Below are 69,871 nucleotides of genomic sequence, written 5' to 3'. Positions count from 1 at the left end.
TTAGGGACAGAGTTCCAGGATTGTTATTGGACGTCAGTAGGTCTGTGTGGTGTAGGTACACCCGCAGTGCTGTTAGGGACAGAGTTCCAGGATTGTTATTGGACATCAGTCAGTCCGTGTGGTGTAGGTACACCCACAGTGCTGTTAGGGAGGGAGTTCCAGGATTGTTATTGAACATTAGTCAGTCCGTGTGGTGTAGGTACACCCACAGTGCTGTTAGGGACAGAGTTCCAGGATTGTTATTGGACATCAGTCAGACCATGTGGTGTAGGTACACCCACAGTGCTGTTAGGGAGGGAGTTCCAGGATTGTTATTGGACATCAGTCAGTCTGTGTGGTGTAGGTACACCCACAGTGCTGTTAGGGACAGAGTTCCAGGATTGTTATTGGACATCAGTCAGTCTGTGTGGCGTAGGTACACCCACAGTGCTGTTAGGGAGGAAGTTCCAGGATTGTTATTGGACATCAGTCAGTCTGTGTGGTGTAGGTACACCCACAGTGCTGTTAGGGAGGGAGTTCCAGGATTTTGACCCAGTGACAGTGAAGGAACAGCCGATATATTTCCAAGTCAGGATGGTGTGTGTGGGGCTCGGAGGGGGAGCTTGCAGGTGGTGGTGTTCCCCATGTGCCTGCTGCCCCTGTCCTTCTAGGTGGTAGGTTTGGAAGGTGCTGTTGAAGGAGCCTTGGTAGTCACTGTAGTGCATCTTGTAGATGGTACACATGGCTGCCTCTGTGTGTCGGTGGTGGAAGGAGTGAATGTTGAAGGTGGGGGTTAGCGTGCCGATCGAGTGGGGGTTGGGTTGGGTTGCGCAGGGTTGGGTTTGGCTGGGTTGGGTTGCGCAGTGTTGGGTTCGGCTGGGTTGGGTTGCATTGCGTAGAGTTGGACTGGGTTGAGTTGAATTGCGTAGGGTTGGACTGGGTTGAGTTGAATTGCGTAGGGTTGGACTGGGTTGGGTTGCGTTGGGCTGGGTTGTGTTGTGTTGGGGTTGGATTTTGGTTGGGTTGGGTTATTGGGCCTCGGAGCTCCCAGTTGCTGATCGCTTTTTCCCACTCTTCCCATCTCTCCCTCAGGTCCGGGAACTGGAATTGGAGCTCGAGGACGAGAGGAAACAACGCTCCAATGCTGTGGGCTCCCGGAAAAAGCTGGAGATGGAACTGAAGGACTTGGAGGCCCAGGTCGATGGCTCCAACAAGGGCAGGGATGAAGCCCTCAAGCAACTGCGCCGTCTGCAGGTCAGCACTGGAGTGGGGAACTGTGGATCGGAATGGGGAGAGGGAGGTGCCAGGGCTAGACCAACTCACGGAGGGTCAACAAGATGGAATCCAGGCACCGTGTGACATGGTCTGATCAGATAACCAGCCCCACCAGTTGAAGACGTATGGGAGCAGCAAAAGTCCCTTCATCCCCTAATGGGTCTGCTCCCTCACCCCCTCACTCCCAATTGACACGATCATGGCCTGGATTTGTCTTCAGTGCTCACACTCCCACCCATCCCTCAGCAATCTCCTCACGAAAACCCCTTGATCTCCGATAAACTCGATCCCTGAGCCTCCACAGCCTTTCCAGGGAGTGCAGGAGGTGGGGAGGGGAGATCCTCCTGCCCTCCAAGTGAAGACATCTTCCGTTATCTCAGTCCAAAATGGCCATCCCCTGATCCTGAGGTTGTATCACCCTCACCCATTCCCCCAGTCTGAGACTATGTGGCGGGAGGGGCAGGTGATGGGTGAGGTGGGGGAAGAGGAGAGGGCAGCAGCCTCTCAGCATTGGCACCTGACAGGCCCCTCTCCCAGAACTAGATCCGTTGCGATGAAATCTCCTTTCGTCCTCCTAAACTCCAGAGATTATTGAACCGTTCAGCTCAATCACTCATTGGACAGTCCCTCTAGCTCCAGGGGGGGCCCCCTTCCAAACCACCCCCTATCAGAAAACTTCCAACCAAAAGAGCTTTTTGGCCAAAGCACACTCCCTGTCAGATACGTTACGGCTATTTTGTGAACAGTACGTTTCCACAGTCAGCAATGAGACAATGACCCAAATAGTTTCTTTTAACTTCTTAACTTTTTAACTTTTAATGATGGTTGGAGGATAAAGATTGGGTCCAATGAAGGAGAGAAACAGGCTCAACCCATCTGAGTCCTCCATGACTCCTCCTCATAATTCTGAGGCAGATTCATATTGGACTCGAGTCCTTAACTCTACTTCTCTCCCTTCGGTTTAAAGCCCCAACCTCAGTACTGGCACCGGTGGGGGCAGGGAGTGTCGGCCTGGATTATGGAGCTCAAATCCTAGAGTATATACATCTACCCCCGACAGTGCAGCACTCCCTCAGTACTGGCACCGGGGGGAGTGTCGGTCTGGATTATGGAGCTCAAATCCTAGAGTATATACATCTACCCCCGACAGTGCAGCACTCCCTCAGTACTGGCACCAGGGGGAGTGTCAGCCTAGATTATGGAGCTCAAATCCTAGAGTATATACATCTACCCCCGACAGTGCAGCACTCCCTCAGTACTGGCACCGGGGGGAGTGTCGGCCTGGATTATGGAGCTCAAATCCTAGAGTATATACATCTACCCCCGACAGTGCAGCACTCCCTCAGTACTGGCACCGGGGGGAGTGTCAGCTTGGATTGTGGAGATGTTCTGCAGCTTCACTAGCATGTGACTATATATGTCTATCTCTGTCTCGTGCTGTCTATCTCCTGTGCTCTCTTTGCGTCACTCCCACATTCTGTGTAGCCCTCTGAGCCTCTCTCTTTTCCCCTCCCCCAATCCTCTCAGGCCTTGCTTCCCCTCCCTTTGCTTTGCGGGTGTCACCCTGCCTGCCTTTCACTCACCCTCTCATTCTCTCCTCCCTGCCTCAGAGTCAGATGAAGGACCTGCTCCGGGAGCTGGATGAAGCTCGCTCTTCCCGGGAGGAGATCTTCTTCCAGTCCAAGGAGACCGAAAAGAAACTGAAGAGTCTTGAGGCCGAGCTCCTGCAGACACAGGAGGTATGGATTCCCCACTCCCTCCCCGAATAACTGTCAGGCAGCGAGGAGTGAGCAAGGGCCTAGTAATAAATCAGCGAGAGACTGTGATGCATCGCAAGGCACTGGACACAGGATTACCAAAACATACCGCTATGTGAATCAGACAGTAGGGATAGATTGAGAGGGCAATAAGGAAACTCCCTGAATGCATGCATGGCTCCCACTTAACATGGTGTGTCAAAGCCCAGCAAGGGGGTGGTGTTAATAAATATGAGGTTATCCACTTCAATAGCAATAATAGGAAGACATTATTATTGGAATGATTGTGTATTGAGAGAAGTAGATACTCAACGAGACCTTGATGACCTTGTGTACCAGTCACTGAAAGTAAGCATGCAGGTACAACAGGCAGTAAAGAAGGCAAATGATATGTAGGCCTTCATAGCAAGAGGATTTGAGTATAGGGATAGGGATGTTTTGCTGCAATTGTACAGGGCGTTGGTGGGGCCACACCTGGAGTATTGTGTGTAGTTTTGGTGTTTTTAACTGAGAAAGGATGTCCTTGTGATAGACAGCACAGCAAAGTTTTACCAGACTGATTGCTGGTAAAGTCAGTTCAGATTGTAGTTGTTGGAGTTTAGAAGAGTATGAGAGAATCACAGAAACTTTCAAAATGCTAACAGGATTAGAGAGGGTAGATTTAGCACTCCCTCAGTACTGGCACCGGGAGGGGGATATGTCACCCAATGGTGGAGGGGTCATAGTTTGAGGATATGGGCTAAACCTTTTAGAACTGAGGTGAATTTACTCAGGTGAATTCTATGGAATTCACTCCCACAGAATGTAGTTGAGGCCAAAGCATTGTGTGATTTCAAGAAGAAATTAGATGTAGCTCTTAGGGATAAAGGGATCAAAGGATATGGGACGAAGGGGGGATCAGGATTTTGAATTTAATGATCAGCCATGATCAAAATGAATGGCAGAGCAGGTTTGAAGGGCTGAATGGCCTTATCCTGCTTCTAGTTTCTATGTTTCGCTTTTGGACCTAGTAATACGTTTGAACTGAACTGGATCAGAGAATTAGGAGAGCATCCTAACTGTAGTGATCACAATATAATTCATTGTTAAGATGTGGAAAGGACACAAGCACAATGAATGTAGACCGAGGAACAGCTGATTTTTAAGGGACGGATAGTAGAACTTGACAGCAAAAAGGGTAAAGGCAAAAGTGCTGGTGAGAAAGCTATGTCCGCAGGCAGACAACAGAAGAGAAGGGTGTCTGGGGGAAATTATAGTGTCGTTATAAAATAGCGTTAAACTTATTTTATATGCTAACAATATTAAATATATTAACTTGAGATGAGTTACTGTTAAGGAAGACTTGCTGTTATGAGATGAGATATTTTTTAAAATGTATTGCATAAACTAAACAAACTCAAAGTAAAAATAGGGGAGCAACTAAGAACGGTGATCATAATGGAATACCTGGTCCCAGTGAATTGTACCCACATTTCGAGGGAAGGGGTAGCAGATACGTTACTATTCATGTTTAATAGCTGCTCAAGGGTAGCTAACATAATTCCTGTATTTAAGCAGTGGGTAGAATGTTTCCAGGGGATACCAGAGTCTCAACTTAAACATCTGTGATAGGAATAATAACAGGGTCCCAAAGAGACCAGAAGGACATCGGGAAATGTGTAGTCAGCATGGATTTTAAGAGGAGTAAACTTTGTTTGACCTAACCCTCACTGATTTTTGAAGAGGTGACTGAGAGAGTCGATAATGGAAAGCAAGTAGATGTAATTTATTGAGTACAGTATGAACATGTGGACAGAGCTGATAGGAAGAATGGCATCTCTCTATCATATATTCAATGTAATAAATGGGGAGGATGGCACAATGAGTGGGGAATGATATCTGCTTTATTGATAACTATGGAGGGCGTGTAAGAGATTTTAGTGTTTTATGGTTAGGAGATTAAAGTTTGCGACTTTAAGGTTAGGTGGGCAGGATGAGGAGATTAAGGTTACGAGGTTAGGGTTAATGTTACAGTTAAGCGGTTAGACAGTTAGGGGATTAGAGTTTAGTGGCTAGGATTATGCATTTAGGGGATTAGGGTTAGGTGATTAAGATTAATGTTGCAGTGAGGGGCTACAGTTTGTGGTTAGAAGATTAAGGCTGGTGAGTTTAGGGTTTTGGGGTTTAGGATTCAGAGTTTAGGATTCAATTAGTGAGTTGGGGTTCAGTTTAATGTTAGACTCAGATTGTTTTATTATTGTCACCTGTATTAACATACAGTGAAAAGTATTGTTTCTTGCACACTATACAGACAAAGCATACTATTCATAGAGAAGGAAGGGAGAGAGTATAGAATGTAGTGTTACAGTCATTGCTAGGCTGTAAAGGAAGATCAGCTTAATGCGAGGTAGGTCCATTCAAAAGTCTGATGGCAGCAGGGAAGAAGCTGTTCTTGAGTTGGTCTTTGCCTCTTCCTGCTCCCCCCGACCCAGACAAATGTTTCTGCTGTTTTAATGACCGGTCTTTCCTCTCTTTTCCCCACCTCCAGGATCTCGCTGCCTCAGAACGTGCCCGTCGACAGGCTGTGCAGGATCGGGATGACATGGCTGACGAGATGGGCAACAGTACGTCTGGGAAGTGAGTGCAACCCCTCCGAGATTGTCGATTCCCCAAGCCGCCAACTCCTCACAGAGACTCCCCCAGAGCCTCCCCCAACACTTCCCCCAACACCTCCAGAGCCCCCCAACTTCTCCCCCAAAGCATCCCAACACTTCGAGTGTTGTTGGGAGCTGCACTCATCCAGGCAAGTGGAGAGTATTCCATCACACTCCTGACTTGTGTCCTTGTAGATGTGGACAGGCTTTAAGGGGCAGTCAAGAGGTGAGTTACTCTCTGCAGGATTCCCAACCTCTGACCTGCTCTGGGAGCCACATTATTTATACGGCTGGGTCCGGTTTAGTTTCTGGTCAATGGTAACCCCCAGGATGTTGATAGTGGGGGATTCAGCGCTGGTAATACCATTGAATGTCAAGGGGGCGGGTGGTTAGATCCTCTCCTGTTGGAGATGGGCGTTGCCTGGCACGTGTGTGGTGCAAATGTTACTCGCCACCTGATTCAATAAAGCTGGAGTCAAAAATCAGTCCTGAGTAATGAGGACATCACAAATTGTCATAAAAACCTTTTGGGAAGGAAATCTGCCGTCCTCACCCATTTTGATTCCAGCCCCTCATTGGCACAGGTCAGCAGTTATGCAGTGCCAGAAGTTGAATGAGCGGCGGTCATCCCGAGGGTCAGCGTCCTGGGGAATTGATTTTTCTTTTGGCCGTTGCTGTTTCTGACAGGTCTGTGCTGTTTGAGGAGAAGAGGCGACTGGAGGCCAGGATTGGGCAGCTGGAGGAGGAGCTGGAAGAGGAACAGAGCAACATGGAGCTGCTGAATGATCGCTACCACAAGGTCACCATGCAGGTGAGGCTGGACGGAGCGGTGGGTGGTGTGGAGCATGTCTGCGGAGATGGGGGAAAACATCTGGGCAGGGCAGAGTGGTGGAGAGTGACTGCACGGGGCAGGGGGGAGTTCTGCGGGGGTGGGGGAGAACATCTGGGCAGGGCAGAGTGGTGGAGAACGTCTGCGTGGGTCAGGGGGCTGGAGAACGTCTGGGGGGGGGGGGAACATCTGCAGGGGTGGGGGAGAACATCTGGGCAGGGCAGGATTGGGGAGAATGTCTGGCCAGGATGGGGTGGTGAAGAAGACTGCGCGGGGCGGGGGGGTGGAGAACGTCTGTCGGGGGGGTAGGGGGGTCAATTTGAGAAAGCTTCAGTATTTTGTGAGGATCGGGATGGGTGGGGTGATGGGCAGGCAAGTGGCCAACACAGTTTAACACAGAGAGATGTCCCATGTTATAGTTTGGTAGGCAGCACAAATCTACAAGATTGGGCAGGCACAGAGTGCTAGGGTGGTGCAAACACACACACTCAGACCTTTAAAACAGTAGCTTAACTAGCTGAGAGAGCTGCAAAGACCCTCACCTTCATAATATTGAGCATAATCAGGGCATTACTGGCCAAATCCTAGAATCAAACACTGCTTCGACTGGGGTAATAAGTCCCGTTATATCGCCCACACGGAAGGATTGTCGAAGCCTTGTGGAGGGAGCTACAGAGTAGGTTTGCTGGCAGGGTAGGTGAGGTCATGCTCATTCAACGTTTATAGAGAGATGGAGAGGAATGGGAGCGGGGAGAGAGATTTGAGTGGATCATTCCTTCATTGGGCTAGTACAAAAATGAGGGGCTGAATGGCCTCTTTGCATAGCCTCAATGATGGACGATGGGGAATAACGCGCATTGAATCACCCCCCATGTCTTGTGATGGGTTTCAAAATGCATGTTAATCTTTCTCGTGCTCTCTCCCTCTCTTCCACCCTGTGTCTCTCTCTCTTTCTTTATCTTTCTCTCTCCCTCCCTCCCTCTCTTTCTCTCCCCCGTCTCTCTCTCTCTCTCTCCCTCTCTCTCTCTCTCACTCTCTGTCTATCTCTCTGTCTCGCCTTGTCTCTCTCTCTTGATTTCCCTCTCTCTGTCTCCCCTCCCTCTCTGAGGCACACCCCCCTCTCTCTGTCTCTCCCCCCCTCTCTCTCTGTCTCTCCCCTCTCTCTCTGTCTCTCCCCTCTCTCTCTGTCTCTCCCCCCTCTCTCTGTCTCTCCCCCCTCTCTCTGTCTCTCCCCCTCTCTCTGTCTCTCCCCCCTCTCTCTGTCTCTCCCCCCTCTCTCTGTCTCTCCCCCCTCTCTCTGTCTCTCCCCCCTCTCTCTGTCTCTCCCCCTCTCTCTGTCTCTCCCCCTCTCTCTGTCTCTCCCCCCTCTCTCTGTCTCTCCCCCCTCTCTCTGTCTCTCCCCCCTCTCTCTGTCTCTCCCCCCTCTCTCTGTCTCTCCCCTCTCTCTCTGTCTCTCCCCTCTCTCTCTGTCTCCTCCCCTCTCTCTCTGTTTCTCCCCTCCCTCTCTCTCTGTTTCTCCCCTCTCTCTCTCTGTTTCTCCCCTCTCTCTCTGTCTCTCCCCTCTCTCTCTCTCTCTGTCTCTCCCCCCCTCTCTCTCTGTCTTTCCCCCCTCTCTCTCTCTCTGTCTCTCCCCCCTCTCTCTCTGTCTCTCCCCTCTCTGTCTCTCCCCTCTCTCTCTCTCTCTCTCTGTGTCTCTCCCCTCTCTCTCTCTCTCTGTGTCTCTCCCCTCTCTGTCTCTCCCCTCTCTCTCTCTCTCTCTCTCTGTCTCTCCCCTCTCTCTCTTTCTGTCTCCCCCTCCCTTGCCTTATTTCTGTCCCTCCTCTTCCTCTCTGCCCAGGTGGAGACAGTGACGACAGAGCTGTCAGCTGAGCGCAGCCTGACCCAGAGGTTGGAGAACATGCGCCAGCAACTGGAACGGCAGAACAAGGAGCTGCGGAACAAGCTACAGGAGCTGGAGGGGGTAGTGCGCTCCAAATATAAACCAGTGTCACCACACGGAAGTCAAAATCTCCCAACTGGAGGAGCAGCTGGAGCAGGAGTCCAAGTGAGTAGAGCCTGCCCAACCCACTCAACTGGATATATAAACTCTGAATAGATCCGAGCTCCATAATCCAGGCTGACGCTCCCCCCGGTGCCAGTACTGAGGGAGTGCTGCACTGTCGGGGGTAGATGTATATACTCTAGGATTTGACCTCCATAATCCAGGCTGACGCTCCCCCCGGTGCCAGTACTGAGGGAGTGTGCTGCACTGTCAGGGGTAGATTTGAGCTCCATAATCCAGGCCAACACTCCCCCTGGTGCCAGTACTGAGGGAGCGCTGCACTGTCAGAGGTAGAAGTAGCGGAGACTGAGTAACCGTGTCTCTGTCTCTCTAGGGAGCGCTCGCTGGCGAACAAGCTGCTACGACGGACGGAAAAGAAAATGAAAGAGCTGATACTTCAAATCGAGGATGAGCGTCGGCATGCCGACCAGTTCAAGGAGCAGGTGGGGGTGGGATTGATTTGGCTGGGTTTGGGGGGCGGGGGGGAAGGAGGGTGGTGATTGGGAAATATGGGTGGGAAGGCTGGAGAGGGCGGGACAACAGGCTCCGGCAGGCACAGGGATCCGGATTGCAAAGTCTGCTGCTGATACTAAGTCCGCTGGAATGTAAGCTGCGGGGAGAGCACAAAGGCTCAGCCAAGGGATATGAAGAATGTGACCTTGCCCACTTTGGCAGGAAGGATAGAAAATAAGATTGTTATTTAAAGAGAGAGAGATTGCAGAGCTCTGTGATCCAGAGGGATCTGGGCATCCCAGTACATCAGTCAGGTATGCAGATGCAGCAAGTGATCAGGAAGGCGAATGGAATCTTCTTGGTTATCACGAGTGGAATGGGTTTGCCACGGGTATACAGGGCCTGGCTGAGGATGTCTCTGGGGCAGAATATTTGGTTGGGTGCTGAGAGGATTGAGAACGAGGGTGCTGCGGTTTCGGAATAAGGGGTCTGCCAGTGTCACCCACTCCGTGAAGCTCCCCCCGCCACCGCCACTCCATCTCAGGATTTCAATAAGATCCCCTCTCATTCTAAACTCCCAATGGGTTCCAGGCCCCAATCTGCTCAAACCTTTCCCCATTAGACAAATCCCCTTTACCCCAGGAATCGGGCCAGTGATCCTTCTCTGAGCTGCCTCCAGTGTGAGTCTATCCCTTCCTCAGTAAGGGACCAAAACTCTGCACAGTACTCCAGCTGCGGAAACGCCAATGCCCCGAACAGTTGGAGCGAGACTTTGCGACTTTTATATTCCAGCCCCCTTTGCAATAAAATTGTGTTTCTAATCAGGGCATTGGTGGTAAGACCACATAAAAAACATAAGAACTATGAGCAGGAGTGGGCCATCTGGCCCCTCGAGCCTGCTCCACCATTCAGTAAGATCATGGCTGATCTTTTCGTGGACTCAGCTCCACTTACCCACCCACTCACCAAAACCCTTAATTCCTTTACTGTTCAAAAATTTATCTATCCTTGCCTTAAAAACATTCAATGAGGGACCCTCAACTGCTTCACTGGGCAGGGAATTCCACAGATTCACAACCCTTTGTGTGAAGAAGTTCCTCCTCAACTCAGTCCTAAATCTGCTCCCCCTTATTTTGAGGCCATGCCCCTAGTTCTAGTTTCACCCGCCAGTGGAAGCAACTTCCCTGCTTCTATCTTATCTATTCCCTTCATAATCTTATATGTTTTTATAAGATCTCCCCTCATTCTTCTAAATTCCAATGAGTATAGCCCCAGTCTACTCAGTCTCTCTTTATCAGCCAACCCTCTCAACTCCGGAATCAACCTAGTGAATCTCCTCTGCACCCCCTCCAGTGCACCCACCCCCTATCATTTCTCAAGTAAGGAGACCAAAACTGTAGACAGTACTCCAGGTGTGGCCTCACCAGCACCTTATACAGCTGCAACATATCTCACTGGATTTAAACTCCATTCTTCTGGCAATGAAGGACCAAAATTCCATTTGCCTTCTTAATTCCCTGCTGCACCTGCAAACCAACTCCTTGAGATTCTTGCACAAGGACCACCCCAGGTCCCTCTGCACAGCAGCATGCTGCAATTTTTTATCATTTAAATAATAGTCCATTTTGCTGTTATTCCTATCAAAATGAATGATCTCACATTTACCAACATTGTACTCCATCTGCCAGACCCTCATCCACTCACTTAGACTATCTACATCCCTTTGCAGACTTTCAGCTTCTTCTGCACACTTTGTTCTGTCACTCATCTTTGTGTCATCTGTGAATTTGGACACACTTCACTTGGTCCCCAACTCCAAATCATCTGTATAAATTGTAAACAATTGTGGTGCAAACACTGAGGCACACCACTAGTCACTGATCGCCACCAGAAAAACACCCATTTACCCCCATTCTCTGCTTTCTGTTCATTAACCAATCCTCTATCCATGCTAATACATGACCTGTAACACATGCACCTTTATCTTATGCAGCAGCCTTTGATAAAGGGGGGGCGGTTTAGAACGGAGTTGAGGAGGAACTTCTTCACTCAAAGGGTGGTGAATCTCTGGAATTCTCTGCCCGGTTGAAGTGGTGGAGGCTGCCTCGCTAAATATTTTTAAGACGCGGGTTGATGGTTTTTGATAAGAGAGGGGATTAAGGGTTATGGGGAGAGGGCGGGAAAGTGGAACTGAGCCACGACAGATCAGCCATGATCTTATTGAATGGCGGGGCAGGCTCGAAGGGCTAAATGGCCTACTCCTGCTCCTATTTCTTATGTTCTTATGTTATGTTCTTATGGTGCAGCACCTTGTCAAATGCCTTGGGGAAATCCAGCTACACCACATCCACAGGTTCCCCATTGTCCACTGTGCATGTAATGTTCTCAAAGGATTTCAGTAAATTAGTTAAACATGCTGCATCTTACCAGTGGGACAATTTATATCCAGAAGGCTCGCTATTTTTTCCTTGATGATAGATTAAAGCATTTTCCCTACTACAGAAGTTAAGCTAACCAGCCTATTATCAGACTAATCCAGGAATGGATGGGTTGTCTGATGAGGAAAGTTGAAGGGGCTGGGCTTGTATCTGCTGGAGTTTAGAAGAGGAAGAGGCGTTTCGATCCAAACCTTTCACATCCTGAGGGGGTCTCGACAAGGTGGGTGTGGAGAGGATGTTTCCGCTTGTGGGAGAATCTTTGGGGGGGGGGGGGGGGGGGGTGGTGAGTCTCTGGAACTCTGTCCCTCAGAAGGTGGTGGGAGCAGAGTCTGAATGTTTCTAAGCAGAGTGGGATTAGATTCCCGATTAACGAGGGGGTGAAAGGTTATCGGGGGTCGAGGTTACAGTCAGATCAGCTGTGATTGTATTGAGTGGGGGAGCTGGGCTCGAGGGGCCGAGTGGCCTATTCCTGCTCTGTATTTGTACGTTTGTGCATCTTGATGGTAATTTGTCATTGATGGGCATTGTTAAGCTGAATGTCTTGGCTTTGCACTTCAGGCGGAGAAGGCGTCCCTGCGCGTGAGGCAGCTGAAAAGGCAGCTGGAGGAGGCCGAGGAGGACTCGTCGAGGGCGCACACCTCCCGCCGCAAGCTGCAACGCGAGCTGGAGGACGTGACAGAGACGGCGGAAGCCATGAACCGAGAAGTCAGCACACTGAAGAGCAAGCTGAGGTAAGGAGGAACTCTACCTGGTTGAGGGGTATCAGCAGCTGGAGTGGTAGGGGTCTGGACAATGAGTCGGGGGGGGAGGGGTGCACAGCACGGAGTCGCATCCTTCTCTGCCTTCACCAAACCTCAATCCATGGAGACGGACCTGGTGAGGGACCTCCACAGGGATGGTTGTGCCCTCTCCATCTCTCCCCCCTCCTCCTCGGACAGAGGACAGGGCTTGTACCTACTGGGAGCTGTATACTGTGTTCCACATTGCCCGCCCGCCCCCCCTGTCCCACACAATTGTTCACAATTAAAAAATAAAACTTCCAAATTACAACCCATGGCCTCCACCTCCTAAAAGGACAAACAGGGGTTACCATTGACCAGAAACTGAACCAGACCCAGCCATATAAATATTGTGGCTACCAGAGTAGGTCAGAAGACTGGGAATCCTGCGGAGAGTAACTCACCTCCTGACTCCCCCCAAAGCCTGTCCACCATCTACAAGGACACAAGTCAGGAGTGTGATGGAATACTCTCCACTTGCCTGGATGAGTGCGGCTCCCAACAACACTCAAGAAGCTCGACACCATCCAGGACAAAGCAGCCCCACTCGATCGACACACTAACCCCCACCTTCAACATTCACTCCCTCCACCACCGACACACAGAGGCAGCCGTGTGTACCATCTACAAGATGCACTGCAGCGACTCACCAAGGCTCCTTCCACAGCACCTTCCAAACCCGCCACCTCTACCACCTAGAAGGACAAGGGCAGCAGACACATGGGGAACACCACCACCTGCAAGTTCCCCCTCCGAGCCCCACACACACCATCCTGACTTGGAAATATATCGGCCGTTCCTTCACTGTCACTGGGTCAAAATCCTGGAATTCCCTCCCTAACAGCACTGTGGGTGTACCTACACCACATGGGATTGACTGATGTCCAATAACAATCCTGGAACTCCCTCTCTAACAGCACTGTGGGTGTACCTACACCACATGGGACCGCAGCGAGTTCTAGATGTCAGCTCGCCCACCACCTTCTCAAGGGGCAGTGAGAGATGGGTAATAAACACTGGGCCTGACCAGCGACACCCACCTCCCTAGGAATGAGTAACAAAGTAGAAACCATGCACCAATTGGGACAAGCGGATTAGAGGGTTAAACATGGGATTGAAAGGTGGTGTGGGTAAAAGGGATGTCGAGTCAGGGGGCTCTGGCATCAGCTCTTGGGGAAGTCAGATCTGTGTAGGGTAATACATCACAGGGAGTTAAAAGGAAGTGTATCTGTATGAATCATTAGCAGTAAGACCTTTGACAAGGTACCTCACAAGAGGTTATTGCAGAAGGTCAGGGGACATGGAGTTGGGGGTAGGGTGTTAGCGTGGATAGAGGATTGGTTGTCAAATAGGAGGCAGAGAGTTGGTATCAATGGGTGCTATTCGGAGTTGGCGGTTGGTGACTAGTGGAGTGCCCCAGGGGTCGGTGCTGGGGCCTCAGCTATTTACCATTTATATAGATGATCTGGAGGAGGGGAACCGAATGTATGGTGTCGAAATTTGCTGATGACACCAAGATTGGTGGAACGGCAAATTGTGCAGAGGGTGTGGAGAGTCTACAGAAGGATCTAGATAGGCTGGGCGAATGGGCCAGGAACTGGCAAATGGAATTTAATGTTGGCAAGTGCGAGGTGGTCCACTTTGGTAGGAATAATGGTAGAAAGGATTATTACTTACATGGAGAAAAACTGCAGCAGGCGACGGTGCAGGAGGGACCTCGGGGTCCTTGTGCATGAGTCGCAAAAACCCAGCCTGCAGGTGCAGCAGGTGGTCAGGAAGGCAAATGGGATGCTGGCCTTCATAGCGAGGGGGATTGAATATAAAAGTAGGGAGGTCTTGCTGCGGCTGTATAGGGCATTGGTGAGACCGCAGCTGGAGTACTGTGTGCAGTTTTGGGCGCCGTACTTACGCAAGGATATTTTGGCCTTGGAGGGAGTGCAGAGGAGGTTTACTAGGCTGATGCTGGAGTTGAGGGGGTTGAGCTATGAGGAGAGGCTGAATAAACTGGGCTTGTACTCGTTAGAGTTTAGAAGAATGAGGGGAGATCTCATTGAGACGTATAAGATGATGAATGGGATGGATAGGATAGAGGTGGAGAGAGTCTTCCCGCTCAGAAAGGACAGTAGAACTAGGGGGCACAGCCTCAAGATAAAGGGGGGCGGTTTAGAACGGAGTTGAGGAAGAACTTCTTCACTCAAAGAGTGGTGAATCTCTGGAATTCTCTGCCCGTTAAAGTGGTGGAGGCTGCCTCGCTAAATATTTTTAAGATGCGGGTTGATGGGTTTTTTGATAAGAGAGGGGATTAAGGGTTATGGGGAGAGGGCGGGAATGTGGAACTGAGCCACGACAGATCAGCCATGATCTTATTGAATGGCGGGGCAGGCTCGAAGGGCTAGATGGCCTACTCCTGCTCCTATTTCTTATGTTCTTAAGACACATTAACCTGCACCAAAACAAGTGATAAGCAACAACTATTGGAGTCCCACAGTGCTTGGGCCCCAGCTATTCACAATATGCTGAGGAAACTAGAGTAATGTTTCCAGTGCCGATAATATGGAACTTGGTGGGAAAGTGAGGGTGTTAGAAGGCTTCAAGGTGATTTAGACAAGTTGAATGAGTGGCCAAATACAGTATAACGTGAGCGTGAATAGGTGTAAAGTTATTCACTCAGGACGAGGAAACAAAATGGTGGATATTAGTTAAACGGTGGATATTAGTTAAACGGTGATAGATTGGGAAATGTTGATGTATACAGGGACCTGGTGTTCTTGTACACCAGTCACTGACAACAAGCAGTTAAGTAAATGGTATATTGGCCTTCATTGCAAGTGGACTTGAGTACAGAAATAAGGATGTCTTACTGCAGCTGTACAGGGCCTTGGTGAGACCACACCTGGAGTATTGTGCACAGTTTCTGTCTCTTTAACTGAGGAAGGATATACTTGCTGCAGAGGGAGCACAGCAAATGTTTACCAGACTGATTCCTGGGACAGCAGGATTGTCGTATGATGAGAGATTGGCCGGACTGGGTTTGTATTCACTGGAATTTAGAAGAATGAGAGGGTGATCTGACAGGGCTGGACAGACTGGATACAGGGGTGTTGCTTCCTCTGGCTGGAAGGCCAAGAACAAGGGATCACAGTCTCAAAATATGGGGGTAGACCATTTAGGACTGAGATGAGAAGAATTTTCTTCACTCCAGAGGGTAGTGAACCTGTGGAATTCTCCACCACAGAAAGCTGTGGAGACTAAGCTATTGAATATATTGAAGATAGAAATGGATAGATTCCTAGTCTCTAAAGGCATCAGGGGTGTGGGGAGAATGTGAGAGTATTGTGTTGAGATAGAGGATCAGCCATAATGAAATTAAATGTCGGAGTAGGCTTGAAGGGCTGAACAGCCTACTCTTCCTGTTTTCTGTAGAGGTAAATTATTTATGTCTAATCGCCAACATGGTTGCAAGGTGACCAAGGGTGAGAAATAAGTTGTCCAGGGTCCGGTGATCATTGAATTCCATATAAAGTCTGAAAGTGATGTTCTCTAATCACAGGTTTGGAGACAGACACAGAGGGACAGGAAAAAGTAGGAGGGGTAGCTCTGAGAGTACAGAATAACAAGGATAATAGTGAGAAATGATCTCAGCTCACGATGTAGAATTGTTGTGAGAGGAAATCAGGAGGTATATGAGTCAGAAAACACTGCTGGGCCTGGTTTACAGGGCCCCTAACAGTAGGTATACTGGTGGACAAAGGAGGAATGCCTGTAACAGAGGCAATGTAAATAATTATGGAAGACTTTAATCTCCATATATTTTGCAGAAATCAAATTAGTCCAGAAGATGAATTTGTAGAATGTCTTTGTGACAGTTTCTTGGAACAATCCAGTGTGGAACCAATTAGAGATAAAGCTACCTGGAATCATAGAATCCCTACAGTGTAGAAGGAGGCCACTCAGCCCATCGGGTCTGCTGCACAATGTAGTATTGTGTTGTGAAGCAAGGTTAATCAGTTAATTCATAGTAAAAGATGCATTGGGAAATAGTGATCATAACACCATTGAATTCTGTGTTAAGTTTGAAAATCACATTCTCCAATCGCAGACTAGAACCGTAAATTCAAGCAAAACCAGTTAGAAAGGTATGTGGGGTAAAAAGATTAAGAAAACTTGGGTAAGAAGAGTAAAACAGTATGGGGTAAACAGGCAGTGGGAAACTTTTAAAGAAACCATTCAGAATGCTCAACAAAATAAATTCCACTGAAGGACAAAAATTTAGCAGGGAGGGCTCACTGCTCAAGAAGTTAGGGATAATAAAATAAGAATATTGCCAAAAACAGTTGCATGTTTGGGGATTAGAAACCAGCAGAGGACCATCACAAAGCTGATGAGAAGGGGAGAAAATAGAATATGAGAGTGAAAGTAGCTAGAAGTATTTTTTAAAAATGATAAGAGCTAACAAAGTATATAAAAAAGGAGAGTAGATAAAGTCAATGCTGATCCTTTAGAAGCAGAGACAGGTGAAATTAGCATGGGGAAAGAGGAAATGGCAGAGGCATTGAACAAAATATCTTGTGTTCCCCTTCACAGTAGAAGACAGGTTTCACACCAAATATACCAAACTAAGGAGAAACTGAAGGGGCTAAAATCTGACAAACCTGATGACACCATAGGGTTCTGAAAGAGATAGGTGCAAAGTTAGTAGATGTGCAGACTGACTTTCCATAATTCCTTAGACTCAGGAAAGGTCCCATTAGATTAATCTAACGTCCATTGTTGGTGAAATGTTGGACTCTATTAATAAGGAAGTCTTGTACAATTAGAATAAGTGTTAAGCAAAGGAAATATTGCTTGACAAAGTCTTTTGAGGATGTAACTGGTCGGGTAGATAAAGGGAAACCGATCGATATGGTGTACCTGGATTTCCGGAAGGCATTCAGTAAGATGCCACACAAAAGAAAATGGGCAAAATAAGGGCTCGTGGAGTTGGGGAGACAATATCTTCACATGGACAGAGGATTGGGTGATGGACAGGAAGCAGAGAGTGGGCATAAACAGGGCATTTTTGAGTTGGTAGCTGTGACAAATGGAGGGTCATGGGGATCGATGCTGGGGCCTCATCTCTTTACAGTCGATAATCAGGACTCCGATGGGGGTGAGAGAGTGAAGTATCTAAGTTTGGTGACGATACTGAGCTAGCTGAGAAGGTGAAACCTGTGTCTTCTACTGTGAAGGGGAACACAAGATATTTCGTTCAATGCCTCTGCCATTTCCTCTTGCCCCATGCTAATTTCACCTGTCTCTGCTTCTAAAGGATCAGCATTGACTTTATTTACTCTCCTTTTTTATATACTTTGTTAGCTCTTATCATTTTTTTTTAATATTTCTAGCTACTTTCACTCTTTATGGAGGACACAAAGAGATAGGGACAGGTTAAGTGCCAGGCTAACAAGGCGCAGAGTAGTGAGGCGGAAGTGTGAGGTAATTCACTTTGGATCACAAGGAATAGAAAGGCAGGATATTTGTTCAAAGATGTGGAACCTGTGAGTGATGAAGTTCGGGGAGGCTTGAGCATGAGGTTATGAGGAATGCTGAGAGTTTGTGGGTACAGCCAGTGGTCAGTAAGGCGAATGGTTCATTGGCCTTTATTACAAAGAGGATTGGATGGCAGGGGTAGAGGAATCTGGCTACGCTTCTCCAGGGTGTTCCTGTCTGGAAGACTGGACCCAGTTTTGGTCTCTACATTTCACAAAGGATAGACTGACATTGGAGCCTCAGAGCGAAGGGACACTCAATTGGGCTCCTGCTGCTTCTATGTGTGGTGATGGTGGTGGTCTGGGGCTTCTACACTGACCATTCTTCCTACAGCAGGTGATTCCATCTCTCTCTCTTTCTCTTTCTATTCCCCCCTCCACCTCCCCATTCCCACCTGACTTGACCTGGTTCCAATCCTGCAGCAGACTGGAGCGACTCCAAGCCAAGTAGGTATCAGCAGCCGTGTCCTGTTCTGTCCTGTCTGCTCTGGCTGCGCAACTGCATGAGGCTTCATTTTGTCCCCACCAACTGGTTCAAGTTCACTCCACCCACCCACCACCTCGCTCTCTCGTTCTCTCTCCCTCCCACTCTGTGCCTCACGCCCCGCCTCCCCTCACGCCCCGCCTCCCCTCACGCCCCGCCTCCCCTCACGCCCCCCCCCCCCCAACCAGCTTCACCGCCTTCCACCCCCCCCCCCCCCGCCTCGGCCGCCCCCCCCCCCTCGCTCTCTCCCCCTCCCTCCCTCGCTCTCCCTCCCTCGCTCTCCCCCCCTCGCTCTCCCCCCCCTCGCTCTCCCCCACTCGCTCTCCCCTCTCTCACTCTCCCCTCTCTCGCTCTCCCCTCTCTCGCTCTCCCCCTCCCTCTCTCGCTCTCCCCCTCCCTCTCTCGCTCTCCCCCTCCCTCTCTCGCTCTCCCCCCTCCCTCCCTCGCTCTCCCCCTCCCTCTCTCGCTCTCCCCCCTCCCTCCCTCGCTCTCCCCCCTCCCTCCCTCGCTCTCCCCCTCCCTCCTTCGCTCTCCCTCCTTCGCTCTCCCTCCTCCCTCTCCCCCCTCCCTCTCCCCATCCCTCCCTCGCTCTCCCCCTCCCTCCCTCGCTCTCCCCCCTCCCTCTCCCCCCTCCCTCTCCCCCCCTCGCTCTCCCCCATCCCTCCCTCGGTCTCCCCCCTCCCTCTCCCTCGCTCTCCCCCTCCCTCCCTCGCTCTCCCCCCTCCCTCGCTCTCCCCCTCCCTCCCTCCCTCGCTCTCCCCCCTCCCTCGCTCTCCCCCCTCCCTCCCTCCCTCGCTCTCCCCCCTCCCTCCCTCCCTCGCTCTCCCCCCTCCCTCCCTCCCTCGCTCTCCCCCCTCCCTCCCTCCCTCGCTCTCCCCCCTCCCTCCCTCCCTCGCTCTCCCCCTCCCTCCCTCCCTCGCTCTCCCCCCTCCCCCCCTCCCTCGCTCTCCCCCTCCCTCCCTCGCTCTCCCCCTCCCTCCCTCCCTCGCTCTCCCCCTCCCTCCCTCCCTCGCTCTCCCCCTCCCTCCCTCGCTCTCCCCCCTCCCTCCCTCCCTCTCCCCCCTCCCTCCCTCCCTCCCTCCCTCGCTCTCCCCCCTCCCTCCCTCCCTCGCTCTCCCCCTCCCTCCCTCCCTCGCTCTCCCCCCTCCCTCCCTCCCTCGCTCTCCCCCCTCCCTCCCTCCCTCGCTCTCCCCCCTCCCTCCCTCCCTCGCTCTCCCCCCTCCCTCCCTCCCTCGCTCTCCCCCCTCCCTCCCTCCCTCGCGCTCCCCCCTCCCTCCCTCCCTCGCGCTCCCCCCCCCCCCCCCCGCTCCCCTGTTCTGTTGTTTGCCCAGCTCTGCATGAAGCATTTTTGTGTATGTGGGGTTAGTCCCTTCACCGTGTTTTGGTGTGAGGGAGTGTGTGTGTGTGGTGAGGTCTCACTCTTTGCACTGCTCACTTTCCCCTACTCTCTCTCTGCCCCTCTCCCATCTGTGCCTTTCCCTTCCCCAACTCCTGTTGCTCCCTCGCCCACACTTTCTCCCCCTCCCTGTGCCTCGCCCCCCACCCCCTCCCCTGCCTCGCCCCCCACCCCCTCCCCTGCCTCGCCCCCCACCCCCTCCCCTGCCTCGCCCCCCACCCCCTCCCCTGCCTCGCCCCCACCCCCTCCCCTGCCTCGCCCCCCCACCCCCTCCCCTGCCTCGCCCCCCCACCCCCTCCCCTGCCTCGCCCCCCACCCCCTCCCCTGCCTCGCCCCCCACCCCCTCCCCTGCCTCGCCCCCCCACCCCCTCCCCTGCCTCGCCCCCCCACCCCCTCCCCTGCCTCGCCCCCCCACCCCCTCCCCTGCCTCGCCCCCCCCGCCTTGCCCCCCCACCCCCTCCCCTGCCTCCCCCCCACCCCCTCCCCTGCCTCGCCCCCCTCCCCTGCCTCGCCCCCCCCACCTCTCCCCTGCCTCGCCTCGCCCCCCTCACCTCTCCCCTGCCTCGCCTCGCCCCCCCTCACCTCTCCCCTGCCTCGCCTCGCCCCCCTCACCTCTCCCCTGCCTCGCCCCCCCCCCCCCCCCCCCCCAACCCCTTTTCCTTCCTTGCTCTCGGGTCAGACACTGGGTATGTGTTTTGTGTGTTGTAGAATTTGTTGCATTGACATCCCACCTCTTTGTCCCTCTCTCACATTCCCTCTTTCTCTCTCTGTGCAGGCGTGGGGGACACCTCTCGTTCAGCACCAGGATTACTCGCCGTGTCTTGCAGGTGGAGGGCTCTCTGGAGAATTCTGATGAGGAGACGGACGGCCGAGACGGAGAGAGCAGCGGGAGCCAGCATACGGTGGGGAGCGAGCAGACTGCAAGTGGCCAGGAGCAGGAGCCACCAGCGGCTCTGGGGGAATGAGGGGGAGAATGAGGGCCCCTCACCCACCTGCCCTCCCCCTCCATACAGGATCAACACACTCAGTAACCAGTCCCGGGGCCCTAGCACTCAGTGGCTGTCTGCATGTGTGAAGCACCTCACAGTCGAACAGTCAAGAGAGAGCAACTTGAACTGAGAATTGATTCAGCAATAGGATCTTCTGACTCTCTCTCTCCCCCTCCACCTGCCTCTCTCCCCCCGACATACTCTCCACCTCTCACTCCCTCTCTCTCTTGCTCGCGCTCCCTGACTCAGTTTTCCTCCCTCTGATCTCTCTCCCCTCCACCTCTCTTTCCCCGACTCACTCTCCCTCCAACTCACTCTCCCTCAATCATGGAGTCTGATTGGAATTTAGCACCATAGAGAGAGAGAGAGACTGCTTTGTTCTTGATGAGGGGGTATGGGCTGAGGGGATAGAGTTTCTCTTGCATCCAGGGACTTCGGAACTGTCTGCCCAACTGTTACGTAGGGATCCCGGCCCCTGTGTGCACAGCAAGCTCCCATAAACGACTGTGTGATGATGAGTGTGATCAGCCACTTTGTTTCTCTCTCTGTGCTAAAGGAGATACTGGGGGAGGCCCAGGGCCTTGGTCACTGTGTGAGTGACCGTGCCATTCTCTCTCTCTGCTGCTTTCCCCAGATCCGGGGGCAGGGTGGGGGGGGAACGCTGGCTTTCGGTGTCCCACTACCACTGAGTCAGATGCATGCGCGTTTGTAGAAATTGTTCCCGAGGGGGAGAGAGAGCTGTACGTCCCTCCCCACTTCTGCCTATCTTCACCACATCACATTTCTCATCCATGGCCTTTGATTCCCTGATTTTTAAACTGTAATTAAAGGAATACTCTGTAAGCAAAAGCTGCATTTCTTTTTGGAAAAGACAATAAAATGATCGACTGAACCACGGGGTCCCTCTGCAACCCCCTCCCTTGTCTCCTGTCTTGTGTCTTGTTTCTGGTTTTTCACAAAGTCCCATCTGCCTAATGCGAAAGCGCCTACTTCTGACAGTGCAGCACTCCCTCAGTACTGGCACCGGGGGGAGTGTCAGCCTGGATTACGGAGCTCAAATCCTAGAGTATATACATCTACCCCCGACAGTGCAGCGCTCCCTCAGTACTGGCACCGGGGGGAGTGTCAGCCTGGATTATGGAGCTCAAATCCTAGAGTATATACATCTACCCCCGACAGTGCAGCGCTCCCTCAGTACTGGCACCGGGGGGAGTGTCAGCCTGGATTATGGAGCTCAAATCCTAGAGTATATACATCTACCCCCGACAGTGCAGCGCTCCCTCAGTACTGGAGGTAGGATGATAACATAAAAGGAGACCATTCAATATGCATGGATTCTTGAGCATCTTAACCCAAGCTATCCCTGTAACCCCATGTATTTACATAGTCAGTACACGTAACCCCCAACTCTTTGGATAGTGGGAGGAAACCCATGCAGACAAGAGAACACAGACAGTAACCCAAGCCGGGAATTGAACTCGGGTCCCTCGTGCTATGAGGAAGCAGTGCTCACCACTGTATCACCTGTCAGCCTGGATTTTGGAGGGGGGTTTAGTGTAGAGAATTAGTGTGGGTGTCTGACATCACTATTCAAACAGGGACCTGGAGGAGGAGCTAGACACCACACACAAAGATCATTTATACAGAGTATTTTTTATTCATTGCCATCTCCTTCTGTGTCTCTGACACACAATCAAACAGTCAGGCAGAAAGCGTGTCTCTAGTCTCTTAAAGAACTGCAGTTCTGGCTTTTAACCAACCCTCAGCGTCAGATGTACCTCTCCCCCACTCCCCCCCCCCCCCCCCCCCTCTTGATCTGATCATGGGGATGGTACTGTTTTTCCTGCATGTGAGTTTAGCTCAGAGAGCACCCAGCAGAGAGGACATTGCCTCTGTGTTCCTTCCTGCCTACCCTGTACTGGAGTGCATGCATCGTCCAACCCTCCAGGCTGTCAGTGTCCAGAACAAAGGTACAGGATCATTCTGATAAACAAAAACAGTTGATGGAAATTGGCTGCTCCAAGTGTTGGCAAAGCCAATTAATGAGGCATTGCTGCGATGAGAAGTCACCAAGTCACACCTTGTGTTACTGAATCACTCCCGGCACAGTACATCACTCCCGGTGTTATCAAATCACTCCAGCCAACACACCACGCCTGGTGTTACCAAATCACTCCTGGCATCACTGTGATACTCTCGGTGTTACCAAATCACTTCAATCATGATCACAACACTCCCAGTGTTACTGAATTAGTCTGGATTTCACTGAGTTACTCCTGGTGTTACCACATCTGTCCAGCAGTCAGCGAGACTCCTGACACTACAAAATCACTCCAGCTGTCTCTGAGATACTCCTGGTGTTACCAAATTGCTCCAGGCATCACTGAGTCACTCCTGTCATTACCGAGTCACTCCAGATGTCACTGCTGGAGGTCTGGGATTGCCTGCTGCCATCAGCGAGCTCTGCAGGAGGGGGAGGAGAGCATGCCAGAGTGGAGGGGTGCTCGCCAGGGAGTACTGCACCGTGCCGGGAGCGCTGGTGGGCCAACAGGTTGTAGGAGCGATTGAAGCGACGGGGACAAAGGGAGCAAGGGAAGGGCCGCTCACCAGTGTGCGTGCGCTGGTGCTGCACCAGGTTGCAGGAGCGGGCAAATGCCCGACCACAGATACTGCAGGCGTAGGGCCGACAGCCAGAATGTGAGGATGCGGCGTGCCGGCGCAGGTGGGCAGCGCGAGTGAACGCTCGCCCACAGGTCCCACAGGGATAGGGCCTCTCACCGGCATGCGAGAGGCAATGGGCTGCCAAATTGGAGGACTGCCCAAAGGATTTTCCGCAAGTCCCACATGGGTAGGAGGGTCGTTCATCCCCGTGGCAACGCCCGTGCCGGGCCAGGTTGGAGGCACTCTTGAGGTGGCAGCCACAAACAGCACAGGCATAGGCCCGATCCTCGCTGTGGGTGGCACTGTGCGATGTCAACTGCGAGGGGCGGACGAAGGATTTACCATGGAGGTCACAGGGAAAGGTGCGGCGCTCACTGGCACACCCAGGACAGGCTGGACCTGCCCCAGTGAATGAACGGCCGCAGAACGAGCAGATGAAGGGTGTACCCTCGTCCCCGGGCCCCTGGCAACGCTGCCCATGAGCCCTCAGGTCTGAGGGCTGCACAAAGCCCCTGCCACAACCGGCACACTGGTACGGCTTCACGGCCGAGTGGCTGTGGCGGTGCCGCAGGAGGCTGGAGGAGGTCCGGAACGCCCGCGGGCACTCGCTGCACCGGAAAGGACGGCAGCCTTCCCCTCCCCCCAACGTGGGATCCTCCTCTGCCCCGTCTCCAACAGGGGTCCTGGCGGGGCAGGGGCATGCCATAAGGGAGGGGAGGGGAGGAGTGGAGAGATGGCAGCAGAAAGCGAGGACCCCTACAAAACAAAGAAAAAAAAGTTAGATTCAAGCTGGAGGCAATTTGACCAGGGAGGGGGTAGAGTGGGCATGAAGGCACCACCATCTACCTACCACCCCCCCCCCCCAGTCACTCATCCAACCCTCAGTGAGAACACCTCCTCTCCATCCCCAGTTGAACATCTGCTGAAAACCTGTGATGCCTTCCCAAGTCAACTATAGAATCATAGAAACTTTCAGTGCAGAAAGAGGCCCTTCGGCCCATCGAGTCTGCACTGAACACAATCCCACCCAGGCCCTAGCCCCATATCCCTATATATTATACTCACTAATCCCTCTAACCTCTGCATCCCTGGACACTAAGAGGCAATTTCTTAGTACGGCCAATCAACCTAACCTGCACATCTTTGGACTATGGGAGAAAATCAGAGCACCTGGAGGAAACCCACACAGACACGAGGAGAATGTGCAAACTCCACGCAGACAGTGACCCAAGCCAGGAATCGAACCCGAGTCCCTGGCGCTGTGAGGCAGCAGTGCTAACCACTGTGCTACCATGCTGCCCCAACTCGTCTCCCTCTCTCTCTCAAAAACATGTGATGCCTCCCCATGTTGAATATCTCACCGTGCAGAAAGCCGGTGATGCCACCCCCAGTCAAATATCCCACCTTGTTTAAAAAAAACCTATGATGCCTCCCCTTGTTGAATATCTCATCCTGCTGAAGCCCCGCCCACTGAAATGTTGGAGGGAATGAGCAAACAACTACTGGGGGCTAAGATAATCCAACAACAACAACAAAAAAGCCAACAACAACCGCAGGCGAACACGATGTTGGAGCAACAACTGTAGCCGGTTTTTTTCCTATCGGCGAACAGTAAAAAATCAAAGCTGGTGTTAAAGGGACACGGGACATGCCCAATGAACCAGGCGGCCCTGGCGCAGAGGGACGACCCTCCCCTTTAAGGAAGGGCAGTTGCCCGGATGTGGGCTCGGCCGCAAGCCTGACTGCGAGTTGAGCATCGCATCGCCTAGAAAACAATCTGCCCTCCCGCAACAGAAACCCGCCTATCCGGCCAGGCGGGAGCCCAGCGCGATTCCCCCGCCTCACAGAGTAGACTCACCGGGGGTTTACTGGGTGTTTTTATTTGGTATTTTTGAACGCCCGTTCCAGGTGTCCGCCGCCGCCATCTCTTGCCCCATTCCAAGGCGCAGACGTGGGTGCCGGCTGTTCCCCCCCACTGCCGGTCATCACGCATGCGCCGCCACCGAGGCACATCCAAACGAAACGTGTGCAGGTGCCGCCCGCCGCCTGGGTTGAGCCAATCCGCCTGCGCGATCCCCGTCGTTGGCATGCCCGATGGCAGACCGCAAGCGCAATGGACACTCAGCCAAGGGAAACGGAGCCTATGCTGGCAGCCGCAGCGCAACCTGGGTAAGGGCGGCCGCCATTGCAATACAACAACAACAGGAACTCCATCACAAAGGGCTGCACAGTGCTTAGCACCATGGAACCGGGTTCAGTTCCCGGTTTGGGTCATTGTCTGTGTGGAGTTTGCACGTTCTCTCCGTGTCTATGTAGGTTTCCTCCGGGTGCACCAGTTTTCTCCCACAGTCTGAAAGACATGCTGGTCAGGTTACAAAATTGACCCTTGGTGTCAGGGAGACGAAGAAGGGATTCAAGAATAAGGCATTGCTGGAATCGTTGTTGGTGCAGACTTGATGGACCAAATGGCCTCCTTCTGAACTGTAGGGATTGGAACAAGGGGATGAGAATTGTAGGGGCTGGAGGAGGTTACAGAGATAGGGAGGGAGGGAGAGGGACAAATTTGAACAGGAGAATGAGAATTGTAGAAGCTGGAGGAGGTTACAGAGATAGGGAGGGAAAGAGGGAGGGATTTGAAGAGGTGAATGACTATGTTTGAGAGAATTCACACATGACCACATTGTAGACCCTTGGAGCTGTCCTGAAGTGGAACACATGCATCGCAGGTTGTCCTAGGTGCCAGGTAATAATTTCCTCTTGGGCAACACACCCAGGGTGTCCCAAGCATCGAGTTCATGCAATCTGCCAAATGGTGTGCAACTTTCCATCTGTAAACACAGCACTCTCTCTGCTCCTTACTGTGCAGCTACGAATCAGCCACTGCCCCAGCCAGGATATCCACAAACCATCTCATACACAGCCCACAAAGCACTCGTTACAATAATCTGTTCCAGTTTCAGAAATCCAGCACCCAATTTGCACACAGCAAGATCCAACAATAACAAGATGGCAATGAGCCAGAGCACATAGCTTTTAATTAGTTGGCAAACATTGGGTTCCTCAGCACTGGCACCGGGGAGGTGGGGTGGGGGGTGAGTGTCGTCAGCCTGGATTATGGAGCTCAAATCCTAGAGTATATACATCTACAGTGCAGCACTCCCTCAATACTGGCACCGGGGGGGAGTGTCAGCCTGGATTATGGAGCTTGAATCCTAGAGTATATACGTCTACCCACTGACAGTGCAGCACTCCCTCAGTACTGACACTGGGGATTGTGTTGGCCTGGATTATGGAACTTGAATCCTAGAGTATATACATCTACCCCCGACAGGTTTTACAGGTTTTAAGTCGGCCCGCCTTGTTGTCCAATGAGGGGCATACACACGATGGGTCGTACTTGGGCTGCTCTTGAATGTTTGAGATTGGCCTAGTGCTTCATGTCGTTAGTGTGTGCTTAAACTGGACCAGATGCTGGGCAACACGACAGCTCAGTGACTATCACTGTTTGCTGTGCAGACACATGGATTTGGGCCAGTGTCTGTGGGAGTTTGTGCATTCTCCCCGCGCTTGCGTGGGTTTTCTCCGGGTGCTCCGGTTTCCTCCCACACCCCAAAGATGTGCTATTAGGCTGACTGGAAGTAATAAATTGTCCCTAAATTAGTTTCCCTCGATGTGGATGGCCATAAAACAATAGATAAGGGTCATGGGTGGAGGGGGGACTGGTAGTGTTAAAATGGCGGTGCGGGCTCGTTGGGCCAAAGGGCCTGTTTCCCGGGCTGTTTTCGTTCTTTGACAGTGCAGCACTCCCTCAGTACTGACACTGGGGGTTGTGTCGGCCTGGACTATGGCGCTCAAGTCCTGTGTGGGACTCGTTGCCACGGGGAGTGGGGATAATGTGAGACACACTCCCATAGGGTGTGCAGAAAATGTGGGACTCACTCCCATGAGGAGTGGGGAGAATATTGGACTCAGTCCCACGGGGAGGAGATCGAGGGAAAATAGTAGAGATTTTTGGAAAGGAGCAAGTGATCTATATAAACACAGGAGGGAGAAAGGAATTGGAGAAAATGGGTTTGAGGGGAGAGATGAAGAGAGGGAGTAGGAGGAACAGCAATACTAGCACAGACCAGATGGGCTGAATGGCCAGCCTGTACATTTCCAAGTTCACTGTCAGTTGAAGAACAAAACCCTCCCAAGGGTTACTGTCTAAACTGACAGGTTTTATTTACAATTTTGGAAAGGAATGTGAGCAGGTTTTTAGAAAGGTACTATGTACAGGTTAATCCAGCGTGCATTAACAGTTCTGCTTGAGTCTGTGACAGTGCTTAATCTGCCCTAATCCTGCTTTCTCCACTGCTGACCTTGGAGACTGGGATCAGGAATCTCTGGCCCTGCACTACAGCCGCTGTGGTTGGTGCAACTGGAGAGGCCACAACTACTTCAAGTCACAGGGTAGTAAACTCCCCACTCCCCCGGCAGAGAGTCCCATTCAAAATCCGCTCCAGCCGCAACTGAGTCACGCAATAAACAGACACGCTCCAAACGCATGTCCTTCTTCAGGAAACGGAAAGGGGTTCTCCCTCACTATTGAAGCTTTGTCCAGAAGCGTGATGGACCCAGAGGAATGCCCCCTGCCCCCGCACCCGACCCTCACACACACACACAGATCCAGGGCGATCAGGAAAAGAACTGGGGGTTGGGTTGGGGGGAGACAAGGGAATGTTTATTGTGAACGCAGTGAGCTGTTGTGATCCAGGAGGCACTGCCTGAAAGGACGGTGGAAGCAGATTCAACAGGAACTTTCCAAAGGGGCAACTGGAGAAATATTCAATGGGGGATCAGTGCTGGGTCCATTGTTGTTTATCATCTATATCAAAGATCTGGATGATAATGTGGTAAATTGGATCAGCAAATTTGTTGATGATACAAAGATTGTAGGTGTAGTGGACAGTGAGAAAGATTTTCAAAGCTTTCAGAGGGATTTGGCCCAGCTTGAAAAATGACAGATGGAATTTAATGCAGACAAGTGTGAGGTATTGCACTTTGGAAGGACAAACCAAGGTGGAACATACATGGTAAATGGTAGGACACTGAGGAGTGCAGTAGAACAGAGGGATCTGGGAATACAGATACATAATTCCCGAAAAGTGGGGTCACAGGTAGATAGGGTTGTAAAGAGTGCTTTTGGAACATTGGCCTTTATAAATTGGAGTATCGAGTATAAGAGTTGGAATGTTATGGTGAGGTTGTATAAGACATTGGTGAGGTTGAACTTAGGTATTGTGTACAGTTTTGGTCACCTAATTACAGGAAGGAACAGGAGGAGGCCATTCAGCCTCCTCAGGGGAGATTAAAATCAGAGGACATGGGTTAAGGGCGAAGGGGGAAAAGTTTAAAGGGAATATTAGGGGGAGCTTCTTCACACAGAGAGTGGTGGGAGTGTGGAATGAGCTGCCAGATGAAGTGGTAAATGCGGGCTCACTTTGAACATTTAAGAAAGACTTGGACAGGTACATGGATGAGAGGGGTGTGGAGGGATATGGTCCAGGTGCAGGTCAGTGGGACTAGGCAGAAAAATGGTTTGGCACAGCCAAGAAGGGCCAAAAGGCCTGTTTCTGAGCTGTAATGTTCTATGGGAAAGATTTATAGAGAGATGGAGAGGGGGGGGGGGGGCGGATTAATCAGAGCGAAGAGGGGACAATAGGAGGGATATCACAGAGCTAGCACTGGGCCAAGAGGTCTGCACCCTTTATCAGTCTACAAGGAGGGTGCTAGGCTGGGGCCTCACCCAAGGGTGGGTGGTCGCCCTATTTCAGGGTCTTAGGAAATAGGGTTGAGACAGGAAGAATACTGGGTCTGTTTGTTAGAAGACTGCTGACCTTTGATCTGTCTCCCCTGGATTCCCATTTGGTTTAAAACATGAAACTTTTTTGAAATGTCAGCTGGATAGAGTTTGTTTGCTCGCTTTGCACAGACAGATCCCTCAGCACAGGGAGCTGGTGAGCTTGTGTGTCTGACACATTGCTCAGGTTTCTTCTCTGCTGCTGCCTGGGAGTGAATGGACCCAGTATTCTTCCTGTCTCAACCCTATTTCCTAAGACCCTGAAATAGGGCGACCACCCACCCTTGGGTGAGGCCCCAGCCTAGCACCCTCCTTGTAGACTGATAAAGGGTGCAGACCTCTTGGCCCAGTGCTAGCTCTGTGATATCCCTCCTATTGTCCCCTCTTCGCTCTGATTAATCCGCCCCCCCCCTCTCCATCTCTCTATAAATCTTTCCCATAGAACATTACAGCTCAGAAACAGGCCTTTTGGCCCTTCTTGGCTGTGCCAAACCATTTTTCTGCCTAGTCCCACTGACCTGCACCTGGACCATATCCCTCCACACCCCTCTCATCCATGTACCTGTCCAAGTCTTTCTTAAATGTTCAAAGTGAGCCCGCATTTACCACTTCATCTGGCAGCTCATTCCACACTCCCACCACTCTCTGTGTGAAGAAGCTCCCCCTAATATTCCCTTTAAACTTTTCCCCCTTCGCCCTTAACCCATGTCCTCTGATTTTAATCTCCCCTGAGGAGGCTGAATGGCCTCCTCCTGTTCCTGTGTAACAGGTTCGAGGGGCTGAATGGCCTCCTCCTGTTCCTGTGTAACGGGCTCGAGGGGCAGAATGGCCTCCTCCAGTTCCTGTGTAACAGGCTCGAGGGGTTGAATGGCCTCCTCCTGTTCCTGTGTAACAGGCTCAAGGGGCTGAATGGCCTCCTCCTGTTCCTGTAAATTAAATGGAGAGTGTGTCAATATTAAACAAATCGGTCACTGGCACCAGTTTCCAAATTGATGCACAGAAAATGATTATTCAGTACCACTGACTCAGCGCTGCATGGCGATGTATCAGCGAGAGGTGACCATAAACAAAGAGGAAGGATTCCAGGAGCATCTTAGAGGGGGAGAAGGATTGGGGGGAACAGAGAGAGAGGGAGAGAGCGGGGGCGGGGAGGGGGAGGGAGAGAGCGGGGAGGGGGAGGGAGAGAGCGGGGAGGGGGAGGGAGAGAGCGGGGGCGGGGAGAGAGAGAGAGCGGGGGCGGGGAGAGAGAGAGCGGGGGCGGGGAGGGGGAGGGAGAGAGCGGGGAGGGGGAGGGAGAGAGCGGGGAGGGAGAGGGAGAGAGCGGGGAGGGAGAGGGAGAGAGCGGGGAGGGAGAGGGAGAGAGCAGGGACGGGGAGGGGGAGGGAGAGAGCGGGGGCGGGGAGGGAGAGAGCGGGGAGGGAGAGGGAGAGAGCGGGGACGGGGAGGGGGAGGGAGAGAGCGGGGGCGGGGAGGGGGAGGGAGAGAGCGGGGAGGGGGAGGGAGAGAGCGGGGAGGGGGAGGGAGAGAGCGGGGGCGGGGAGAGAGAGAGAGCGGGGGCGGGGAGAGAGAGAGCGGGGGCGGGGAGGGGGAGAGCGGGGAGGGGGAGGGAGAGAGCGGGGAGGGGGAGGGAGAGAGCGGGGAGGGGGAGGGAGAGAGCGGGGAGGGGGAGGGAGAGAGCGGGGAGGGGGAGGGAGAGAGCGGGGAGGGGGAGGGAGAGAGCGGGGAGGGGGAGGGAGAGAGCGGGGAGGGGGAGGGAGAGAGCGGGGAGGGGGAGGGAGAGAGCGGGGAGGGGGAGGGGGAGAGCGGGGAGGGAGAGAGCGGGGGCGGGGAGGGGGAGGGAGAGAGCGGGGGCGGGGAGGGGGAGGGAGAGAGCGGGGGTGGGGAGGGAGAGAACAGGGAGGGGGAGGGAGAGAGCGGGGATGGGGAGGGGGAGAGAGAGAGCGGGGGCGGGGAGGGGGAGAGAGAGAGCGGGGGCGGGGATGGGGAGGGAGAGAGCGGGGATGGGGAGGGAGAGAGCGGGGAGGGGGAGGGAGAGAGCGGGGAGGGGGAGGGAGAGAGCGGGGAGGGGGAGGGAGAGAGCGGGGAGGGGGAGGGAGAGAGCGGGGAGGGGGAGGGAGAGAGCGGGGAGGGGGAGGGAGAGAGCGGGGACAGGGAGGGCGGGAACAGAGAGGAAGGGTTTCGAGCTGCAGGCACACCTAGATTGTACAAAGTCTAATACACCAACACAAATTTGAATAAATTGAGAACTACATTTGTAACAAGCACAGAAATAGGTCAGTGAATCAGGAGCGCACACCATGATCACCGCTCTCTTCAGTGGAAGATCAGAGTTCAGCGATTGACTGATCGCAATCCCACAGTGAGACAGACAAGAGGACACAGACCAGGCGCTGCATCAATCGGCAAACTTCATGGGGAGGAGTCCAAGGGGTGAGAGTTCCACACACAGGGCCGAGGGCGGCATCTCTGCCCGGGTGCCAACCTGAAAGCCATCCCTCAGTGTGAGGAGGGACAGCATGCGCAGGGACGGGCTGGAGGGGCAATTCTAATCCACCTTGGCATTTTCTGCCTCACTTCTCCTCCAGTCTGGGACAAAAGCAAAATATTAAAAACAATATCCCACCCATGGAATTCATAGCGGGGAAGAGTAGGATCATGAGTGAGACAAGTCGGTGTGGTGGGAGGGGAGAGAGAGAGTCAGAGAGAGAACGACAGAGACAGAGAGAGAGACAGCGCGACACAGGGAGAGAGACAGCGCGACACAGGGAGAGAGACAGCGCGACACAGGGAGAGAGACAGCGCAACACAGGGAGAGAGACAGCGCGACACAGGGAGAGAGACAGCGCGACACAGGGAGAGAGACAGCGCGACACAGGGAGAGAGACAGCGCGACACAGGGAGAGAGACAGCGCGACACAGGGAGAGAGACAGCGCGACACAGGGAGAGAGACAGCGCGACACAGGGAGAGAGACAGCGCGACACAGGGAGAGAGACAGCGCGACACAGGGAGAGAGACAGCGCGACACAGGGAGAGAGACAGCGCGACACAGGGAGAGAGACAGCGCGACACAGGGAGAGAGACAGCGCGACACAGGGAGAGAGACAGCGCGACACAGGGAGAGAGACAGCGCGACACAGGGAGAGAGACAGCGCGACACAGGGAGAGAGACAGCGCGACACAGGGAGAGAGACAGCGCGACACAGGGAGAGAGACAGCGCGACACAGGGAGAGAGACAGCGCGACACAGGGAGAGAGACAGCGCGACACAGGGAGAGAGACAGCGCGACACAGGGAGAGAGACAGCGCGACACAGAGAGAGAGACAGCGCGACACAGAGAGAGAGACAGCGCGACACAGAGAGAGAGACAGCGCGACACAGAGAGAGAGACAGCGCGACACAGAGAGAGAGACAGCGCGACACAGAGAGAGAGACAGCGCGACACAGAGAGAGACAGCGCGACAGAGAAAGAGAGGCAGAGAGAGACAGAGAAAGAGAGACAGAGAGAGTTATAGAGAGAGATGGAGAGAGAGAGAGAAAAAGAAACTGGACGCAAGAGAGAGAGAGAGAATGAGGAAGTTGGAACCTTGTTTGTGATTGTGTGTGTGTCTGTGTGCGTGTATGTGTCTGTGTGTGTGCGTGTGTCTGTGTGTGTGGGGGTGCAGTTAATGGCCACCCCCCCCCAACTCGCTCTCCCCCTCCCCGTGGGCGGCTCAGGCCTGGTGTAGTCGTGCATGGAGCCGGAGGCCATTGACCCTGGCGAAGTTCTTGCCACAGTGGATACAGGAGTAGGGTTTCTGCCCAGTGTGACCTCTCTCGTGGTGAAGGAGTTCAGCCATGCCCAGGAAGCCCCGGCGACAGACACTGCAGCGGTAAGGTCGCTCCCCAGCGTGTGCCCGGCGGTGTGCTGCCAGTCTGGTGGCGTCGGTGAAGTCCTTCTGGCAGAGGGGGCAGCGGTGAGGCTTGGGGCTAACTGCCCCCCCTCCTTCTCCTCCTCCCCCTGTGGCTCCATTCGCTGGGGAGCAGTGTGAACCCCGGTGAGCAGCCAAGCCAGCCGCAGCACCAAAGCTCTTGCCGCATTCGGCACAGGTCAGCGTCTCGGCAGCAGGGTGGGTGCGCCGGTGTGCGGCCAGGGCGCCCGGCCGCAGGAAACTCTTGCCGCAGTCGGCACAGGACAGCAGGGCCCGCTGGGGGCTGGGTTCCTCCAGCGCCGGTGGCTCAGAGTCTCCCTCGGTGGCGGCCCCCTCCTCTTCCTCCTGGCAGCTCCTTCTGCAGTCGGCGCAGGGGCGTCGTCTGCTGCCGGCAGGGCCGAATGTCCTCCGCCGCTGGCGCCCCTTGGCACCGCTCGATTCCGGGTGTGCCGCAGCCGCAATGTCGACTGGCTCCTCCATCTTCACCGGGGACTACACTGGTCTCGATCAGAGCCAACCTGAAACCAGCAGAGACAGACGGTCAGATCACAGGAGTCTGGGTCAATGCACTACCCTTGTCTGCAAACCTCGACACCTCCTCAAACAATTCAATCACGTTTGTTAAGTGTGACCTCCCTCTGATGAACCCATGCTGACTATGTTTGCTGGAGCAGACGAGGAAGGAGCATCAGAGAGAAAGCTAAGACTTTACCTGTTAAAAACCTGTTTAAAATAAGTTTAAAGCACTTTGTTCTTTGTAGAACTGTTTAAAGCATTTACTTATTGTATTTACTGCTTTAAGAATTGTGAGGGAGTGATTATCAGGCAGTTGTGGCCCATCAGCTTTAAATCAGCGCCAAGTTTAAAAGGAGGCCTGGTGTAGATAGCGGGCAGCGTCGGAGCGGGCAGCGGAGTGAGAGGGAAGCAGAGTGAGCTATTAGGGCTTAATATCAAAAAGGGCTTGAAGGTAAAAAGGCCAGGTTGAAAGAACAAGGAAAAAAAAATTTTTTTTTCAAAACTACTACAGCAAGAAACAAGGAAAAAATTTTTTCCCACAACAAATTATATTGAATAATGGAGGGGCATGTGATGTGCGGTTCCTGTATGATGTGGGAACTGGTGGACCCCAGGGTCCTTCCCAGAGACCATGTCTGCAGTAAGTGCAGGTTGCTGGAGGAGCTCCAGCTCAAGGTGGATGAGCTGGCCTCTGAGCTACAGACTCTGAGGCTCATCAGGGGGAGAGAGGGTGCCATTGTCAATGGGGTGCAAGTGACATCCACCCCCTCTAGACTGTCTAAATCTAAGGGTCAGGGACAAAAGGGGGCTGCTGGGAGGAGGAAGGGGGGTGAGGAGCGGAGGCCTCAGCCTCTTAATCTGCATAACAGGTTTGAGGTTCTTGCTTCCACTCTGGAAGAGGACGAGGCCGGTGAGGTTGGTGAGCAAACTGCACACGGTAGTGATGCAGCAGGACATAGGCAAAGAGAAGGGGAAAAGGAACGTAGTAGTGATTGGGGATAGTGGGGTGAAGGGTATTGACACTGTCCTTTGTCACAATGACAAAGTGCACAGAAGGGTGTGTTGTCTGCCTGGTGCTCGGGTACGGGATGTCGCAGCTGGGCTGCAGAGGAACCTGGAGTGGGAGGGTGAGAACCCGGTTGTGGTGGTACATGTGGGTGCCGGCAACGTAGGCAAAGTGCGGACTGAGGATCTGGGGAGGGAGTATGAGAAGCTGGGAATGGAATTAAAAAGTAGAACCGACAAGGTGGTCTTCTCTGGGCTACTGCCTGAACCGAGTGCAGACGGGCGTAGGGTTGACAGGATAAAGGAAGTGAATGGGTGGCTCAGAGATTGGTGTGGGAGGAATGGGATCGAATTTATGGGGCATTGGCACCAGTATTGGGGTAGGTGGGACTTGTTCGGGCGGGATGGGGTTGGTCTGAATCGTGCTGGGACCAGAGTGCTGGCGAATCGAGTAAAGAGGACTGTAGACAGGGCTTTAAACTAATTAGGGGGGGGGGGGAGGGTGCGAGGGTAGGTGATGTTAGGAGGTCTACAGTTAAGGATAGGGTACAGGTAAGGGAAGAGGCTGAGGATGTCCCAAGTGGTGGCATTACGGCAAATAGGGTCCAGAAGAAGGCTGGGATGAAAGCGCTTTATCTGAATGCACGAAGCATTCGGAATAAAGTGGATGAGCTGGTGGCGCAGATCGACACAAATGGATACGATCTGGTGGCCATTACAGAGACGTGGCTGCAAGGTGACAGGGACTGGGAGATGAACGTACAGGGCTATCAAGTGTTTAGGAAGGATAGGCAGGAGGAAAGAGGGGGTGGCGTAGCTCTGCTGATTAAGGACAGCATCAAGGTGGTAGCAAGGGATGATATCGGAGCCAAAGAGCAGAAAGTGGAATCGTTGTGGGTGGAGATTAGGAACAGCAAAGGGAGGAAGACGCTGGTGGGTGTCGTCTATAGGCCCCCGAATAATGATCTGGAGGTGGGGCGGGCTGTTAACGCGCAAATAAGTGCGGCGTGCAGGAATGGGACGGCAGTAGTTATGGGGGATTTCAATCTGCATATTGATTGGTCGACCCATGTTGGACGAGGTGGGCTCGAGGAGGAGTTCTTGGAATGCTGCCGGGATAGTTTCCTGGAACAGTGTGTGTTGGAGCCGACGAGGGAGCGAGCTATCTTGGATCTGGTGCTATGTAATGAGGCGGGTAGAATTAGGGACCTTGCGGTGAAGGATCCTCTTGGAGAGAGTGATCATTGTATGGTGGAGTTTCTGTTGCAGATGGAGGAGGAGAAAGTGGGTTCCCGGACACGCGTCCTTTGTTTGAATAGAGGGGAGTATGGTAGGATGAGAGAAGAATTGGCGAATGTGGACTGGGGGAGCGCGTTGGAAGGTAGGTCTGCTGAGGAGCAGTGGAGGATCTTTAAGGAGATCTTTCTTGGTGCTCAGCAGAAATTTATTCCGATGGTTAAAAAGGACAGTAGGAAGAGAGGTAATAAGCCGTGGATAACGAAGGAGGTGAAGGAAAGTGTTAAATTAAAAGCGGAGGAATTTAGAGTAGCTAAGAGCAGTGGGCGAGAAGAGGATTGGGAAAGGTTTAAATGTCAACAAAGATTGACAAAAAAGTTGATAAAGGAGGGTAGAAGAAGCTATGAAGCTGGGCTAGCGCTTAATATAAAAAAGGATAGCAAGAGTTTTTATAAATATATAAAAAGGAAGAGGCTGGCTAGGGTGAACGTTGGTCCCTTAGAGGATGAGAAAGGGGATGGGGATATGGCTAAGGTCTTGAATAACTTTTTTGTTTCTGTCTTCACGGAGGAGGACGTGAATAATTTGCCGGGTGTTAGCGATGGAAAGGTGGTAGGACTGGAGGGTCTTAATGACATTACTGTTACTAGAGAGGTGGTGCGCGACAGACTGGAGGGGCTGATTGTGGACAAGTCCCCAGGACCGGATGGAATGCATCCAAGGGTTCTGAAAGAAATGGCGGAGGTTATAGTGGATGCCTTGGTGGTTATTTTCCAGACGTCGCTGGATTCCGGGGAAGTGCCGGAAGATTGGAAAACGGCTAATGTTACGTCGTTGTTTAAGAAGGGTGCCAGGCAAAAGGCGGGGAATTATAGGCCGGTTAGTTTAACGTCTGTGGTAGGTAAAATGTTAGAATCCGTCATTAAGGAGGAAATTGCGAGGCATCTTGAAGGGAATTGCTTGATAGGGCAGACGCAACACGGTTTCATTAAAGGGAAGTCGTGTCTGACAAATTTACTGGAGTTCTATGAGGATGTGTCTAGGGCGGTGGATAGAGGAGAGCCGGTGGATGTGGTCTTTCTGGATTTTCAGAAGGCGTTTGATAAGGTACCTCACAAGAGGTTACTGCAGAAGGTCAGAGGACATGGAGTTGGGGGTAGGGTGTTAGCGTGGATAGAGGATTGGTTGTCAAATAGGAGGCAGAGAGTGGGGGTCAATGGGTGCTATTCGGATTGGCGGTTGGTGACTAGTGGGGTGCCCCAGGGGTCGGTGCTGGGGCCTCAGCTATTTACCATTTATATAGATGATCTGGAGGAGGGAACCGAGTGTAGGGTGTCGAAATTTGCTGATGACACCAAGATTGGGGGAAAGGCAAATTGTGCGGAGGGTGTGGAGAGTCTGCAGAAGGATCTAGATAGGCTGGGCGAATGGGCCAGGAAATGGCAAATGGAATTTAATGTTGACAAGTGTGAGGTGGTCCACTTTGGTAGGAAGAATGGTAGGAAGGACTATTACTTACGTGGCGAAAAACTGCAGCAGGCGACGGTGCAGAGGGACCTCGGGGTCCTTGTGCATGAGTCGCAAAAACCCAGCCTGCAGGTGCAGCAGGTGGTCAGGAAGGCGAATGGGATGCTGGCCTTCATAGCGAGGGGGATTGAATATAAAAGTAGGGAGGTCTTGCTGCGGCTGTATAGGGCATTGGTGAGGCCGCAGCTGGAGTACTGTGTGCAGTTTTGGGCGCCGCACCTGCGCAAGGATATTTTGGCCTTGGAGGGAGTGCAGAGGAGGTTTACTAGGCTGATACCGGAGTTGAGGGGGTTGAGCTATGAGGAGAGGCTGAATAAACTAGGCTTGTACTCGTTAGAGTTTAGAAGAATGAGGGGAGATCTCATTGAGACGTATAAGATGATGAATGGGATGGATAGGATAGAGGTGGAGAGACTCTTCCCGCTCAAAAAAGACAGTAGGACTAGGGGGCACAGCCTCAAGATAAAGGGGGGGTGGTTTAGAACGGAGTTGAGGAGGAACTTCTTCACTCAAAGGGTGGTGAATATCTGGAATTCTCTGCCTGTTGAAGTGGTGGAGGCTGCCTCGCTAAATATTTTTAAGAAGCGGGTTGATGGGTTTTTGATAAGAGAGGGGATTAAGGGTTATGGGGAGAGGGCGGGAAAGTGGAACTGAGCCACGACAGATCAGCCATGATCTTATTGAATGGCGGGGCAGGCTCGAAGGGCCAGATGGCCTACTCCTGCTCCTATTTCTTATGTTCTTATCCCTCATCAAGCTTTGCCTCTCCAAGCGGAGATAGATGTTCTCCTTCGGAAGGTTCTCCAACAGTTTCCCTACCACTGATGTGAGACTGACTGATCTGTCATTCCCTGGTTTATCTCTATAACCCTTTTTAAATAACAGAACACATTTACTGTTTCCAGTCCTCTGGCACCTCCTCTGTGGCCAGAGAGGAATTGAAAATGTGGCTCAGAGCCCCAGCAATCTCCTTCTTTGGCCCCCACAGCAGCCTGGGACATAATTCATCCGGACCTGGGGATTTATCCACTTTTCAGCTTGCCATCACCTTTGTCCGTCCCTATGATAATTTAGTCAAGAACCTCACATTCTGTCTCCCTGAATTCCAAACCATCGTCCTCATTCTTTTGGATGAAGGTGGATGTGAAATGTTCATTCAACACTCTAACAACGTCCTCTGGTTCCACCCACAGATTTCCCCCTTGGTCCCCAATGGGCCCTACTCTTTCCCTGGTTATCCTCTTCCCGTTTATATACTCACAGAATATCTTGGGATTATTCCTACTTTCACCAGCTGGAGATTTCCCATATCCCCTCTTTGCTTTCCTAATTACTTTCTTAAGCTCCACCCTGCCTGTTCTATACCTCACTAATGCCTCTGCTGATTTGCTCCCTTCTCTTTTTCTTCTCACTGTATCCTGATTTTCTGGTGATCCGTGGTTCCCTGGGATTGCTACTCCTTCCAATCACCCAGGGGGAACATGCTGGGCTTGCACCAACCCCATTTCCTTTTTGAATGCCCCACCCTGCTGCTCTTCTGTAGACTTTCCCATTTACAGCTGTTCCCAGACTATCTTGGCCAAATCCTGTCTTATTTTTTTAAAATCCGTTCTCCCCTATTTCCAAACATTTTTCTGCAACTTGTCTATTGCCTTGTCCATAACAAGCTTAAAGGCGGCCGGAGGCTGGGGGCAGCGGAGGGAAGTGACCGTCACCGGGGCAGGCTGCAAATACCAAGATGCCCAAAATACAGCTTAATGGAATTACGGTAGATTTTCCTTACATCCCTTATAAATGCCAAGAGGATTATATGTCAAAGGTGATAGAATGTCTACAAAAGAAAGTAAATGGCATCCTGGAAAGTCCTACTGGCACAGGAAAAACACTTTGTCTGCTGTGTGCTTCTTTGGCCTGGAGAGAACATTTAAGAGACAGTATTTCAGCAACTAAAATATCCCGCCAGTTGAATGGGGAAGAGCTTTTTGATGGCCGGCCTCTGTCTTCATGGGGTAGTGCATCTGTAGATGCTGATTCAGCAAGCTACAGTGATATCCCAAAGATTATTTATGCCTCAAGAACACATTCGCAACTCACTCAAGTTATTAATGAGCTAAAGAGCACAACGTACAGACCAAAGGTGTGTGTTCTTGGGTCAAGAGAGCAGCTGTGCATCCATCCTGAAGTAATGAAACAGGAAAGCAATCATGTCAAGGTACACATGTGTCGAGCAAAAACATCCATCCGCACTTGCCATTACTATAACAATGTGGAGTAAAATAGCACTGAGAAATAATTTACACAGCCCATTCTTGATGTAGAAGATCTTGTTAAAAATGGCAGTAAACACAGCCACCAGCTGTACCCCACTCCCACATTCAGAAGAGAATTTTGAGATAAGTAGCAAATTAGATTCCTGTTGAATTTTAAAAAGAGTTTGAATGTTGCTTAGCAAAGGAAATGCTTTTTCACTCAAAGGGTGGTGAATCTCTGGAATTCTCTGCCCGTTGAAGTGGTGGAGGCTGCCTCGCTAAATATTTTTAAGACGCGGGTTGATGGGTTTTTGATAAGAGAGGGGATTAAGGGTTATGGGGAGAGGGCGGGAAAGTGGAACTGAGCAGCGACAGATCAGCCATGATCTTATTGAATGGCGGGGCAGGCTCGAAGGGCTAGATGGCCTACTCCTGCTCCTATTTCTTATGTTCTTATGTGATCGCTATCACTAAAATGCTCCCCCAGCATCACCTCAACCACCCGTAATGCCTTCATTCTTCTGACTCAGGTCCAGCACAGCTCCTTCCCTTGTTGAATCTTCCACATATTGATTTAAAAAATCAAGTAATCCACTCCATCCACACCCCTAACACGATGTATATCCAGTTAATGTTGGGAAATTTGGAATTACCCTATTGTTATTGGTTTTATACACCTTCCTGAATTGAGCATATCTTTGCTTCACAATTCCCGCTGACTATTTGCGGGTCTATAGAGTCATAGGGCAATACAGCATGGAAACAGGCCCTTCAGCCCAACCAGTCCATGCTGCCCTCCCAACCAGTCCCAACTGCCTGCTTTCGGCCCATATCCCTCGAATCCTTCTCCAGCCACGTACTTATCCAAATGTTGTACATGAACCCGCCTTTCTCTGACAGCTCATTCCATATCCGCACCACCCTCTGCGTGAAGAAATTGCCCCTCAGGTCCCTTTGAAATTTTTACCCCTCTCACCTTAACCCTGTACCCTCCAGTTTTCAATTCCCCTCCCTGGAGAAAAGACTATGTGGGTCCATCCTATCTCTGCCCCTCATGATTTGATACACCTCAGTTAGGTCCATAAGACACAGGTGCAGAATTAGGCCACTTGGCCCATCGAGCCTGCTCCACCATTCAATCGTGACTGATAATTTTCTCATCCCATTCTACTGCCTTTACCCCTTATCACCTGATCCCCTTATCACTCAAGATCCTATTTATCTCTGACACCCCTCACTCTCCTACATCCCAAGGAATATAGTCTTAGCCTGGCCAACTGTCTCCTGTAACCCAGGCCCACCAATCCTGGCAACATCCTGGTAAATCTCTGCACTCTATCCAGTTTATCGATGTCTTTCCTATAACAGGGTGACCAAAACTACACAATACTCCAAGTGCAGCCTCATCAACAACTTATACAGCTGTAACATAATGTCCCAAATCCTGTACTCAATGCCCTGATTGAAGGCCAGTGTGTGAAACACCTTCTTCACAGCCCTGTCTACCTGTGACGCTGCTTCCAATGAACAAAGGACAACACAGCACGGGAAACAGGCCCTTCGGCCCAACCAGCCCACGCCACCATTTTAACATTATAAGAACATAAGAAATAGGAGCAGGAGTAGGCCATCTAGCCCTTCGAGCCTGCCCCGCCATTCAATAAGATCATGGCTGATCTGTCGCTGCTCAGTTCCACTTTCCCGCCCTCTCCCCATAACCCTTAATCCCCTCTCCTATCAAAAACCCATCAACCCGCGTCTTAAAAATATTTAGCGAGGCAGCCTCCACCACTTCAACGGGCAGAGAATTCCAGAGATTCACCACCCTTTGAGTGAAGAAGTTCCTCCTCAACTCCGTTCTAAACCGCCTCCCCTTTATCTTGAGGCTGTGCCCCCTAGTCCTATTGTCTTTTTTGAGCGGGAAGAGTCTTTCCACCTCTATCCTATCCATCCCATTCATCATCTTATACGTCTCAATGAGATCTCCTCTCATTCTTCTAAACTCTTATTATTAAATTATTAAATTATGAGCGCCCTCCTCCACCCATGACCTTTGTCTACACCTATTGGGGAAGATTGAAGGGAGACTAATTTAGGGACAATTTGTTACACCAATCAGCCTAAGAGCACGTTTTTGGGATGTGGGAGGAAACCGGAGCACCCGGAGAAAACCCATGCAATCACAGGGAGAATGTGCAAACTCCCGCAGACACCGGCCCAAATCCATGTATCTGCACAGCAAACAGTGATAGTCACTGAGCTGTCATGTTGCCTGTCAGCTATGTACTATGTATGTACAATGGGCTATGTACTGGTACTCCTGGGTCCCTCCGTTCCTCAACGCTCCCCAGGACCCTCCATTCATTGTGTAAATCCTACCCTGGTTTAACTTTCCAAAATGCAACACCTCACACTGATCTGCACTGAAATCCATTGGCCAATCCTTGGCCCACTTCCCAAACTATCAACATTGGCCTATAATTTTTGATAACCTTCATTCTCGACGATACCTCCTAATTTAGTATTGTCCATAAACTTACTAACCGTGCCTCGTACATCCACATTCAAATCATTTATATAAATAACAAGTAACAAGAATCCCAACACCAACCCCTGAGGCACACCGTAAGTCACAGGCCTCCAGCCCGAGAAACAGCCATCGACCATCACCCTCTGCTTCCTACCATCCAGCCAATCTTGAATCCAATTAGTTAAATCTCCATGGACATCATCCCATAATAATCACCTAACAACATGGCTGCCCCTTTTCTATTCCTAAACTCTGACCACAAAGCTTCATTCGATGTCTCCTCCAAGATATTATCCCTCCTTAGTGTGGAAACTGACTCATTAACTAATAATCCAATGTCACCTTTTACCCCCTCCTCTGTCTCCCTCAGGATGTTGACTTGCCAATCGTGTCCTTCCTCCAAACCCCATCTCTGTGATGGTCACTACATCACAATTCCACGTGTCACTCATGGCCCTCAACTCATCCATTTTACCTGCAATACTCCTGATGTTAAAGTAGAGAACATCCAGCTGGGCCTTACTCATTTCAAACTTCATACAGCTGTACTCCCTCGGACTTGTTTGTCTTGCTGGATGATTCTGTGCCCTTATTCTGCTAACAGTCTGTGTCCCCTCCCACTGCCAAATTAGTTTAAACTCCTCTCAACAGCACCAGCAAAATGTCCCTGCAAAGATGTTAGTCCCGATCTGGTTCAGATGTAGAGAGTGTCCCGCTTGTAAAGGTCCCACCTTCCCCAGCAATTGTCCCAGTGATTCAGGAATCTAAACTTTCCATCATGCACCCATTCTTAAGCCACACATTCATCTACACTATTCTCCTATTTCTGTGCTCTCTCTCGCACGTGGCACTGGGAGAAATCCGGAGATTACAATCCGAGAAGTCTTGCTTTTTGCTCTCGTCCTACTTCCTGAATTCTTGATGCAAGATCTCATCCCAGATATTAATGGATTGGTGGAATGCAGAGTAAGGAGTCTCACAACACCAGGTTAAAGTCCAATAGGTTAATCTGGTAGCACGAGCTTTCAGAGCGCTGCTCCATCAACAGGTGAGGGATTTTAATCTGGTGTTGTGAGACTATTTACTTTGCCTTTCCTAGTCCAACACTGGCAACTCCACATCTTGGCTATGGGTCGGGTGCAGGAAGGTGGGATTAGAAAGAGAACCTGAGTGTCTTTGGGTCAGCATAGATGAGATGGGCTGAATGGCCTGTCTATGTTGTATCATTTCTATGATTGTCTAGTTCCATGTTACACAGGAATAGGAGGAGGCCATTCAGTCCCTCCAGCCTGTTACACAGGAACAGGAGGAGGCCATTCAGCCCCTCGAGCCTGTTACACAGGAACAGGAGGAGGCCATTCAGCCCCTCGAGCCTGTTACACAGGAATAGGAGGAGGCCATTCAGTCCCTCCAGCCTGTTACACAGGAACAGGGGGAGGCCATTCAGCCCCTCGAGCCTGTTACACAGGAACAGGAGGAGGCCATTCAGCCCCTCGAGCCTGTTACACAGGAACAGGAGGAGGCCCATTCAGCCCCTTGAGCCTGTTACACAGGAACAGGAGGAGGCCATTCAGCCCCTTGAACCTCTTACACAAGAACAGGAGGAGGCCATTCAGCTCCTCGAGCCCATTACACAGGAACAGGAGGAAGTCATTCAGCCTGATATATACAAGGACACAAGTCAGGAGTGTGATGGAATACTCTCCACTTGCCTGGATGAGTGCGGCTTCCAACAACACTCGAGAAGCTCGACACCATCCGGGACAAAGCAGCCCCCGCTCGATCGACACACTAACCCCCACCTTCAACATTCACTCCCTCCACCACTGACACACAGAGGCAGCCGTGTGTACCATCTACAAGATGCACTGCAGCGACTCACCAAGGCTCCTTCCACAGCACCTTCCAAACCCACCACTTCTACCACCTAGAAGGACAAGGGCAGCAGACACATGGGGAACATCACCACCTGCAAGCTCCCCCTCCGAGCCCCACACACACCATCCTGACTTGGAAATATATCGGCCGTCCCTTCACTGTCACAGGGTCAAAATCCTGGAATTCCCTCCCTAACAGCACTGCGGGTGTACCTACACCACACGGACTGACTGATATCCAATAACAATCCTGGAACTCCCTCCCTAACAGCACTGTGGGTGTACCTACACCACATGGGACTGACTGATGTCCAATAACAATCCTGGAGCTCCCTCCCTAACAGCACCGTGGGTGTACCTACACCACACAGACTGACTGATGTCCAATAACAATCCTGGAACTCCTTCCCTAACAGCACTGTGGGTGTACCTACACCACACTGGACTGCAGCAGGTTCAAGATAGCAGCTCACCCACCAGCTTCTCAAGGGGCAATTAGGGATGGGCAATAAATGCTGGCTTTGTGCTGTCTTCAGTAACAGGCCAACAGGATCTTGAGACAATCTCCAATGCCTTTCCAAAAAGTGATTAATTTTTATGCCAGGGTAGGAATGAAAGGAAGTTCTTTATCTCTTACTGAAATATACTGAAACACCTTTGATGTCATATGGAAGTAGAGGGATCTGGGTGTTCCAGTGTATGAACCACAAAATGCTCGCGTGCAGCTCCAACAAGTTGAGAAGGTAAAATGGTATTTTACCCTTTATTGCAAAGGGACTGGAGTTTAAAAATAGGGAGGATTTGTTGTAATTGTACAGGGTGTTGGTGAGGCCTCTCCTGGAATACTGTGTACAGTTCTAGTCCCCTTACCTAAAGAAGGATAGAGTGGTATTGGAGGCAGTCCAAAAGAGATTCACCAGGCTAATCCCTGGAATGAGAGGGTTGTCCCATCAGGAGAGACTGAATAATCTGGCTCTGAATTCCTCGGGGTTTAGAAGAGTGAGGAGTGACCTTTTTCAAACATATAAGACCCTGAGGGGGGTTGACAGGGTAGATGGTGAGATGTTTTCACCAGTGGGAGAGTCTGGAACAAGGGAACAAAGCTACAAGATAAAGGACCAGATATTCCTAACTGAGGTGTGTAGAAATCTCTTCTCCCAGAGGGTGGGGAAGCTCTGGAATTCTCTGCCCCAAAAAGTGCTGGAGGCTGGATCATTGGAAGTATTTAAAGTGGAGCTGGGTAAATATTTGATAGATTGGGGAATAGCGGGCTGTGGGGGAGTGACACAGAAAAGGAGCTGAGGCCAGCATAGATCAGCAATGATGGGATTGAACGGGGAAGCAGGCTCGAAGGGCTGGATGACCTCCTCCTGCTTTTGTATCTTGTGCTGTGTGAAATTCCGCAACAGTTTCCAAATCACATTCAAAAACAGATACTTTCAACAACAGGAAGAATTTCAGAGCAAATCTCTGCCAGTTTTAACCAGCCCACTTCCCTCTGTGAAAACAAAACACTTGCAATCATTCTTCCCAGACCTTTCCATTTACAAAAAAGCCATTCACCAAAATACTTTCTGCAAACTACATTTCCCCCAAAAGCAGACCCGAGCAAAAATCGGAGCCGTGAATTTAAAACTCCTGAAGGAATTTTGCAGTCACATTTGGTCGAAAAAGTCAAACCCAATCAAAGCTTTTCTCAACTTTGACATTTGAGAAAATAAAGTTTGCCAACTTTCTCTGCGAGGCGTTTTATTTCAAAGACAAAAACAGCCACCAACCTGATGTCTTTTTGCAGAGTTTCCCAGCGCCACTGTGAAGGAAAATGGCAGCATTATTAAATCAAACCTTTCACCAAACTCCCACTCCAGATTACAAAGCTAACTGGCCTGACTGTCGCACAAACACTCCAAGAACTTCTCCTACACTCACTGCCCAATGAGACTGGTTTTAAAATCCACAATGATTTAAAACCCTTCCACTATTTTAGTGTGCGAGTATGCGCGAAAGTGAGAGTGTGAGAGCCAATCAGGAAAGGGGGATAAAGAGTATCGAATGTTCAGAAAAGATAAACTCCTAACAGACTTGGACAACTTTTAAACTCACGCAAGTGAACAATTTCAGACAAATTAATTTTTGCAGTATGCAGATTTTATTTTGAAAAGATTAATACATGCGTGGATTACATGCATTATTTACTGGTGTGTGTATGGATTGCACACATGATTGAGGTGTGTGTGTGTGTGTGAGGATGACATACATGATTGAGGTATGTGTGTGTGTGTGAGGATGACATACATGATTTAGGTGTGTGTGTGGATTACACACGATTTAGGTGTGTGTGGATTACACATATTATTTAGGGGTGTGTGTGTGGATTACACATATTATTTAGGGGTGTGTGTGTGGATTACACATATTATTTAGGGGTGTGTGTGTGGATTACACATATTATTTAGGGGTGTGTGTGTGGATTACACATATTATTTAGGGGTGTGTGTGTGGATTACACACCATTTAGGTGTGTGTGTGGATTACACATGATTTAGGTATGTGTGGATTACACATATTATTTAGGGATGTGTGTGAGGATTACACACTACTCACGGATATATGTGTGATGTTTAGATATACACAGAGGGATAAATAAATGACATACAGATGTACACGGGGGATATATAAATGACGTACAGATGTACATGGGGGATATATAAATGACGTATAGATATACACAGAGGGATATATAAATGATGGATAGATATACACAGAGGGATATATAAATGATGGATAGATATACACAGGAGGATATATAAATGATGTATAGATGTACACAGGGGGATATATAAATGATGTATAGATGTTCACAGGGGGATATATAATTGATGTATAGATATACACAGAGGGAAACATAAATGATGTATAGATATACACAGGGGGATATATAAATGACAGATGTACACAGGGGATATATAAATGACAGACAGATATACACATTTATATATCCCCCTGACAGATGTACACAGGGGATATATAAATGACAGATAGATGTACACAGGGGGATATATAAATGATGTATAGATATACACAGAGGGATATATAAATGACAGATAGATGTACACAGGGGGATATATAAATGACAGATAGATATACACAGGGGGAGACATAAATGATGTATAGATATACACAGAGGGATATGTAAATGACAGATAGATGTACACAGGGGGATATATAAATGATGTATAGATATACACAGGGGGATATATAAATGATGTATAGATATACACAGAGGGATATATGAATGACATATAGATATACACAGGAGGATACATAAATGTACATGAGGATATATAAATGACGTATAGATATAGACAGAGGGATATATAAATGATGGATAGATATACACAGGAGGATAGATAAATGATGTATAGATGTACAGGGGGATATATAAATGATGTATAGATGTACAGGGGGATATATAAATGATGTATAGATGTACACAGGGGGATATATAAATGACAGATAGATGTACACAGGGGGATATATAAATGATGTATAAATGTTCACGGGGATATATAATTGATATATAGATTTACACAGAGGGATATATAAATGATGGATAGATATACACAGGAGGATAGATAAATGATGTATAGATATACACGGGGGATATATAAATGATGTATAGATATACACGGGGGATATATAAATGATGTATAGATATACACAGGGGGATATATAAATGATGTATAGATATACACAGGGGGATATATAAATGACAGATGTACACAGGGGGATATATAAATGACATATAGATGTACACAGGGGGAGATATAAATGATGTATGGATATACACAGAGGGATATATAAATGACAGATAGTTGTACACAGGGGGATATATAAATGATGTATACATATATCTATACATCGTTTATATATCCCCCTGTGAACATGTATATCTATACATCATTTATATATCCCCTGTGTATATCTATATATCGTTTATATATCCCCTGATGTATATCTATACATCATTTATAGATCCCTCTGTGAACATCTAGACATCATTTATATATCTCCCTGTGTATATCTATATATCATTCATATATCCCCTGGTGTATATCTATAGATCATTTATATATCCCCGATATACACAGGGATATATAAATGATATATAGATATGCATGGGGGATATATAAATGATGTATAGATATACATGGGGGGATATATAAATGATGTATAGGTATACACGGGAGATATATAAATGATATATAGATATACACGGGGGATAAAGAAATGATGTATAGATATACACGAGGATATATAAATGATGTATAGATATACATGGGGGGATATATAAATGATGTCTAGATATACACGGGGGGATATATAAATGATGTCTAGATATACACGGGGGGATATATAAATGATGTCTAGATATACACGGGGGGATATATAAATGATGTATAGATATACACGGGGGGATATATAAATGATGTATAGATATACACGGGGGATATATAAATGATGTATAGATATACACGGGGGATATATAAATGATGTATAGATATACACGGGGATATATAAATGATGTATAGATATACACGGGGATATATAAATGATGTATAGATATACACGGGGGATATATAAATGATGTATAGATATACACGGGGATATATAAATGATGTATAGATATACACGGGGGATATATAAATGATGTATAGATATACACGGGGGGATATATAAATGATGTATAGATATACACGGGGGATATATAAATGATGTATAGATATACACGGGGGGATATATAAATGATGTATAGATATACACAGGGATATATAAATGATGTATAGATATACATGGGGGATATATAAATGATGTATAGATATACACGGGGGGATATATAAATGATGTATAGATATACACGGGGGATATATAAATGATGTATAGATATACACGGGGGGATATATAAATGATGTATAGATATACATGGGGGATATATAAATGATGTATAGATATACACGGGGGGATATATAAATGATGTATAGATATACATGGGGGATATATAAATGATGTATAGATATACACGGGGGATATATAAATGATGTATAGATATACATGGGGGATATATAAATGATGTATAGATATACACGGGGGGATATATAAATGATGTATAGATATACACGGGGGATATATAAATGATGTATAGATATACACAGGGATATATAAATGATGTATAGATATACATGGGGGATATATAAATGATGTATAGATATACATGGGGGATATATAAATGATGTATAGATATACATGGGGGGATATATAAATGATGTATAGATATACACGGGGGGATATATAAATGATGTATAGATATACACGGGGATATATAAATGATGTATAGATATACATGGGGGATATATAAATGATGTATAGATATACATGGGGGATATATAAATAATGTATAGATATACACGGGGATATATAAATGATGTATAGATATACACGGGGATATATAAATGATGTATAGATATACATGGGGGATATATAAATGATGTATAGATATACATGGGGGATATATAAATAATGTATAGATATACACGGGGATATATAAATGATGTATAGATATACATGGGGGGATATATAAATGATGTATAGATATACACGGGGATATATAAATGATGTATAGATATACATGGGGGATATATAAATGATGTATAGATATACATGGGGGATATATAAATAATGTATAGATATACACGGGGATATATAAATGATGTATAGATATACATGGGGGATATATAAATGATGTATAGATATACATGGGGGATATATAAATAATGTATAGATATACACGGGGATATATAAATGATGTATAGATATACATGGGGGGATATATAAATGATGTATAGATATACATGGGGGGATATATAAATGATGTATAGATATACATGGGGGGATATATAAATGATGTATAGATATACACGGGGGGACATATAGATGTTCACAGGGCGATGTGTCTCTGCCCCTCCCCCACGCTGCTTTGTCCGGCCTTTCACAACAATCTCCATTAAAGTGGCAGCTCCTTTTAAACAGAAAATATTAAATTGATCACTCTCCTCCCTCCTGTCTCACCTCCAGCGACCTCAGAGCCCCTCCACCGGGCTCCCTGTGTGAGTGAGTGAGGCGCTCAAGTCCCTCAGCCGCTTCCCCTCCTCGACGGCCCGGACCTCCACCTTCCCACACTGCCCCGCGCCCGACAACCCGGTCCTCCACTCTCCCACACTGCCCCGCGCCCGACAACCCGGTCCTCCACTCTCCCACACTGCACCGCGCCCGACAACCCGGTCCTCCACCTTCCCACACTGCCCCGCGCCCGACAACCCGGTCCTCCACTCTCCCACACTGCCCCGCGCCCGACAACCCGGTCCTCCACTCTCCCACACTGCACCGCGCCCGACAACCCGGTCCTCCACTCTCCCACACTGCACCGCGCCCGACAACCCGGTCCTCCACCTTCCCACACTGCCCCGCGCCCGACAACCCGGTCCTCCACTCTCCCACACTGCACCGCGCCCGACAACCCGGTCCTCCACTCTCCCACACTGCACCGCGCCCGACAACCCGGTCCTCCACTCTCCCACACTGCCCCGCGCCCGACAACCCGGTCCTCCACTCTCCCACACTGCACCGCGCCCGACAACCCGGTCCTCCACTATCCCATACTGCGCCGCGCCGGTGAGTGGCTTCCTCGCGCCACTCAGCATTGTGGGATAGGTGCTGTCCATTGTTGCTGCTTTTGATGCTGAGGAAGGTTAGATCCCCTTCAATAATGTGTTTATTGATGTATAGTAATGATTAAATCCAGCTTACAGATATTATATAGTGTTTATTAATCTAACACAATGATTAGGTCTAATTGGAGGAATCCTGAGGGACTCCTGCAGTGATGTCCTGGAACTGAGATGATTGACCTTCAACCATCTTCCTTTGTACCAGGTATAACTCCAACCCGGCCAATGCACCTCACTTGTACATCTTTTGGACTGTGGGAGGAAACCAGAGCACCCGGAAGAAGCCCACACAGACAGTCAGCCAAAGCTGGGATTAAACCTAGGTGCCCGGCGCTGTGAGGCATGAGTACTAACCACTTTGCCACCATGCCACTCAAAAATCTTCAACTGCTTCAATGACCTTCCTTCCATCATAAGGTCAGAAGTGGTGATGTTCGCTGATGACTGCACAATGTTCAGCACTATTTGTGACTCCTTTCCACAGAAAAAAAGAAACCATCCTCCCATCCATTGACTCTGTCTACACTTCCCGCTGCCTCGGCAAAGCGGCCAACATTATTGAGGACCCCACACACCCCAGACAGACATTCTCTCTTCCACCTTCTTTCTTTGAGAAAAAGATACAAAACTCTGAGGTCATGTACCAACCGACTCAAGAACAGCTTCTTCCCTGCTGCTGTCAGACTTTTGAATGGACCTACCTTGCACTAAGTTGATCTTTCTCTACACCCTCGCTACGACTGTAACACTACATTCTGCACTCTTTCTTTTCCTTCTCTATGTTTTGTCTGTATAGCACCCAAGTAGTAATACTTTTCACTGTGTGTTAACTTATGTGACAATAATACATCAAATCAAATCCTCAGATACTGAAACAGTCCATCTCCAAATGCAGCAAGGCCTGGACAATATCCAGGCTTGGGCTGACAAGTAGCAAATAACATTCACTCCACACAAGTGCCAGGCAATGACCATTTCCAACAAGAGAGGATCTAACCACCACCCCTCCTTGACATTCAATGGTATTACCATCACTCAGTCCCCCACTATCAACATCCTGTGGGCTACCATTGACCAGAAACTGAACCAGACCCAGCCGTATAAATACTGTGGTTCCCAGAGCAGGTCAGAGGCTGGGAATCCTGCAGAGAGTAACTCACCTCCTGACTCCCCGCAAAGCCTGTCCACCATCTACAAGGACACAAGTCAGGAGTGTGATGGAATACTCTCCACTTGCCTGGATGAGTGCAGCTCCCAACAACACTCGAGAAGCTCGACACCATTCAGAACAAAGCAGCCTCTGCTCAATCGACACACTAACCCCCACCTTCAACATTCACTCCCTCCACCACCGACACACAGAGGCAGCCGTGTGTACCATCTACAAGATGCACTGCAGCGACTCACCAAGGCTCCTTCCACAGCACCTTCCAAACCCATGGCCACTTCCATCTACAACGACAAGGGCAACAGAAACAGATACAGCTGCAGCTGCAAGATTCCTCTCCAAGCCCCACATTCACCAGCCTGAAATATATCTCCATTCCTTCACATTTGCTAACGGCATTGTGGGTCAGCCCACAGCACAGCAACTGCAGTGATTCAAGAAGGCAGCTCACTACCACCTTCTCAAGGGCAACTAGGGATGGGCAATAAATACTGGCCCAGCCAGCGATGCCCATGTCCCAGAAAAAACAAGATCAAAGGGTGAATGTCAGCTCCAAATCATCCTTCAGAAATGGGCAGCGTACGAGTTCCACTCAATAGGAAAAATACTGGAGGCTACATTTCACCGTTCGATTAATCACTTGAAAGTCAATCAAAGACAGACAGACACACACACACTCCCCCACTGTCCAATTCAATCCACCCTCACTTCCCCCTCCCCTCCTCCCTCTCCCTGACCGACCCCCACCCCCAACCGCCTCCGTCAACTCAGATGCTGAACGCAGCTCAGCAATGACAAGAATTTATTATTAACAGCAACAGCACAAAACATTGAAATTCGAAAGCAGGGAACTGGTGGGCACAGACCCCAGAGCGGGAGTATCCCCCGGAACACACCCCCCCCCCACCCCACACAGCCTCTCCCCTCCTCCCCAAGGATGCACAGACTCCAAACCTGCCCCAAAACCAGACACCAGTGAATAAATGGGCCACTAGTTGATTGGGGTGCAGGGAGCCTGGGAAGAATAGGGGTCAGGGAAACTGGAGGTTTGGGGGGGTGGGGGGGGGTGGGGGAGAGACTGAGTAGAGGAGACTGGGGGGGGGAGAGACTGAGTAGAGGAGACTGGGGGGGGAGAGACTGAGTAGAGGAGACTGGGGGGGGAGAGACTGAGTAGAGGAGACTGGGGGGGGAGAGACTGAGTAGAGGAGACTGGGGGGGGAGAGACTGAGTAGAGGAGACTGGGGCGGGGGGGGGGGGTCAGGGAGAGACTGGTGTGGGGAGGGGAGGGGAGTGTGGGGCATCCACTGGCATTGCTTGAACTGTCCTAGAAGTAGTCATTGGCTCAAGTGTCAGCCACTCTCTTGTGGTGGTCCCCACCATCTTGACGTCTGCAGCCTGCACACCCTGTCCTGCTGTTCACTGGCCTCACTTCACCTCCCGGAGCTCCGTCTGCCATCTCCCTGTCGCAGCCCACCCCATTGGGGTCCTTATCCTCCTGTTCCTCCTCCTCGGGGTCTGTCTCCTCATCCTCCTGTTCCTCCGTCTCCTTCTGTTCCTCCACCTTCCCATCCAGTTCCTCCTCCTCGGGGTCCATCTCCCCCTGTTCCCCCATCTCCTCCTGTTTCTCCGTCTCCCCTTCCTGTTCCTCTTCCTCGGGGTCTGTCTCCTCCTCCTGTTCCTCTGTCTCCTCCGGAGCCTTGCTGCGTCTCTGATAGACCACCACGAAATCCCGGAGGGGTGGGCCCCCGGGGGGGACACCGAGACCCCGCAGCAAGCGGTCCAACGCCTCTTCCAGGACCTCCAGCAGGCTGGAGAAGGGGTCCGAGGCAGGGCGAGCGAAGGGACGCCTCAGCGCCAGGAGGCGGACGCTGGGCTCCCCTGAAGGTTCTCCTCCTCCACGGCCCTCCTGCTTGTACTGAACCCTCCACTGGCCAGTGGGGCTTCCGTTCCCCATCGCAGCCTCCTGGCAAACAGTCTTTGAAGGGAAAGAGTTGAGTGGAGAGAGAGAGAGAGAGACAAGGATTTCCCAATTAGCTGGGGAGGGATTCAGGGTGGAGACTGAGGTGGTGCTGGGTCAGAAGGAAGGGAGGAAGAAAGAATAGATGTGTCCAACAAACAGGCTCCGTCTCCAAGAGGTAGGCCTGAAATTGAAGCTGGGTGGGGCCTTTCAGAGTAACCCAGGCCCTGACCTGCCCCAGCCAATCACAGATAGAGCCATCAACTCATCCCCACAATTGAAATTGGCCCAATCACATTGACTAGTTGCCTCCTCAATGGTTCTCTCTGCAAACCCTCCAATCTCTCGTGAGATTTATTATAGTCACGTATTAACATACAGTGAAAAGTATTGTTTCTTGCGCAATGTACAAAGCATACCGTTCATAGAGAAGGAAAGGAGAGGGCGCAGAATGTAGTGTTACAGTCACAGCTAGGGTGTAGAGAAAGATCAACTTAATGCGAGGTAGGTCCATTCAAACAGCAGGGAAGAAGCTGTTCTTGAGTCGGTCGGTACGGGACCTCAGACTTGTGTATCTTTTTCCTGATGGCGTCTGGCAGAACGCCTCACCACCAGAACTCTCAAACAAGCACCAAGATCTGGCTTGGCTGGTGGTGAGAAGGGCACTCCCCGTCAGATCCTTTATGCGCGCTCGAGGTCTCAACATCACCACACGCTGCCCTCGAAACGGCTGCGGGGCTGACGAGACGGTCGCACACCTCCTTGTGGAATGTGCCTTTGCAAAGAAGGTCTGGAGTGAGATGCAGTGGTATTTGTCGAGGTTCATCCCAAACAGCTCGGTGACGCAGGACTCTGTGCTCTACGGGCTGTCTCCGGGGACGCACACTGAGACAAATATCAACTGCTGCTGGGGGGTCATCAACTCGGTGAAGGATGCACTTTGGTCCGCCCGAAACTTGCTGATCCTCCAATTGAAAGAACTGTCCTCGACCAAGTGTTGCAGACTGGCACATTCCAAGGTCCAGGTCTACGTGCTGAGGGACGCGCTGATGCTTGGAGCGGCCGCCGCAAAGACACAATGGGGAAAGGCCACACTGTAAGGCCTTTTAACGGAGGTAGACCGAGGGCCCGAGAACAGCAGAACACCCGCGACCTGCGTAACTGTGTGCCAATCTGAGCAATAACGGCACACAGTAAAATTTGAGGCATGTATATAGTTTTAAGTTTTGAAATGTTATGACTGTAATTTGTATAGAACTGTAAAAAGTTTTAATTCTGCACTGTTTGCAATTCATAGACATGTAGATTTGCAATGGTTTATTTGGATTTTTATGAGTGAAGTATATTTTTGGAAAAAAAAGGTGGAAGAGAGAATGTCTGGGGTGCGTGGGGTCCTTAATTATACTGGCTGCCTTGCCAAGACATCAGGAAGTGTAGACAGAGTCAATGGATGGGAGGCTGGTTTGCGTGATGGATTGGGGTTACATTCACCACCCTTTGTAGTTCCATGCGGTCTTGGGCAGAGCTGGAGCCCAGACCAAGCTGTGATACACCCAGAAAGAATGATTTCTATGGTGCAGGAGGAGGGGGTGATGGGGAGCATGAGTGGAGGGCAGGAGGGGTTTGGGGGAGGGCAGGTGGGGGCAGAGGGGGAGTGGAGCGGTGGGGGCGAGGAGGGAGAGGGGGGAATGGGGGTTGGGGTGTTGGAAAGGAGGAGGAGGGGGGAAGGGGAGGGGCAGTTTGGGGGGAGGGGTGGTGGGGTGGGCAGAGGGGGGGAGGGAGGAATGGGGAGGTGGAGAGGTGTGGAGTGATGGAGGGGAGTGGACGGAGGAGGGGGTGGTGGGGTGGGGGGGGGGTCATGGGTGAGGGGACGAGGAGGTTGCGAGGAGTTCTGGGGGGGGTTGGAGGGGAAGAGGGGGGTTGGGGGAAGGGGAAAAGAGGTGTTGGGGAGGGTTGGGAGGTTGGAGGGGGTGACAGAGAGGGGGCGGGGTACAGAGAGGGGTGAAGAGAGGGAGGGGGACAGAGAGAGGGGAGGGGAGAGGGGGGGACAGAGGGTGGGGGGAGGGGGAACAGAGAGGGAGACGGGGGAGGGGGGTCAGAGAGGGGTGAAGAGAGAGAGGGGGACAGAGAGGAGAAGGGAGGGGTGACAGAGAGGAGGGCGCAGACATGGGAATGAGGAGGGGAAAGAGAGGCAGGAGGAACAGAGGTGGGGGGACAGAGAGGAGAGGAGGGGTTATGGGGGGTTATAGGGAAATTGGGACAACAATCAGACCAGCCATTGAATGGGAGATAGCCAGGCTCAAGGGACTGAATGGACTGCGTATCATTAGATCAAGAAAATGAGATATCCCCTCCCTCCCTATCTCTGTAACCTCCTCCAGTCCCTACAATTCTCATCCTCCTGTTCAAATCCCTCCCTCACTATCCTTCCTCTCCGGGCTGAGTCCTCCTCTGGAACGACCCGGAGGTTGTCTCTAGGACCCTGTGGGAAGCTGGGGAGGAGAGTGGGTGGTCCGGTGTAGGTCGAGTGTTTCCTGACGATGGGGGAAGGGAGATTCCTGTATTCCTGTCCCGTTCCGTGCCGGAGAACTGCGATTAAACCAGGAGAGCAGCCCGGGTGGGAGCCGAGAGAGCTCGAATCTGCCCCCCCGCCCCTCACATCGACCCCTTCCTCCCCCTCCCCTCCCCGCGTCTGATTTGGAAGCTTTGCTAAAAGCAAACTCTGTCCGAGGGAGAGACACTCCCGGGGTGGGGGTCAGCGAGTGAGGACGGGAGCTGGGATTCCGGGAACGAGGAGGAGGGAGGGGCGAGTACCCCCGCCCCTCACCCCCAACACTACGTGACAGCCTGGAGCAACAGTCGCTCGCTCTCGGGGAGATCCAGAACGTGCCGGTCCTGTCGAGCGCGCTCCCAGACTACGAGGATCAGCGGGAAAGTCATCCGGAGCGAACTGTCAATAACCGGGATCCCACTCCGAGAGAGACTGAGGAGGGGGGGGTCTCACCCGGGACTCCCTGAATCCCGGATCCCACTCCAAGAGAGACTGAGGAGGGGGGGGTCTCACCCGGGACTCCCTGAATCCCGGATCCCACTCCGAGGGAGACTGAGGAGGGGGGGGTCTCACCCGGGACTCCCTGAATCCCGGATCCCACTCCGAGAGAGGCTGGGGTGGGGGTCCGGCCCGGGATTCTCGTAAACAGGACCCGTGTTTGTGGCTCAGTGCCGGGGCGGTGGGGGGGGGGTGAGGTGATGGCGGGACAGTTACCGGATGGCACTGGGTGCGAGAGCCTGGACGGCGCCACTCCGGAGGGGAGGCCATTCCGCTGTTCCGACTGCGGCAAGTCTTTCAAGCTTTCTACCAATCTTCTGCTGCACCGCCTGACCCACACAGGCCAGAAGCAGTTCCGGTGCCGGGATTGCGGCCGGGAATTTAACCACGTCTCCAACCTGCGGCGACACCGGCTGACTCACTCCCCCACCGGCGCCAGCCACGCCTGCGGCGAGTGTGGCCGCTCGTACCGGCTGGCGGCTTCGCTGCGGGCTCACCGGCTTGCTCACCGGGGGGAGGTGGCACTGCGGTGCCCCCAGTGCGGCAAGGGCTTTGGGCACGCGGCCAACCTGCGCCGTCACCGGCTGGCCCACGGCGAGGCCCGGCCCTACCGCTGCCAGCCCTGCGGCAAGGCCTTCACCGACAGCTGCCGCCTGCTGGCCCACCTCCGCACCCACACTGGGGAGAGGCCTTTCCGGTGCGGGGAATGCGGCCGGGCCTACACACAGGCCGGAAGCCTGCGCCGGCACCAGCTGGCCAGCCACGCCGGCCAGAGGCCGCACGCCTGCCCGGGCTGCGGCAAGGCCTTCCCTGACCGCTCGCGTCTCCGCGCCCACCAGCGCACCCACTCAGCCGACAGGCCCTATCCCTGCCCGGAATGTGGCAAAGCCTTCCGCCAGGCCTCACACCTCTGGAAACACCGGCGGGCACACCGTGGCCTGCGCCCCTATCCCTGCCAGTCCTGCGGCAAAGCCTTCGCCGATGGCAGCCGCTTGTTGGCCCACCTCCGTACCCACACCGGGGAGCGCCCTCACCCCTGCCCGCAGTGTGGCCATCGCTTCACAGATCGCAGCCACCTCCAGGCCCACCTCCGTACCCACACCGGGGAGCGCCCTCACCCCTGCCCGCAGTGCGGACGCCGCTTTGCGGATGCCGGGAGTCTCCGCCGGCACAGCCTCACGCACTCCGGAGCCCGCCCCTTCCCCTGCCCCGACTGCGGCAAATCCTTCACCCAGGCTGGCAACCTCCGCCGGCACAGGCTGGCACACGGGCGCATCGGGAGGCCCTTTGCCTGCCAGGACTGCCCAAAAACGTTCGCCCAAAGGCGCTACCTCACCGCCCACCAGCGCACCCACCACCCCCCGGAGTGAGAGAGGGCAGAGGTCACACAGATAGGAAGGGAGGGAGCGAGGGAGGATGAAAATTGTTGGGATCCTACAAATCCCTCCCTCCCTATCTCTGTAACCTCCTCCAGCCCCTACAATTCTCATCCTCCTGTTCCAATCCCTCCCTATCTCTGTATCCTCCAAATCTCTGGGATGCTCGTCAGACCACACCTGGAATACTGTGAACAGTTTTGGTCTCCTTATCTCAGGAAAGATATCCCAGTATTGGAGGATATCTCGGTCGATCCCGGGTAGGGAGGGATTTCCTTATGAGGAGAGGTTGAGGTAGGTTGGGTCTGTACTCACAGGAGTTTCACAGAATGAGAGGCGACCTTATTGAGGCGTATCGGATTCTCGAGGGGGGGGTGGCGGCGGGGTTGGGTGGGGGGGCGGTGGTGGGGGGTTTAGGTATGTTTGAGGCTGAGACAGACAGATTGTTAACCAGTGAGGGAATCCAGGGGATAAGGTGGGAAAGCGGGAGCGGAGGATTATCACATCAGATCAGTCACAATCTCATTGAATGGCAGGGGAGACTCGATGGGCCGAACGGCCTACTTCTACTCCTGTGTCTCAGGGTCTTGTCTCTGTGTTCCTCCGATTCCGGCCTCTTGAGCGTCCCCTTATTCCCATCGCTCTGCCATTGGCGGCCGTGCCTTCAGCTGCCTGGTGGGATCCTAATCTCTGGAGTTCCCTCTGTAAACCTCTCCACCTCCATCTCTGTCTCTCTCTCTCTCTCTCTCTCTGTCTCTGTCTCTCTCTGTCTCCCCGTCTCTCCTTCTTTAAGACACTCCTTTATCTCTCCTTCTTTCGACCGAGCTTTTTATCCCCTATCCCTGATATCTCTTCATCTGCCCTTAACCATCACCACACAAAGGAGAACGACCCTCCCCGCCCCCATCAGCCCCCTCCTGGTCTGGGAAGCTGGTCGAGTGCATCCTGGTAAATTACGCCCCCTCCCCCCACCCCACGTAGTGTTCGATAATCACTCCCCCAGAGGATCCTGGGGGATGTTTCAGTGGGTTTAGGACGCTATGAAAATGCTGGCTGTTGTTGTGAAGTGTTGTGGGACCCTCCCCCTCTGCCCTCAGTGAGGTGGGAAACCCTGCAGTGGTCCTCAGTGGAGCTGGTGACGGAGCTCGACACAGGGCTGGATGTTGGAGACGGTCCCCCTGCTCTCGAAAGGACGTTCTTATTCTCCGTAAAAGAGGCTTCTTCACCGCCGCGGCGAATTCTCCACCAGCGCACCGGCAAAGGGCGGATTCCGGACAGCGTCGGCTGGGAGCAGTGTGACACATCTCGGGAAGAGAGGGTTCCAAGTGTTGAAGACAATCCACTGAGTGCGTCCGATCACCTCCACATCCGCCCAACACGAGGCTACAAGGGAGGCCATTCCTCTCCTTGCTCCTGTGACAGAACTCATAGGACCCTACAGTGCAGAAAGAGGCCCTTCAGCCCATCGAGTCTACACTGACCACAATCCCACCCAGGCCCTACCCCCATATCCCTCCACATTTACCCACTAATCCCTCTAACCTACACACCCCTGGACACTAAGGGGCAATTTCTTAGCATGGCCAATCAACCTAACCCGCATATCTTTGGACTGTGGGAGGAAACTGGAGCACCCGGAGGAAACCCACACAGACATGGGGAGAATGTGCAAACTCCACACAGACTGTGACCCGAGCCAGGATTCGAACCCAGGAGACCCTGGAGCCGTGAAGCAGCAGTGCTAACCACTGTGCTACCGTGCTGCCCAGCTCTGTGAACAAGTGATCCCCTCAATCCCCCCTCTCCTCTCCACCCTCCATCTCTCTGTAAATCTTTCCCTATTGAGTATTTCTCCAGTTGCCCCTTTGGAAAGTTCCTGTTGAATCAGCTTCCACCGTCCTTTCAGGCAGCGCCTTCCAGATCACAACAACTCGCAGTGTTCACAATAAACATTCCCTCATCTCCCCCCCTCCGGTTCTTTCCCCGATCGCCTTCAATCTGTGTCCCCCTCTGGTCCCCGACCCTCCTGTCGCTGGAAACAGTTTCTCCTTATCACAAACCCCCTTCCCCAATTTGGAACGACTCGATTCAATCTCCCCCTTAACCTTCTCCGCTCGAAGGAGAACGAGCTCCCCTCTCCCCCCACTCATCACCCCCCAGTCTCTCTCTCTCTTTCTGCGTGAACTGAAGACCCCACTAACCATCCCCCCTTCCCCGCACCCTCCTCCCGGTCTCTGAACTGGGAGGGTGCGTCGTGGTAAATGTCCCCCATCCCCTTCCCGAGCCGTCCTCCTCGAGGAATCTCACACCCCCCCCCCCGTCCCCCCTTTCCAGAAGTATGGGGAGTCCCACGTGGGAGCTTTGAGATGTCCCAGACTCGCCATCATCCCCCTCGCGGCACCCCCTCTCCCCCTCTCCCCCCCTCCACTCTGAGCAACTCACTTTGCGATCAGTCATAATTTATTTCGCGAGGTTTAAATATTAAAACAAAGATTGTTGGACCTGCTGTATGTTTTCTCGTTGTCGCGCGCACGCACGTTCCTTCAGCTTCCCAGCACAGCGCCCGTTCTCTCGCCGCAGGTACGGGGTAAGCGGAGAATTCAATGGTTCAGTCCCTCGCCAGGTGGGGTGAGGAGAAAGTGCCAACCACCTGGGGAAGGGGGTGATATTTCCATAGAGGCCGAGGGGACACACCACTTCCTGCCCCCTTCCCTGGTAGTGGGGGGAGAGGGGGTGGGGGTTGTTCAGAAGGAGGGGGAGGGTGTTGAGGATCTCGGGGATAAGTGGGGGACCGCCATGGTGTTGTTTTGAGGGTCAGGGTGGGGTGGGGGGGCGTGGAGGTGGAGGGCAGCCATTTTGCATTGGGGCGAGAGGGTGTTGCTGCAGGCGGGTGGCTGTCGAGGTCCCCGCAGAGGGTGGAGGTTTTCTGGGGTGGGGGGGGGAGGGGGTGAGAGGCCGCAATGGTCATTGGCCTTAAATTGGGGTCAGCAGTGTCGCCTGCTTTAGGGAAGGCAATCTGCCATCCTTGGCCGGTCTGGCCTACGTGTGACTCCAGAGCCACAGCAAGCGAGGCGGTTGACTCTTAACTGCCGCCCTCCATCTGGAAGAGGGTCTGGCGAGGCTGGGCCCAGGTCAAGGGGCAATTCGGGACAGGCAGCACACGCTAGGCCTTGCCCAGTGACCCTCCTGCAAGCTGCCACCAGGTAAGAAGTTTGGTCATCAAAGGCCTCCCCGTGTAGGCCTCTGAGGCCTAACTGCTATAGCAGGGCACAGGCCAGCTGCTGGTCCTCCGCATACAGGTAAGGGGAGCTGGCAGGGGGTCGGGGAGGGGGTTGCCGGTGAGGAGAGAAGTAGGCTGGGTTTGCACCCTGGTTGTGGGCCAGGCCAGGCGAGGCCCAGGGCGGGGTGGAGGGGTAGGCCGCAATCCCCGCTGTTGGCCTACCTGCCCTGGGAGCTGGGCGGTCCGAGCTGGCCCCGAAAGCCTGGCCAGGGGGCCATCCGTGAGTGCCATGGCTAAGCCAGGGCTGCCCGGGGTGACGGCCTAGTGTGGACTTATGGGGGGAGGCGCAGGGCAGGGACGTGCGCAGGGAGGGGCTGGCAAAGTAGAGTGGGTAACTGGGCCCTGCCAGCCTGACAAGAGGGTGGGGCATGAGGGGGCGTGGGGTCAAAGGTCGTGGGCTAAGGGAACCGTCCAAATTTTGCGAGGCCGCAGGTCCTGGCTCCTGGGCTGCACTCCCCGTATCCAGGCGTCCGTGATCCAGGGATCCAGAGCCCGGCGACGTGGTTTCTCCACATCCCCCGTCGCTCGTCACACTCCCGGAGGAAAGACCTTCGGAGAGGGGCGGGTGAGGGGGAGGGCCTGAGGGGATTAAAATGAGAGGGAGACAAGTCAATGAATGTCACCATAAACAGAAAGCAGCTGGCCCTGGGCCCCTCGCCCATGGGCAGGGAATGAGGGGGGGCAACAATTTGGGATGTAAGGCAACTTGGGGGGGGGATGGTTTAGATCGACAAGGCCCACAGAGTGAAATAAGGCCTAGTCTTAAGGCTTCCGTCTCAATCTCATTCAAGTGGGTGGGGGGGGTGGCAAATTAACCATACCCGCTTACAAGGGCTAATGGTGTTGGGCACAGAAAGATCCAAATCACGGCAATTGATCCCAGGGTGACCCCACCCTGCCCTCACTTGGATTATGGAGCTCAAATCCTAGAGTATATACATCTACCCCCGACAGTGCAGCACTCCCTCAGTACTGGCACCGGGGGGAGTGTCAGCCTGGATTATAGAGCTCAAATCCTAGAGTATATACATCTACCCCCGACAGTGCAGCACTCCCTCAGTACCAGCACCGGGGGGAGTGTCAGGTTATGGGTCTTAGTTACGGGACTGTGCGCGATACTTACCGAATGAACTCTGTTCCCTCCCCTGCGACGTGCCCGCAGTCGAGCAGGGGAAGATCTGGGTCTGGACGCCCAGTCCTCGCAGACACACTAAGCCTGACATCCCCCGAAGCAAGTCTTTAATGGTGGCGTAACCCAGGGGTGTGAGCTGGTGGTGGTGAGCCCTGGCGTACGCTCGCTGAAGCTGGAACACACTGAGACCCTCACTGTGCTGCTGAACCAGATGCAGGATATTGTCGCGGACTTGCTGAAGGGTCTCCGACTCCCGGACACTCGACCTGAACCCACCTCTTCCAGAGGGGGAGGTCAGAGCAGCTGAATCTGTAAGAGAGAGAGAGGGAGACAGAGAGAGAGGGAGATAGCATCAGAGAGAGGGAAATAGCGTCAGAGAGAGGGAGATAGCGTCAGAGAGGGGGAGACAGAGAGAGAGGGGGGGAGACAGAGAGAGGGAGATAGCGTCAGAGAGACAGGGAGAGGGAGACAGCGTCAGGGAGAGAGGGAGAGAGACCGAGGGGGAGATAGTGTCAAACAGAGAGAGTGAGGGGGAGACAGAGAGAGGGAGACACAGAGAGAGAGAAACACACACAAAGAGACAGGGAGACAGAGAGAGAAATCATTTCAGCGTGAATATTAAATCTTTGCCCTCTCGCTGTGAGGAAGATCGGACATCCCAGTTTTCCTGGGACCTCCACCTTTTCAACCGTCATCCCCACAATTTGCAGCGATCCCTCACTTGGCAGAAATAATCGGGGTGAGTTGGGGGTGACAATCTGTGTAAGATTACCCCATCCCGTAAAGACCTAACACATCACAGCAACAGAATCCCATCCCTCACCAACCCCATCAGATATCTCCAGGACAATCATCAGGAATGTTCCAGTGAAGAGATCTCCACTGCACGGTCAAAACGATCTCCGGAACAGACTGGCCAATACTGGAGGAACAGGGATCTGTCGTCCATTGGTCTCCAACTGCCCCTTCACCACAGCCTGCCATTGGCACGCCCTCTCATGGTTCACATGGACAAGATTTGGTTCATCCCCCGCCCCACCATAACGTCAAACCTCACCCCCATGCTGCTGCCACCATGTCCGATATCAGTCCCATTCATCTGCCCCAAACCACTCCTCCCTCCCCCACTCCCAACCCTACCCATCCTCCCCCATGTTCGATCACCCACCACCTGGGAGCCTCATACCCGCTCCCTCGCCCCCTCCCTCCCTATCTCTGTAACCTCCTCCAGCCCCTACAATTCCCATCCTCCTGTTCAAATCCCTCCCTCGCTTACTCCCTCCCTCCCTCTCTTTCTGTCTCTCTCTCTCTGTCTCTCTTTCTGTCTGTTTCTCTCTATCTCTGTTTCTGTCTTTCTATCTCTGTCTCTCGCTCTCTCTCTGTCTCTCTTTCTCTGTCTCTCTGTCTCTCTCTATCTCCGTTTCTCTCTCTCTCTTGTCCCCTCTTTCTCTCTCTTTCTGTCTCTGTCTCCCTCTCTCTGTCTCTTTCTCTCCTCCTGTAATTCGCTGTTTGGAAATGTCACCGAGGTTTTGCTCGCTATTCCCTGATATCTCCTGAGGTTTGAAGGTAGATTCTGCCTGAAGAATGTTTCACAGAGAGTGTTAGGAAAGAGTATCTGGGTTTGAATGCAGGGAACTCTGTGCTGATGTTACCCTAGTCTCTGGCGAGTCGAACAGTTAGCCCCATTGGTGTTGGTAAGTCCCAAAGGAGGAGATTGAACAGTCGATGGGCTGAATGGTCTCAGCACTGGCACTGGGGGAGTGTTGGTCTGAGTTGGTCAGTCTCTGAGGTGATGCGAATGGTGTTGAACATTGTGTAATCATCAGCGAACATCCCCTCTTCCAACCTTGTGACGGAGGGAAGGTCATTGATGAAGGAGCTGAAGATGGGTCTGGGGCACTATTCTGAGGGACTCCTGTGGCACTGTTCCTATGGGAGATTATCCATGTGATCTCTCACCAAATTCCCACACAATCCCAGCAGGAATTCTGATGTTGGACTTTCAAAGCCCTGGTGCCCTGGGTTAGGCCCCACACCGTGAGGCAGGGGACCCAGAGAAACTCACCATTGGTGCTGGGGGAGGCGATAGGGACGTTGCGGATACAGCTCCCGGGATCCTTCCTGGGAGATTCCCGTTTCTCCAGCACTGACGGGGAGCTGGTGTGAGTGGGAGAGCACAGCACAGGGGCTTCTCCTAAACAGGGAAAAGAAAATAAGAGAGAGAGGGTCAGGAAGAGCAAAGAGAATTTGGGAACACAACGGGAAGAAATAATCCCTCTTTCCCACGCCCTCCCCCTGCAACTCCCACCCCATCACAGACTCCCCCCTTCATATAAATCCCCACAGGCCCCATTCAGCCCCTCGAGCCTGTTACACAGGAACAGGAGGAGGCCATTCAGCCCCTTGAGCCTGTTACACAGGAACAGGAGGAGGCCATTCAGCCCCTCGAGCCTGTTACACAGGAACAGGAGGAGGCCATTCAGCCCCTCGAGCCTGTTACACAGGAACAGGAGGAGGCCATTCAGCCCCTCTGTGTGCGTGCTGTGGAGTCTTTTGCTGATCTTTTACTGACACGTTCCATCGACAGGTTCCAGGAGCAAAGCCAGTTGACAGGCGATGGCACTGATGCCCCCACCAACCTCACCCAGGAGGAAGGACAGGGTCAAGCTGATTCGGATTTGCAGGTATGACAGTGTAATTTAAACAGGGTGGCAGAGAGGGACAGGCACCAGGGTGGGGAGTGTCGGTCTGGATTATAGAGCTCAAATCCTAGAGTATATACATCTACCCCTGACAGTGCAGCACTCCCTCAGTAAAGATTGACAAAGAAGTTGATAAAGAAGGGTAGGAGAAGCTATGAGGCTGGGCTAGCACTTAATATAAAAAAGGATAGCAAGAGTTTTTATAAATATATAAAAAGGAAGAGGCTGGCTAGGGTGAACGTTGGTCCTTTAGAGGATGAGAAAGGGGACCTAGTGGTAGGGGATGGGGATATGGCTAAGGTCTTGAATACCTTTTTTGTTTCTGTCTTCACGGAGGAGGACGTGAATAATTTGCCGGGTGTTAGAGATGGAAAGGTGGTAGGACTGGAGGGTCTTAATGACATTACTGTTACTAGAGAGGTGGTGCTCGACAGACTGGAGGGGCTGATTGTGGACAAGTCCCCAGGACCGGATGGAATGCATCCGAGGGTTCTGAAAGAAATGGCGGAGGTGATAGTGGATGCCTTGGTGGTTATTTTCCAGACGTCGCTGGATTCCGGGGAAGTGCCGGAAGATTGGAAAACGGCTAATGTTACGCCGTTGTTTAAGAAGGGTGCCAGGCAAAAGGCGGGGAATTATAGGCCGGTTAGTTTAACGTCTGTGGTAGGTAAAATGTTAGAATCCGTCATTAAGGAGGAAATTGCGAGGCATCTTGAAGGGAATTGCTTGATAGGGCAGACGCAACACGGTTTCATTAAAGGGAAGTCGTGTCTGACAAATTTACTGGAGTTCTATGAGGATGTGTCTAGGGCAGTGGATAGAGGAGAGCCGGTGGATGTGGTCTTTCTGGATTTTCAGAAGGCGTTTGACAAGGTACCTCACAAGAGGTTATTGCAGAAGGTCAGGGGACATGGAGTTGGGGGTAGGGTGTTAGCGTGGATAGAGGATTGGTTGTCAAATAGGAGGCAGAGAGTGGGGGTCAATGGGTGCTATTCGGATTGGCGGTTGGTGACTAGTGGGGTGCCCCAGGGGTCGGTGCTGGGGCCTCAGCTATTTACCATTTATATAGATGATCTGGAGGAGGGAACCGAGTGCAGGGTGTCGAAATTTGCTGATGACACCAAGATTGGGGGAAAGGCAAATTGTGCGGAGGGTGTGGAGAGTCTGCAGAAGGATCTAGATAGGCTGGGCGAATGGGCCAGGAAATGGCAAATGGAATTTAGTGTTGGCAAGTGTGAGGTGGTCCACTTTGGTAGGAAGAATGGTAGGAAGGACTATTACTTACGTGGCGAAAAACTGCAGCAGGCGACGGTGCAGAGGGACCTCGGGGTCCTTGTGCATGAGTCGCAAAAACCCAGCTTGCAGGTGCAGCAGGTGGTCAGGAAGGCGAATGGGATGCTGGCCTTCATAGCGAGGGGGATTGAATATAAAAGTAGGGAGGTCTTGCTGCAGCTGTATAGGGCATTGGTGAGGCCGCAGCTGGAGTACTGTGTGCAGTTTTGGGCGCCGCACCTGCGCAAGGATATTTTGGCCCTGGAGGGAGTGCAGAGGAGGTTTACTAGGCTGATACCGGAGTTGAGGGGATTGAGCTATGAGGAGAGGCTGAATAAACTAGGCTTGTACTCGTTAGAGTTTAGAAGAATGAGGGGAGATCTCATTGAGACGTATAAGATGATGAATGGGATGGATAGGATAGAGGTGGAGAGACTCTTCCCGCTCAAAAAAGACAGTAGGACTAGGGGGCACAGCCTCAAGATAAAGGGGAGGCGGTTTAGAACGGAGTTGAGGAGGAACTTCTTCACTCAAAGGGTGGTGAATCTCTGGAATTCTCTGCCCGTTGAAGTGGTGGAGGCTGCCTCGCTAAATATTTTTAAGACGCGGGTTGATGGGTTCTTGATAAGAGAGGGGATTAAGGGTTATGGGGAGAGGGCGGGAAAGTGGAACTGAGCCACGACAGATCAGCCATGATCTTATTGAATGGCGGGGCAGGCTCGAAGGGCTAGATGGCCGACTCCTGCTCCTATTTCTTATGTTCTTATGTACTGACACCGGGGGGAGTGTCGGCCTGGATTATGGAGCTCAAATCCTAGAGTATATACATCTACCCCCCGACAGTGCAGCACTCCCTCAGTGACCTGGCTGAATAATTTGTGATTTGAAAGTGGGCATTTACCTGTTGGGTTTTGCCAGGATGCCCCCTTGCCGGAAGGTCGAAGACGAATGACGAAGTTGTCGGGGGAACCTTGTGACGTCACCACTTCGACTTGTGGGAGGTCAGCGAGGAAGGCAGAAAGCGTGGGGTAACCCGTGGCCATCAACATCTCTGTCAACTCCTGACGTCTCTGCACAAGGCTCAGCCTGGCCAGTTTCTTGACATGGAGACCGTCTCGGTAACCCTTTGTTCTCAGGACATCGAGGAGCCACTCTGCAAGTTCCCCACCATCCATCGCTTCTGACAGGGACAGCACGGGGTTAGATACAGAGTAAAGCTCCCTCTACACTGTCCCCCCATCAAACACTCCCAGGACAGGTACAGCACGGGGTTAGATACAGAGTAAAGCTCCCTCTACACTGTCCCCCATCAAACACTCCCAGGACAGGTACAGCACGGGGTTAGATACAGAGTAAAGCTCCCTCTACACTGTCCCCCCATCAAACACTCCCAGGACAGGTACAGCACGGGGTTAGATACAGAGTAATGCTCCCTCTACACTGTCCCCATCAAACACTCCCAGGACAGGGACAGCACGGGGTTAGATACAGAGTAAAGCTCCATCTACACTGTCCCCATCAAACACTCCCAGGACAGGGACAGCACGGGGTTAGATGCAGAGTAAAGCTCCCTCTACACTGTCCCTCCATCAAACACTCCCAGGACAGGGACAGCACGGGGTTAGATACAGAGTAAAGCTCCCTCTACACTGTCCCCCCATCAAACACTCCCAGGACAGATACAGTACGGGGTTAGATACAGAGTAAAGCTCCCTCTACACTGTCCCCCTATCAAACACTCCCAGGACAGGTACAGTACGGGGTTAGATACAGAGTAAAGCTCCCTCTACACTGTCCCCCATCAAACACTCCCAGGACAGGTACAGCACGGGGTTAGATACAGAGTAAAGCTCCCTCTACACTGTCCCCCATCAAACACTCCCAGGACAGGTACAGCACGGGGTTAGATACAGAGTAAAGCTCCCTCTACACGTCCCCCATCAAACACTCCCAGGACAGGGACAGCACGGGGTTAGATACAGAGTAAAGCTCCCTCTACACTGTCCCCATCAAACACTCCCAGGACAGGTACAGCACGGGGTTAGATACAGAGTAAAGCTCCCTCTACACTGTCCCCCCATCAAACACTCCCAGGACAGGTACAGCACGGGGTTAGATACAGAGTAAAGCTCCCTCTACACTGTCCCCATCAAACACTCCCAGGACAGGTACAGCACGGGGTTAGATACAGAGGAAAGCTCCCTCTACACGTCCCCCATCAAACACTCCCAGGACAGGTACAGCACGGGGTTAGATACAGAGTAAAGCTCCCTCTACACTGTCCCCATCAAACACTCCCAGGACAGGTACAGCACGGGGTTAGATACAGAGGAAAGCTCCCTCTACACGTCCCCCATCAAACACTCCCAGGACAGGGACAGCACGGGGTTATGTACAGCTGATCTTACCTTGAGCCCGTGAGGTGATGGACGTCATGGCTGCCGGCTGTTCTGTGGTCTGCCATGGCTCCCAGTGGTTGCTCACGGTTACCGACATCCCCTTCCCCCACCTCGGCCCTGGGGGGAGCCTGGGCCTCCTGTTGGTGTTGGCTGTGGGTCTCTCGGTGTTGAGTGCTGGGCTGCGCTCTGTGTCCGGGTGCCTCCCTGCCTGCCTGCCCCCTGGCGCTGATCGATGCCTCACCTTGAGTGATGTCTGCAGGGCCTGGCTGTAGGTGAGCGGACAGTCAGCTCCAGCCTCCTCCTGTGATGCTCCTGCCTGCACAAAGGCCGCTTGTTCCTTGTCTCGAATGGCCGCCGGCACCACAGGGGCAGGTGCTGCCCGCCGATGCCAATGGGGAACCTTCGCCAGAGCAGCCACGTCAGGCCAGTCCTCGGCCTGGGCATCCTGCATCCCTGCCTGTGTGGGAAGGGAGCCTGGGGAGCTGCCCGACTGGCGCATGTGCTTGGGGAACTGAGCAGGCTGGGGCTCAGGCTTGGGGGACACAGGCAGGCCGGACATCAGGAGGGAGCTTTCCCATTGACCTTTGGCCTGAGGCCTGCTCGCGGAGACCCGATTCTGCAACAGGCCCGAGCACTGAGGAGGGCTGTACTGGATGGGGCCGTGGGGATGCAGCCCCCCCGCAGGTGTCTGCAACCAGGGCTGGGGGAATGGAGTCTGCTGGAAAGGCTCAGGCTTTGCGAGACTACTAGGCCCAGATTTGGTCCTGGGGTGTTCTCGAGTGTCGCTGTAGGCCCCTGCGACTGCCACACCTCTGG

The 69,871-nt window shown here is 51.9% G+C and overlaps 6 protein-coding genes across 6 annotated transcripts in view; 2 read left to right on the top strand and 4 right to left on the bottom strand.

Moving 5' to 3' along the window:
* The window catches only part of LOC145340068 (myosin heavy chain, embryonic smooth muscle isoform-like), a gene marked incomplete at its 5' end in the record, with an annotated part of 26,392 nt that extends 4,919 nt beyond the window's left edge, over positions 1-21,473 (top strand). Inside the window, 10 exon segments of the mRNA XM_080184487.1 lie at positions 1,072-1,233; positions 2,865-2,993; positions 5,539-5,627; positions 6,332-6,455; positions 8,311-8,465; positions 8,467-8,517; positions 8,849-8,957; positions 11,964-12,136; positions 18,136-18,159; positions 20,368-21,473. Of these exon segments, the coding sequence (XP_080040613.1) occupies positions 1,072-1,233; positions 2,865-2,993; positions 5,539-5,627; positions 6,332-6,455; positions 8,311-8,465; positions 8,467-8,517; positions 8,849-8,957; positions 11,964-12,136; positions 18,136-18,159; positions 20,368-20,557 (1,206 nt within the window).
* A 919-nt stretch (positions 21,474-22,392) lies between these two features.
* On the bottom strand, positions 22,393-25,275 carry LOC145340063 (uncharacterized). Its single transcript, XM_080184481.1, has 2 exons — positions 25,101-25,275; positions 22,393-23,998 (listed from the first exon to the last, which is right to left on the bottom strand). The coding sequence occupies exon 2, from the start codon at positions 23,946-23,948 to the stop codon at positions 22,962-22,964; it is 987 nt and encodes a 328-aa protein (XP_080040607.1). The 5' UTR covers positions 23,949-23,998; positions 25,101-25,275; the 3' UTR covers positions 22,393-22,961.
* Positions 25,276-32,314: 7,039 nt separating this feature from the next.
* LOC145340065 (uncharacterized) lies at positions 32,315-50,188 on the bottom strand. Its single transcript, XM_080184483.1, has 3 exons — positions 50,062-50,188; positions 45,714-45,745; positions 32,315-33,513 (listed from the first exon to the last, which is right to left on the bottom strand). The coding sequence occupies exon 3, from the start codon at positions 33,473-33,475 to the stop codon at positions 32,798-32,800; it is 678 nt and encodes a 225-aa protein (XP_080040609.1). The 5' UTR covers positions 33,476-33,513; positions 45,714-45,745; positions 50,062-50,188; the 3' UTR covers positions 32,315-32,797.
* A 3,004-nt stretch (positions 50,189-53,192) lies between these two features.
* Positions 53,193-53,842, bottom strand: LOC145340067 (uncharacterized). The gene has a single exon (XM_080184486.1). The coding sequence runs from the start codon at positions 53,840-53,842 to the stop codon at positions 53,231-53,233; it is 612 nt and encodes a 203-aa protein (XP_080040612.1). The 3' UTR covers positions 53,193-53,230.
* Positions 53,843-57,094: 3,252 nt separating this feature from the next.
* Positions 57,095-58,632, top strand: LOC145340066 (uncharacterized). The gene has a single exon (XM_080184485.1). It carries the CDS (start codon positions 57,095-57,097, stop codon positions 58,262-58,264), a length of 1,170 nt encoding a protein of 389 aa, XP_080040611.1. The 3' UTR covers positions 58,265-58,632.
* A 2,478-nt stretch (positions 58,633-61,110) lies between these two features.
* On the bottom strand, positions 61,111-62,789 carry LOC145340064 (uncharacterized). The gene is made up of 2 exons (XM_080184482.1): positions 62,674-62,789; positions 61,111-62,129 (listed from the first exon to the last, which is right to left on the bottom strand). The coding sequence occupies exons 1-2, from the start codon at positions 62,771-62,773 to the stop codon at positions 61,528-61,530; spliced, it is 702 nt and encodes a 233-aa protein (XP_080040608.1). The 5' UTR covers positions 62,774-62,789; the 3' UTR covers positions 61,111-61,527.
* Between the last annotated feature and the right edge of the window lie 7,082 nt (positions 62,790-69,871).

This window comes from Carcharhinus amblyrhynchos, unplaced genomic scaffold (genome assembly GCF_965287045.1).
Source record: "Carcharhinus amblyrhynchos unplaced genomic scaffold, sCarAmb.v2.hapA scaffold_754, whole genome shotgun sequence".
Taxonomy (NCBI): domain Eukaryota; kingdom Metazoa; phylum Chordata; class Chondrichthyes; order Carcharhiniformes; family Carcharhinidae; genus Carcharhinus; species Carcharhinus amblyrhynchos.
This window is presented reverse-complemented; position numbering and strand designations above follow the sequence as displayed.

Coding starts and splice junctions, on each gene's coding strand:
- LOC145340063 (XM_080184481.1), bottom strand. CDS start 23,948: ATGGCATGCCCCTGCCCCGCCAGGACCCCTGTTGGAGACGGGGCAGAG.
- LOC145340065 (XM_080184483.1), bottom strand. CDS start 33,475: ATGGAGGAGCCAGTCGACATTGCGGCTGCGGCACACCCGGAATCGAGC.
- LOC145340067 (XM_080184486.1), bottom strand. CDS start 53,842: ATGGGGAACGGAAGCCCCACTGGCCAGTGGAGGGTTCAGTACAAGCAG.
- LOC145340066 (XM_080184485.1), top strand. CDS start 57,095: ATGGCGGGACAGTTACCGGATGGCACTGGGTGCGAGAGCCTGGACGGC.
- LOC145340064 (XM_080184482.1), bottom strand. CDS start 62,773: ATGTCAGGCTTAGTGTGTCTGCGAGGACTGGGCGTCCAGACCCAGATC. Junction 62,130..62,673: donor GAGGGAACAGAGTTCATTCG/GTAAGTATCGCG, acceptor TAATCCCCTCAG/GCCCTCCCCCTCACCCGCCC.